Source organism: Sciurus carolinensis, chromosome 6, assembly GCF_902686445.1.
Source record: "Sciurus carolinensis chromosome 6, mSciCar1.2, whole genome shotgun sequence".
NCBI classification, from domain to species: domain Eukaryota; kingdom Metazoa; phylum Chordata; class Mammalia; order Rodentia; family Sciuridae; genus Sciurus; species Sciurus carolinensis.
The window spans coordinates 159,789,595-159,846,325 of record NC_062218.1 but is presented as its reverse complement, the minus strand read 5'-3'; the positions used below and the strand labels follow the sequence as shown (position 1 = coordinate 159,846,325).

At 40.3% G+C, this 56,731-nt stretch overlaps 1 protein-coding gene and 1 non-coding gene across 4 annotated transcripts; one reads left to right on the top strand and one right to left on the bottom strand.

Moving 5' to 3' along the window:
* Positions 1-7,969: 7,969 nt before the first annotated feature.
* On the bottom strand, positions 7,970-56,279 carry Crebrf (CREB3 regulatory factor). Of its 3 annotated transcripts, XM_047555758.1 has the most exons (10): positions 56,147-56,192; positions 45,062-45,165; positions 32,715-32,903; positions 30,755-30,880; positions 28,167-29,253; positions 16,783-16,977; positions 14,780-14,969; positions 13,546-13,619; positions 12,206-12,328; positions 7,970-9,133 (listed from the first exon to the last, which is right to left on the bottom strand). In XM_047555758.1, the coding sequence occupies exons 3-10, from the start codon at positions 32,721-32,723 to the stop codon at positions 9,018-9,020; spliced, it is 1,920 nt and encodes a 639-aa protein (XP_047411714.1). In that variant the 5' UTR covers positions 32,724-32,903; positions 45,062-45,165; positions 56,147-56,192; the 3' UTR covers positions 7,970-9,017. The 3 variants fall into 3 exon arrangements, with proteins under 3 accessions (XP_047411714.1, XP_047411713.1, XP_047411715.1); XM_047555757.1 differs by lacking the exon at positions 45,062-45,165 and having other exon boundaries at positions 56,147-56,279; XM_047555759.1 differs by lacking the exons at positions 45,062-45,165; positions 56,147-56,192 and adding an exon at positions 54,975-55,288.
* Trnaa-agc (transfer RNA alanine (anticodon AGC)) lies at positions 30,445-30,516 on the top strand. The gene has a single exon. It is a non-coding gene; the product is annotated as a tRNA-Ala (tRNA).
* Positions 56,280-56,731: the final 452 nt, after the last annotated feature.

The following is a 56,731-nucleotide window of genomic DNA, read 5'->3' as shown; positions in this document are numbered from 1 at the left end:
CCTTGAAATTGGTACTACCCCCGTTGTATGCATCAGGAAATGGACTCAAAAGTGGATTAAAACAAAACATACAATCCCACCCCAAGATCACCCAGTTTGAAAATGGCAGATCCTTGACTGACAGCCACTTGTCCCTTCAAAAACCAATATGGCCCTGTGAGGGCTGGGGTAGGAGTTGCTCTTTGGTACAGCACATTTGTGCAAGGCCCTGGGCTCTGGGTTCCATCCACAGCACCACCAAAAAAGAAATCACCCCTTTGGTAGTATGGTACAAGCAGGGCTATGTGCTGACCCAGCCGCGTTCCTAGCGGACTCAGCGTACCCTCCCTTTAAGGTGTTCACTTCACCACACCTCAAAGAGAAGCAGTAGACATGTTTCATTAAGTGAGAGAATCCACAGAATGCATACAGAGGCTAATGTGGCAGTGCTAAGAACTCAATACCAGCTAGTTGCAGCTGCTGTTTCACTAACCAATACTTTGGAACCCTGTCCTTTGTACCGGGCCCTTATCCTAAGGGCTTCATTCCCCTCATCTCTTAACTCTCATAACTCTACACGGTTAGAAAAACAGGACAGAGAGGAACAGGGACTTGTCCAGAGCACATGAGTTGCTAGGTGCAAGTACATGTGCATTCCAAAATTTTGACATCCTGTCAAATTGCTCTTCACTAGGGTTACGTTGATTTACACTCCCACCCAAGAAGTGGTACAAATGCCTGTCTCCCATGGTCTGGCCAACAAGCTGTTAACACATAAAATTTCTTTACCTATCAGATGAGGCATTCCCCCCCAAAAAAGAGCCTTCATTTATTTTGCATTTCTCTTACCATGAACAAAGTAGAAAAACTTTTCCTATTTCAAAGCTATCTGTATTTTACTTTGCTCAGTTTTGTATTGGATCCTTGGTCTTTCATGTTAGAATCTGGCAGCTTTTTATATATTAGTCTTTAGAAATAAATTGAAAATCTTTTATTTGGGGGGGTCTCTAGAATTTCAAATTGGTTTATCGCCGCTGTTCTTAAAGAAGGTTGTTTTACATAGAATTTGATTGGTCTTCATTTATACTCTTGGATTTGGGGTCCAAGTTAGAAAGGCCTTCCCCACATTTCCTTCTAGTGCTTTTATGGTTTCATTATTTTACATTTAGATCTTTACCCATTTTGAAACATGCATCAGAAGATGCACTCACCCGTGGACCCATGTGTAGAGCCCTCGGTGGTTCCAGCCGTTTAGGGCAGAGCCCCTCTTTCTTCTCGGCCGTTCTGCCTGCCACACTGACCATACTAAATTGTTGTATATAGTTGAGTTTATTTCCAGACTTGCCTTTCTGCTTTACTGGCCTGTCCATTCATGAGTTTTAGTATCTGACTAGCATAAAACACCCCATTTATCCCTTTCCTCCAGTGTCTTCCAGCTCTTATTTTCCCCTCACATGAACGTCCGTGGTTTTTTTTAACCCTCTTTATGTTTTATTAGGGAGGCATTACATTTTTAATGTAATTTAAACTGGTAGCTCTGCCTGTTCCTGTTCAAGAACTTGGTATATCTTTCCATTTGTTCAAATTTTCTTCTGTATCCTTAGTAATGTTTTTTATTTAGACTTTGTATATTTTCTGTTTATTCCTGGTAATATTTTATGATTAAAAAACTTCTCAAGGAACACTTTGAGATTCTTTGAGTCACCCTAGTGTTTTGGATCCTTGAACAAAAGCTCCCTGTTTGGGCAAAAAAAAAGGGGGGGAGCAATCTCATGACAATAGAAGGAAGACCAACAGAGTGGAGGAGGAGGACTGGGCCCAGGGAGGAGGAGGAGGGAAGGGAGGTGTTGGGGAAGGACACTGACCCAGCTATGTTCTGCATTGTGTGCACGTATGAATGTGACAGTGAATCCCACAAGTATATATAATTATAATGCCTTAATAAAATTTTTTTAAAAGAAAAAAAAAGTCAGCTCCTCATTGAGAACACAGAAGCCGAGCCAGCCCTGGCGGCTGGGCTGGGAGCGCAGTCTCTTCTATGGCGCTCCTTGCTAGAACATCCTGCAGCCAGCAGCCCCGCAGGCCCTCCCCGCAGCAGCTGGCCAGAACAGCGCCCCTTTCCTCCACTCCAGCACACTTCCTCCTCACCCAGAGACCCAATTCTATGCCCTTGAGCTGGAGGTCATCGCTGAGGGACGGGTGCACGATCTGGTGACTTGCAAACACTGTCACTGATTATTGCAACTCTCTTTGCTCTGCCTCTTACCTTTACACCCTGATCCCAAGACTGGTTTTTGGTGACTACATCTGCTAGGTTGGAGCTTTTAGTTCCTTTTGGCTTTCAGATGCTAAGCCCATTACTTCCTTCTTACACAGACATCTTTCCCCAAATACTGCCTGTGACTTGGCCTGGCCCAACGGAGAGCAGTATGAATCGTGCCTGGAGTGAGCAGGACTGGTGGGCCGGGGCTCGTTCCTCTGTAAGTGGGCATGAGCCCCAGCCCCACCGGCCCCGAGAGCAGCAGCAGAGCTCCCTATCAGAGGCTGGGATTCCAGCCCACCCCTCAGGACACGTAGTACCTTCCTATGTTCTACTTTCCGGCTGGGATGTGAGCGAACTTCCTGTTCTTTCAAATTATTCACTGCACTGTCACTGAAGAACTCACCTCCTTCCAAATTCACCTTCAGTGAGGAGGGACAACCAAAGGACTTATCTAAGTGGATTTGACCCACAGAAAAATTAGTTTTCTAAGGCCTGCACTGACCTGCTCACTCAGTTCATGTTCCCAGGACCATGAGGAGGTTCCTGTGCTCAGTGGTCTTGAGAAAAGTCCTGCAGAAGTTCATGGGAGGCCATGTCTACTTGACTTCCTGATGATGCCAAAGTCACTCAAATAAGCAAGAAGGGTCTGGGCTGTCAAATACACCAGCCTGTCAAGTCGTCTGGGGTGAAGTCTCTTGTAAAGCCCTGTGGCCTGCGCTCGTGCCCTCCCGCTCAGCTGGCTGAGTTCTGGGAGGTCCCTTCAGTCCCTCTCTAGCCTGATACCTTGCTCAAGTCCCGGCAGAGCTAAGTGCCGCCAGGGTCTGTCACCGCAGGACCTCATGCTTCCACAGTGGTGACACACTGGCTGGTGGCTTCAGGCTCTGTGCACATGCCTGGCCTAGCCTAAAGACTCAACGATTAAACACTCCAACACCAACGTTTAAACCAGGGGAGACCTAGGATATTTTGGAGAAATCACTTGCCCCCCGAATTGAAGAGAATGAAGTATAAACTATGCCCTAAACTATAAGAACACGGAAGTTTATATCAATAAATCTATGTCATAGCTGAATATCACTGAAATGTTGAAAACTCAGCTTAAAGTGTCAACAAAACACCTAGCTCCTTGTACACCTCCTGGAGAGGCAGCCAGTGGCTCACTGCTCTCTGCATTTGGGAACCGTTTGGGGACAGGCTGTCTGGAGGAGTGGATGGTCCTCTTGGGAGGCAATGGAAAGGCAGGAGAGAGGAAGGGCAAAAACACAAGGCAAACAATGCAAAACCTTTTCATCTTTTTTTATTTTAAATTACAAAGGGTGTTGCATACACTGATGAATCTGTATCTGACTGAAGTGCCAGGGAAGGGAAGGGGACAGAAAGCAAAGGCAGCCGTGGCACGGCCTTCTCTTCTGAAATGAAAGACTGCACAACTATTAACCAACATTGAAGAGAATAATTTTTAAACAGCTCATGCGTCAGTGAGACAAAATTCTTTCTAGACAAGAGACAAGACTAAACCCAATAAAAGGTGTCATAGCTCCAGTTGGCGGTGGGGTGGGGGGGACAGAAAAATAAACAAAACTACAGAATATTCATGATAGGTTACAAACAGGATCCTAAGCAGCTATGCAAGAGGCTGCCACAGTGTAGACATGAATGCTTTGCATTCTTGCCCTTCCGCTGGCTCTTCTCCTGTGACTTCTGTGCTGGCAGCCCTAGAGTCACTGTCAACTACAAAGGCTAGGCTATAGGACAAACCCTGGGGAGAGAAGGTCAGAAGCAGGCAGCGGGTTACAGTGTCGTAACAGTGGGTGGAGAGGCAGATGCAGTGCACACATACACATTTCGGTTATTTGGTTCTGGAAAAAAAAAAAAAGGGTGAAGGGCGAGACACAGGAACCAGCCTCGCTCCTGTCACCGGAACAGCTCGCGACACCACTGTTCACATCACTAGGAAAGAGGCAGCCTGGTCCACCCGAACTTGGCACTGAGATACCCAACTCCGGGGCTCATTTGTCACCAAGTCTTCAACTCCAAAACACTATTTGGAGGACATCATGAGGCTCTGTTCCCTCATGACCACTTCAAATCTCTCTTTTCTAAACAAAAATGGCAATTTGGCATAGTTCAGTCCCTAGGTGTATTTTCTACAATTTCAGTCGGCGTACTGGTCAGCGCGGGGACTATGCTTCAACACATAGCGCCGCCTGCCGTGGAAGTGCTTCTCTCAGTAGTACATCTTCGTCTTTCCCCAGCGCGCTTATTCCGTAAAACGAAACAGCCACTCCTACAGTTGACATTCATTGTTACATCCCAATGTGTTTGAAATATTAAAAAACATGGAGTCATCTTCTCATAATGCCCTTATTAAGATTACAAAGATTACAAAAGAATCCACAAGTATTACGGCACTGTGTGAGACTTATTTCTCATGATCCAAGGGAAGAACAAGACTGCAGTTCTGTGCAAAGTTGTGGAAATGGCCTCAGTTCCATGGGAAATGGTATTCCACAATAGACTTCACTAGAAGGATAACTGAAACCTTTTACTGTAACACTGAAAGCATAATTCAATGCATTCTCAAAAATTCAAGTTTCAAGATTTGGAGAGATGCTAACATTCTGTTACATAATTAACTAGAAAATACTTGAACAGAATTTTAGGAAGACTATATAAAGACAGGGAACATAAGTTTTTGTTAATTCCTGCTGAAGGCAACTTGAATTCATTTCTTACAAAGTTAACTAAATCTTAGCAGCTAAAATATTTTAAATGTATGGAATAAAGAAAAGCACATCCATTCTTGACATTTTGGTGAATAAACTAACAGCTTTATTAATGAAGGCAAACATCATATAACTGTATGAATATTATATATATAAAAAAAGAAATCCAAACTAACAGCATTGTATTTCAAAAGTACTGTTCTTCTGTTTCTTTTAAAGAGACTTGTCATCTGTTGTATAAAACAAACAAAATGGGAACTCTTCTCCTAAAAAGTTCTGGAAAATGAAAGTGGATGAAGTGAACACACCTTTCTCTAAATGCAGACTATTGCTGAGACGCAAATCTAGTCAAGCATCAGAAGGAAGATGTATGACAAATTCATGAAAGTCAGAGAAAAGGGATGAGTGAAGTTACGCTACTCTTTCCCCCTCATATGCAAAGACCATTTAAAATTGGTCTTTCATACAAATATAAAATAACTATAAAGAGTGGGAATATGAAACCATACCCATCTGAAAATCCTTCATGATGCTTTTGTAATAGCTCGGATTCTCTTACCAAAAAAGGTCAAAGGTCTAGAAAGTGGAAGGGAATGGAGACATTGAGTTGTAAATGTACAAGTAAGGCACAATAGAAAGCCACATCATAATCTGTCATGGAGGGTAGAGGAAAGGACAAGAATCATACATGGTACAGTAACACAAGCAATCGTACTGACTGAGGAGGTGTGGCACCCAACTCAACACTCCGACAGATCGTAACGAGAGCAACGCCACAGCATGCTTTCACAGGGAGACAAACGGCGAGGAATCCAGTGTGTCTGAAACTAGGAAGAAAGTTGCTGTTGTCTTCTGAAAGTCATAATAGTACTAGAGTCAAAGTTTATCATTGCTTTTGGAACAATGGGTTTATTTGAGGTGAATTCACAATGCCTTCACTTAAAGTAAGATTCTGGACTTCATTATGAGCAATCTGTATACCATGTATGAACACAGAAAACCTTTAGAGAGATCTTCTCTAATGATCTTCACCCAAAAATACACGCCACAATTTTCAAAAACAGAACATGTACAACTGTTGGGGTTTTTACATTACCTTATAAGATTGGTTTGTGTGATACACTAAACATACATATTTTAATGACAATAGAGGAAGCAGATTATTACTGGCATTAAAGTACAACCATTTCTAGACGGTTTAAATGCCACAGAGTCCCCTGGTTAAAATGTAAAGCTGCACAGCTTGCCTATGTCATCTTTATGATAAAGTTAAAACAGCAAGAGGATTTAACTTTCACTCTACATTTTACTGCCAGGTTTTTATTTAGATCAAGTATCGCTGCAGCATTCTGACCAGCCCAGATTTAGCAGCAAATGGCAGGAATCATATAAAATGCAATTTTTTTTAACAAAGTGCTTTTCTAAGATATACATACAAATATAAATAGATACAAAATAAAGTGTCAACATTAAAAAGCTCAACTATTTAAAAGCTTTTAACTATTTAACTTAAGTAGTACATATAAAACACTGAAATGCAAGGGTATGGAATCTACTAAACAGATTCAAAGTCTTTTTTTTTTTTTTTTTTTTTTTTTTTTTTTTTTTTGAAATGCAAGACCTAAAAATCAAATTCTGGTTTGTAGACAGGAAAAAAGTATCAAAAACCAGAATTCCTAAGACAGCAGCTAGAAAGGGGTGATTTTATCAACCTCGTCAGCTGAATCGCATCATGAAGCGATTTTCACCTGACTGCAAAACTGCCATGTTCTGGAACAAAATATATCTGGTCCATTTACCAGACACCCTCTGTCAGGACTTCATATACCTCCCAGGTGCAAACCTGTGCTTTGCCTTCTCCCACCTTAAAGGAAAAACCCAACATGATGAACTCGCCTTCTATCAGACCTGAGCTCATCATCCGCTTCTCCTGGACGCACTACAGGTGCGTTTTCACCAGCATGGTAGATCTTGTCACCAGTGCAGCTAAGGTGTGTGTTAGCAGTCCTTCTCAGCCCCGCACGTTTCGCAGTGTCAGAGGAGCAAGCAAGCAACAGAGCTGGCTGTTCCTGTGTGTTGCAGATGGAACCCTCATGTGCCATGGCTTACAAACGGGGAGGGCAGGAAAGTGAAAGAAAGGGAATGGACCAGGGAGACGACTATAATTAAGGAACATATTCTGTAACGGGGAACAGAGAAAAAGATACTTTCTCAGTAGGTAGATCTGAAATTCTCACGTTTTTTAAATTTTGGGTTTTTTTTTTTTTTTTTTTTTTCCCTAAATATTTGTTTTTTTTTTCTTTTAAATACAGTGTTTAAGCCACCAGTTTTCAGAGTTCCAAATACAAGATTTGAAAAAAGAACAGTCTGAGAGACAGGAAGGAAAAATCTGTGGGGAAGGGTGTAATGCTGCCTTGAAGTAAGAGATTTTTCAAGAGGTAAAGCTTGAACAGTTAAAACACCGACTAGTGAAGCCATTTTATGTGAGCAAAAAAGAGCACCTAAAAACTAAATGTGTTAATGTTTCTCAATTCTAGAAACGATAGAAGAATAAGTCACATGTAAGTCTGAAGAAGCTAGTTTGAAAATACCTGTACAAAAATATAAAAATCTATAAATTTTTTGTTTTAAGCTTGTGTTGATCTTTGAAAATATTACATGCACAATAATACATCAATTGGAAAAGTGGCAACTAAAGAATTAGATATTTTTAGCTTTTTTCTTTCTTTACATATATATATACATAATACAATAAAAATAATCTGTATTTTGGTTGTTTGGTGGAAGTATACTACAATAAGCTAAATAAACTTTAATTTTCAAAGTCAAAAACTATTTTATCAATAGCTTACTAAAATGAAATATATTAAAATTTCCTACATTAAGTGCAGAAATAAAAGATTTACAGACACCTAAATGGCCACCAACTTATCTACTATGGAAGCGAACTAGAGGAACAGCAAAATAACATTTGTATGTATGGATGCTCCTTCTGTAGATAATTGGACCCAAACAGAAATAAAATTCACAGTTCAATAAGATCCCTAACCCTGACCTTTTAATTTTTTCTTTTTTTTTCTCCTTTTTTTCATACATTCATACAGTATCATGTAAGCTGTGCAAAACTTTACTTAGACTGGCAGTTTGCCATATCAGTTGCATTTGTCTTTGGTACAAAAAATAAAACAATCGCAATAATGTGCAAGTATTTGTCTTCTTCCGGTCAAGTACCGAAATATGAGTTTTCTAGAGCCATCTTTTTTTTGTTATTTTTTGTTTTGTTTTTTATACAATACACAGACTCTGTGGCATATATCTACATTTCAACATAGTCCTATATACATTCAAAAAATCTGAAAAAGAGTTGGAACAAAAAAACATTTAAACCCCATAATTTTTCCATCTATATATCTTATTTTTCCTCATTAGGGTTTTCATCATACAAAATATTACCAGTTTTATAGTTTCCCCAAAATACAAGGCACAAAGAATATGCTTTTTTTCTTACTTGCACAGACACGTATATATTTACGTATATATATATATATATATCTCTATGTATATCATGTTGAGCTCTGGAAATGAACATCTAACACGGCACACAGGTGTGAGTGCTGGGTGTACCATGTACACGTGAGATTTATGGTTGTGGAAAATTAGAACAAAAAGCAGAATTCTAAAAACAATCTGACTGCTTAAAAAAAAATGCTTCCTCGATATTTTATGTGGTTCAGAGCACAGCCTGCCACCACTCTTGGCATCAGAGGAACACGCTCATGCCTCCAAACAATCTGCTCTGACGGATGTTTTCGTTCTGTACGTGTGTTTCAATTCTAATGCCAGTAGCAGATTAACCATGGTTTACGCTCTGAAAATGCAATAATCAAGTATTTTGGATCATGCTTCACTTATGCTACAAGTTCTTAAAACAACGTAACCTAATTATAAATGTTTACATAATGCTAACTGACATGCAAAACAGAATGAAAATTTACAATGGATAATGTGACACACACAGACATTTCTGACCAGTGGTCCAATGAAGTCGATTACACTTTTGATGCTGGTATCCTTAGTCCTACAAGGCCTCCGGTGGGATTGCCTTCTGCAGTCTTCTCTAACACTTGGTTAACAAATTCTGAGGTTTGCCCAGCGACTGGGAGACCTGAAGAAGAGACAAGGCACGCTTAGAGCCAGAAATGGGGAGAATGTAAAGGAAAGGGAAGGGAAGGAATGGGACACCTGAGTTGGCGTGGCCCTCGGCTTGACACTGGTCCCCCAGTAGGTGCTCTGCTGCTTCTCCTCCAGCCCAGAAAGCGAGTCCCCTCAGATTCGAGTCTACAATTTTAAGACTAGAAGAGTCAAACCAGAACAGCCAGGAAGAATGATTCCTCAACATCTCAAGGCGGGGCAGATGACAAGTTGTAAGGGTACACAGCCAGATTCAAAGCCTGTCAGGGAACAATGCCTCCTATGCCCACTGCCCTTGCTTTTGCTGCTCTCCTAGCCGCCCCCCTACCCCACCCCACCCCTCTGCTCTAGCCTCATCCTACTCCTCAGGTGGGTTTTACCCATGCAACTGACGCGACAGAACTGAAGGATATGCTTACTCATTTAAAAATTAGATTACAATTTATAACCTTTTTTTTTTCTTTATTTTACAAAAGCAAATAAGAAAAAGTGGAAGAGATGAGGGAGAAAAGATGAAAGCAGCATAAGAAGGTGACTTTATCTTCTGCATCTTCTACAGCAAAGCTATAAAACATTTAAAGTCAATAAGAGTATTATGAGTCAATAAGAGGGTTGGAGCTGGGGTTGTGGCTCAGTGGTGGAGTGCTTGCCTGGCATGTGTGAGGCACTGGGTTCAATCCTCAGCACCACATATAAATAAACAAAGAAATAAAAGGTATTGTGTCCATCTACAACTAAAAAGTATTTTTTAAAAAGAGTAAAAGAGTCATTAAGAGTATTAAGAAAAATAAAAGAGTAGGAGGATAATATATTTAGTCACAGATCATAGGCAGAAGTCAAAAGATATCGTAAAAAGTATCAAGACTACGTCTTCTAACCCTGTGACCCCACTTAGCATGACCAGTAACAGGTTTTAACTGATAGCGTGTGCTTCTTGATAAAAAGTCAGAAGAACAAGTGATGGATCCTTAAAAAAAAAAAAAAAAAAACCTGTATCTTTCCATGAGGAAGCAGATAAACTCAAATGCTGGATTTTTTTTTTTTTAAACAACCACCTGAATTTTTCATTTAAAAACAAAAAAAAAGACTAGAAGACTAAAGTAGGTTAAAGGAGACAGAAGATAACTAAATGCAATGCATGATCCTTGAATGACTCACAAACACAAAGACTACAAAGGACATTATTTTTATTGTGGGGGTACACTTGGGATTAAACCCTGGGATGCTTTCCCACTGAGCTACGTCCCCAGTTCTTTTGATTTTGAGACAGGGTCTTGCCGAGTTGCCAGGTTGACCTCATATTTGCAATCCTCCTTCCTTACCTCCTAAATTGCTGGGATTACAGGCATGTACCACTGTGACTGACTCAAAGGACATTATTGACACAACTGGGGAATGCAAATATGGACTCCTTATTAATGTTATATCAATGTTCAAGTACTTGGATATAATATTGGTATTGGGGGTGAGTAGAAGAGTACTCTTGTTTTCAAAAGGTACATGCAGCAACAGGAATAAAAAAATCATATTTACAAGGTACCTTCAAATACCTTCTCCCCAAAATATAGAGAGGCAGGAGCAGAAAAAAATAGTAAAAATATTAATAACTGATGTACTGAGTTGAATGAAATAAAGATGTTTACTATTCTATTTTTCTATAGGGCTGAAATCTTAATTGGAAAGTACAGAGAATGAGCATACATTTTATGTTCTATTTAAAAAGCAACCCACTAGACAAAAAATAAAGTTCATAAATTATCAGTATGCACAAACAAAAGTGAAACCATAATAATGGATTATATACTGAACAATTTTTAAAAAGGGGACAGGGGTTGTATCTCAGTGGTACGGCACTTGCCTAGCATGGAGGCACTGGGTTTGATCCTCAGCACCACATAAAAATAAATAAATAAATAAATACACAAGTAAATAAAAGAAGTATGTTTTTAAAAGGCAAAAAGGACATATAAACAAATCCTAACAGATCTTTTGATGACAGAACTATGCAGAAGTATACTTTAAAATGACAAAGATTATAATCCATAATGAAGATCTACTAGTAATAAATCCTATCCAAGCATCTCAGTATTCAAAATCAAAACACGGAAAATGTGAGATAAAACTGAACCATTTGTGAGAGCCTCTACTCAGCTCTTCGGTTCCATGTAGAATGGACTCCCCACAAGAAAAAAGGGAGAAGCACAAGATTCATTATAAAACAGAGAATAATATCTTCTTTTTCAAATGCCCACAGAACATTTAGAACAATCATATTAGATCAGAAAAACTCCATAAATAAAAAATGAAAGATAGCAATAAAACTAAGAAAGTAATAATCCCAACCTTCTGGGAAATTTTAAATCTCTTTAAAAATTCTTGGTAAAAAAGTAAATCAAACCTAAAATTTCCAAATACTCAAAAAATGATGCAAATATGTCATATCAAATTTAGGAGGAGGGGCTGGAGTTGTGGCTCAGTGGTGGAGCACTTGTCTAGCACGTGTGAGGCACTGGGTTCAAGTCTCAGCACTGCTTATAAATAAATAAAATAAAGGTCTATCAACAACTAAAAAATATTAAACAAATTTAGGAGGAAGAGCTAAAGCAGGTATCAAAAGAAATTACCGAGTGTAAAAAGGGAGGAAGAATGTCCACTACCGTGAACTTCAGGCCTGCAGTTGAGGGCGTCCTTCTCCACAGGAAGGTTCAAGTTGCTACAGTTTGTCTTTCTTAGGCATTAAAACAGTTTAGTGTTTAGATTACAAATTGTGGCAGACAGCAGTACATGCTTATGAATACTAATTCTTGAAAGACACAATCACTCATAAAGGAGAGTGACGACGGATGGGGTGCTGCCCATGGTGGAACACGTGCCTTGCAAGCAAGTGTGAAGCTCGAGTGTGAGCTCTGGCACGGAAAGGAGAGAAAAGAGAAGAGTGACCACGGTGACAGCACTTGAGTTTTTCTTAAAGAACTTTTAATAGCTCCTTGAATCCTATTATCTACATGTTATTACTGGTTGTGAATTTATCTAATATTATTCTTACCAAGAGTTTCTTTAATGAGGATTTCAAGCTTCTGCCCCATGTTGGGTCCTCTCTCCTCTCTTGGATTCTGTACTCGGTTTACAATCTCTTGCTTGATGGAGTTGATTACAAACAATAAATTATCTGTAAGACAGAACAAAATACTTTAAATATGTCACTGACATGGAAGAAACTGCTTTTAATGATGTAATAAAAACAGATATAGGGGCATAGTTCAGTGGTAGAACATTTGCCTAGCCCTGGGTTTGAACCCCAGCATTGCCAAAAAAAAAAAAAAAAAAAAAAAAAAAAGGAGGAGGAAGAGGAGGAGCAGGAGCAGGAGGAGGAGCAGGAGCAGGAGGAGGAGGAGGAGGAGGAGGAGGAGGAGGAGTAGTCTGGGGAGTGTCAAAAATACAGATTTCACCAGGAGCTGTGGTGCACACCTGTAATCCCAGCGGCCTGGGAGGCTGAGACAGGAGAACCTTGAGTTCAAAGCCACCCTCAGCAATGGCTAGGTACTAAGCAACTCACTGAGACCCTGTCTTTAAATAAAATAAAATAGGGCTGGGGATGTGGCTCAGTAGTCAAGTGCCCCTGAGTTCAATCCCCAGTACCAAAAAGAATTAATTATATATCTATATCTATATCTACATATAGATATAGATATATCTAGCCAGGTACAGTGGTGCACACCTGTAATCCCAGAAGCTCAGGGGGCTGAGGCAGGAGGATCACAAGTTCAAAGTCAGCCTCAGCAACTTAGCAAGGCCCTAAGACACTGCTCAAAATAAAAAATAAAACAGGCTGAGGATATGGCTCAGTGGTAAAGCACTCCTGGGTTCAATCCCTGATACAAAACAATATACATACATATATACATATATACATATACATATATATGGATTCCTGGGTTCTACTTCAATTGAGAAGATCTGGGGAAAGACCTAGAAATCTGAATTTTAACAAGTACACAGACATTCCAATGAGCAATATAATTTGGAAACACAAATCTAAACTATCCACACAAAGGTTAAAATATCATTAATCAATTAAAGGAAAGTGTTAACACCAGACAACAAAACTGGCTAATCCAGCATCATTATAATAGCAGAAAGGATTGTGGCCCCAAGTGGATCAGTTACCAGCCCAGAAATGAGATCTGGCTCAGAGCCACGGATACAGACCTCCTGCTAGGAGGAAGAATGAATGAAGCATGCATGTGGCTCACTAACTGGATGAACACCAAGACAGCCAGCCAAACACTAGGCAGAACATGGGGAAAGTCAACAACAAAACCAAGGGAAAAGGTATTCAGCAAAGTTCACAGAAGGTTAAGCAAATTCCTCAATGTTCAGGTTTACCATATTCAGTGTTGAGGCCCCATAATTTCACTTTATTAGCTTCATACTGGGCTTTTTTCTTTAACCGACAAGCTCTGCAAAAGGAAGGAACTATTAGTTCACTTTTTAAGAGAATATTTGGGATATACTTTTTTTGCTGTTGTCAGACATTTTCTAATAGCAACCAAAAATTACTGCTATAACTGTCTATCAAGGACCTGAATTATAAAATACACACATTTATAATCATTTATCCAAACTGACTTTTTAAAAAAATTTAGCACTCACTCAAAAATAAAGCTATGACCAATACACAACTATTAAGTGTTGCCAAAACAAAACAAAACCTGATAATACAAAGTATTGTATAGCACATGAAGCAAGCAGTCCCCCATCTGCTCTGGTGGGAAGGTGAAAAAGAACATAAAAGTTCCTCTGAAAAACAGTTCAGTAGTTTCTTAAAAAATTAAACATATACACCTGGGCATCTATCCAAAAGAAATGAAAACTTATGTTCACTCAAACTACCAGTAAGTCAATGTTTGTGGTGGCTTTATTCACACTTGCTGAAAACTGGAAGCAACCCAAAGATCCTTCAACTGGTAAACAGAGGAAGCTGTAGTATATCCCTGCAAAGGAATACTACTCAGTAATAAAAAAAACACAATTACTCCATGAGACCACACAGATGGACCTCAAATGCATCATGTTAAGTGAAAGAAGCCACACTCTAAGCTACATACAGAATCTTCCACCTTTAAGGCATTCCAGAAAAAGCAACACTGTAAGGACAGAAAACAGAGCAGTGGTGGTGAGAGGCTAAGGGTGAGAGAATTTTGTAATTTTTAAGGTGATGAAATGTTCGACATCATGACTGTGGTGGTAGTGATATGACTGGATATGTTTGTCAAAACTTGTACTATTATACATTAAAATGTGTGAATTTTACTTTAAGTACATTATGTCTCAATAAACCTGATTTACTTAAAAAAAAAAGCAAACAAAAAATAGTTACAAAAATCTCCCATTGTTATATTATAATGCACTTGAGTCCATTCACCTCTCCACCTTAAAATCTTTTCCAGAAAGCATAAATGTCATCTTTTACTTTCACGGGAAAAACTATATACTCTTATTATAGTATTTATAGAAGAAAAACATTTCAGAATAGAGTTTGAAGGTCACCCCTCCTAAGCTCAGGGTCTAGTCTCGCTCCTAAACTTGATTCACATGAATGAACACTATTAGCATGTACCTGGAAGCCAGCTTATTTTTTTCCTTCCTTGACCTTGGCCGGGCTGTTAAGGGCAGCTCACTGACTGGAGTCAGGTCACTAATCACCTTATTCAGTTTCCGTAGCTCATTGCCTATCTGGAGTAGTTTTTTAGGATTTGGAGTTAGGTCTTCTACATCAGTTCTCCTTGACTTCTTTACTGCATATTTCCCTATAGACAGTGTAAAAGAAATTTAAATTAGATTATTTTAGTGCATACTTTCCACAGTTCTACCACCATCACCTTTTCATCTTGGAAGTCCTGGTTTATCTAACAACCTAACCAGGAGAGGGTGAGCCTCCGCTCCTTCCCACCAGTGGCTGTAAGAAATGAGTGGGGAGCTGCGGGCATGGCTCAGTGGCAATGCACTGAACTGGCATCCACCAGGACCCGGTTCCATCTCCAGCAAAACACACACACACACACACACACACACACACACACACACACACGTGCATGCACACAGAAATGGGTTTTTAGCCTCAGGATAAACAGATTCCTAATTCTTTGATGGCAGTACTAAATATCTCAAATCTCAGGACTGAAGTTCAAGTTCAATTATTGACAAAAATCAAGGCTAGGATATGGTCAGAGGAGAATTTGAAGAGTTTATCCAAACCAAGACATTTTGAGTACTGAAATTTTTGTCAGACATGTACATTTTGTGTTACAGACTAAAAATCCAATGGGAAATAAAGGGTATGTCTGAAAGCTCTTCAGTTGCTTTGGAACACAGCCGTACAGGAGATTCCAGGGTCTTGCCCCATGGCTCCAGGCAGAAAGGATGGCTCTGTCCTCTAAACTCCTACGATATTCTCGACGACTTTTCTAAAGCTCATCACAGGCGACCTAGAGTGATCTATTGGACTTACCTTTTCATTTCTTATAGAAAATCAATCTGAATATAAAAATTTCACAATTATTCACTGAGAGAATAATATTCAGGTGCCAATGGTAGGGGAAATGAGGCACAAATACATTTAAGATAAAATCCCTGTCCTCAAAATCTGTAGCCTGAGTAAACACTAAAGTGTTGAACACCAAGCTTCCTAGTATTTCCCCTCTCTGCCTTTTTTGGGTAAAAACTTTTAATTAAGCTGGGCATGGTGGTGCGTGTCTATAATCCCAGTGGCTCGGGAGGGTGAAGCAGGAGTATTTTGAGTTCAAAGCCAGTCTCAGCAATTTAGCAAGGCCCTAAGCAACTCAGCAGAGACCCTACCTCTAAATAAAATACAAAAAAGGGATAGGGATGTGGTTCAGTGGTTAAGTGCCCCTGAGTTCAATCTCTAATTAAAAAAAAAAAAAAAAAAAAAAACCTTTGAATTAATGTAAAAGTATTTCTGCAGAAGAAACTCTACTTAATCACAGCTTTTTTAGTTCACAGTTCAAAATCTGACCTAAGACTATAACTGTCTTTGATTCCTACCATTCAACTCTTCCTTGCCACCCTTTTCCACACTTTCTCTTCCTTCCTTCTCTTTTCTCCACCACCTTGATATTTCAGTCTCTCAGATTACAATCAAGTCTGGGGACGGGACAAGAACAGAAGAGGGAGATGCTAAAGCCCATTTGTTTCTCACCAATGCTTCTGGTTATAGTAACTGTGACAGTCCAGAAGTCAGCAGCCTCCTAGATGCCTAAGTAGAAAAAGGTGGGACTAGAAACAACTGTTCACACCACTGTTCCCGCTCTTTGGGTGATGGTTCCTCTTCCTCTTCCTCTTCCTTTGTTTCAGTGCTGGAAACCCACGGAACCTGAGGCCTCACATATGCTAGGCATGTGCTCTCTACCACTGAGACACACGTCAGCCTCGCAATGGCTCCAGACACCAGTGAAAGCTATCTGTGCACACACGGAACTGGCACCGACAACTCCACCATCCCCCTCTCTAGTGGCTCGGGGTGCTGACCAGAGTACACCAGCATCGTGGTTCAGTACCTTCATTTTTAGCAACACTAAATATTTCACTGCAATCCCCTCTTACCATGATGTAAGCCATTTTTCTGATACATATTACTTGGCAAGGTATCTCGGCTCCATTCCGATGGCCTCAGAATCCTCTCTTGCTGTGATGGTGTGAGCTGTTCACTATACTCCCAGAAGTACCTCCTTTTGCCTCTCTTCCGAGAAGATATTGAAGTCATCTCCTTCAAGTCTTCTACGGAATCATTTTCATAGCCTTAAAAAAAAAAGCCCCCCCCCCAACTTGTTAAGATCCTTAAATTTCAATAACCTAATCAGAACAAACAGAAGAACGCTTCTACTTGTAACGTGAGACATTTCCTTTCATCTGAAAACATCACTGGCATGCCAAGATTATACACCAGGTTTACAAAGTAACTCAACAGGTAAATCTCTAATTCATAAAATGCTCAAAAGATTAAGACACACAGACAGCTACACTGTTTATCTTCCTTGGGTTTCTCTTTGGTTTTTCGAAGTTAGTGTATGACACTTCTTTAGCATTTTCACAAGGGATTGAGAGAACAAACAGCTACAGGAATGTCAAAAGCACCAAATGGATAATGTACTTATTATAGTGCAATTTTTTTCAATGTTCTCCTTTTAGCATTTATGTATCTGAAACATTTTCAACAGAAAGCTGTGTGTACTTCTGTTTTTCTCACCCAGACTATCAAATAAAAATTTCCAGCTAAAATTTCTATAGAAGCAATATATATCTCCTTCACTTTTTTTTTTTCTTTTTGAGATGGGGACCTTGCTGTTGGCCAGGCTGGTCTTCTCCTCCAAGCTCAGTGCTTCTGCTGCTCAGGCCTCACAGGTAGCTGGGACCACCTGTGCGTGCCACCATCACCCAGATACTTCATTTTTTAAGGGGCTACTTTGTTTACTAATGAGAAACTTCAGCAAAGACTGAATTGTAAGCTACTATCTCTGTTGATCAGACCAATAAAGGATGACCTAAAACCTAAAATTCCCCAGAGAAGGAGGTGCTAAGTACATGGTGCCCGAGGGGGGACTATGCACAGGATGCACACAGTTCAAATCCAAAGCAGCCAATGAAAATGTCTCTGATTCCTACCATTAACTCTTCTCCTAGCCAAGCAAAATGACCATTTTCCTGCTAAAAGCAAGATTTCTCTGGACCATCACTAAGAAATTGATAGCTTCTGTCTGTTTGGGGGGAAAAGTCTAAATTTCAGAATTTTATCAAGTTTTCTTTAGAGTAAGAATCAATCAGGAGTATGAGTCCATTTATATGACATCCTGGAAAAGGCAAAACCAGAGACACAGTGGCTTCCAGGAGATGGGTGTGGCAGAAGGGGACAACCATAAAGGAATGTGAGGGAATACGGGGGATAGCAGAACCATCCTGTATCATGACTGTGGAGGTGGCTATGCAATGATGTGCATTTGTTAAAACCTACACCCAGCACTGCAGAAAACCAACACTCACAGAAGGGTACACTGGGAGAGGAGTGAATCTGACTGAAAATCATACCTGTCACCATGCCTTTAAAAAAGGGATAAATTTAGAGAACAGAGTGATTTTTCTGAATAATGGTCAAGACAAGATTTTTGTAGCAATCCTGGCATTTACAGTACAATTATGTGTTACTTAACAACAGGAAGAAATGTCTGAGAAATATGTCATTAGGTGGCTTGTTGGTGTTCGAACACCTCGGAGATTCCGACACCAACCTGGGAATGTGAGGAATATACTGGTGCACACACGATTGCATTAGGGTGGTGCACACTTGGTACTTTAAAGCTACATGGTAAGCAGTGTGACAGTAACCTAGGTTCTTCTTTAAAAATGATGTACAAGTTGTGTTAAGTAACCATTTTCAGAAGTCTGATTTTGTTTTTCCAGTACTAGAGACCAAAAACCCAGGGCTTCATGCATGCAAGGCAGACCCTCTACCTGAGCTACGTTCCCAGTCCAGAAGTCTGGTTTTTAAAAAATGTGTTAGATACATAAATCAATACCTTTGAACTATTTAATTGTGCTTATGTTTCATTTCAAATTAAAGGATTTTTATCTTGTTCCAGATACCAACCCAGCTTTAGAAAAGGCACAAGGGGCACAATGTATTACCAGAGCTAAATTAAACAAAACTTGCTAGGAATCCCTCAGCGCAGACAGACACAAATCCAAGAGTTCCACCCTCCTACTGATGCCACAACCGCTAACCCATAAATCCACCCACCCAAAGCATAGGCACTTCTCATATAGCTCCCTCAGACAATCCATTATGCTGGATACGTTATTTTTTGGCACTGAAGATTGGCACTCTACCACTGAGCTACATCCCCAGAGCTTTTTTATTTAATTCTGAAATTGTTGATCCTCACTGGGATTATAGGTGTGGCCACCATGCCTGGTTCCTGTAGACTCCAGATGTTCCTTAGCCACCATCTGCCTTTGCCTGTCCTCAGATGGCAAAAGAATGTCTTCCTCATTTAATGCACCCATATATTTCATTTGAAGCTTCTAAGAACGCGGTGAGGAAGAGGTCATTGACCCTGTTTGAACAAACTAACACGCTCACAGAGGAGTAACATGATCCAGCAGCGCTAGGTAGGACCAAGTTGGGCGATGACTGAAGGAGTCTACCTCCAAGTGGACTTCTTACTTGCCCTGTGTCTAGTTATTGAATAATCTGAATGGATTTATTCACTTTCCATGTCAAGGTCAGAGTCAGGAAGATTTTTCATTTCTTCTTTCTCACCCAAATTAGTTATTAGTTTTATTCACTCACACACATCCAGCATTTTTCCAAAAGGCAGTTAAGAGTCATCAGTTTTCTCCAGCCCAGTATGTTAGTATATTCTGGTAGCATACACCAAAAACTCACCATTTCTCTCTCTCTCTCCTATTCTCTCTTCCTCCCTCCCTATCTCCTTGCTCCCCCAACACACACTGAATTTGTTGCCTTCAAACCATACATTTTTCAATACAGAAACTATAGTGACCAAGTAGAAAATAGAAAAATTACCTTTCCCCAGATCAACCTGAAGTTTCATGAAGACAAGGGTCATGTCCATTTTGTTCATCACTGTACAGCCAATCCCTAATACACACAGTACCTGACCCTAAGTATATACTCAAAAAGAAAACATTTTTTTTCCAGTACTGGGAGTTGAACCCAGGACCTCACCCATGCTAGGAAAGAGCTCTAGCACAGAGCTACATCCCCAGTCCCTTTTTAAATTTCATTTTAAGACAGGGTTTTACTAAATTGCCCAGCCTGGCTCAAACTTGTGATCTTCCTGCCTCAGCCTCCTTAGCACTTGGGAGCTAAAAAAATCCCAGCTTAAAAAAAATTATTTAATAAATAATTTTTTAATGCAAAATTTCTCGTGAAGCCCTTTACCTTTTATTTCCATTTGCTATATCACTGTAAAGATCTCATTCCTTCTTGATATGATTATCAAAAGGAAATCAAGAAGACCATTTAAATTCTAATCACACATCTGTGGTTAGCACAGACTACTGCCATTAAGCTGGTAAAGTCAACTGTGAAAATGCTTAGTGGGGATCACAAAATAAGCTCTGCTTCTAGGGCCCCAACTCTTAGTCTTAAAACCATGTAATTTCATGACTCCTAACAGTTGTAGCCTGTCCACAGAATAGGCTCTATTAAAACTTGGCAGTCAGTCCAGAATAGGCACTGAAACTCCATTTTGCACCTTTCCTGGAACTGTGCAGGCTCATGAGCTGATGCAACCATTTGCCAAGAAACAGCATCCAGAGAGCAGGTCACCACAAAAGGGCCTTTGTGAACCATCTGCTGCACATTCAACCATCAGCCCACCCTAATACTAGCACTGGGAAGGAACTTTATCCTTACTTTTCAGATTCAAAGAATTTCTTTCTCCTCCTCACCAATAATTCACTTTCATATCCCTAAAGTTGCTTGTTTAGCTCTTTATTTCAAGAAAAGGGGAAATTTTCATTAGCAAATGTGAATAATACCCAAATAAAATCACAAAATTGTGTTAATTTTATGATTAAAGCATGTCATTCATTAACATTTGTGAGAGCTGACCAAGTAATACTAACCAAAAGGATTTTACTTCAAGTCAACTGGAAGTGAATGAATTTCAACACTTTCTACACACTCAGAAGCATGATTAAGCAGGTCCAAGAAAAGAACTTGACCCTGCTAAGTGCCAGCTAATGCAGTCACTGCCTAGTTGCTAAAGAACAACGAACTCAAAATCAAGGGTTATTCTATGAGAGACAGGGAAAAGAATATGACATGATAGGACACCAACTTCAAAAGTGGGCTCCCTCTATGTGAGTCAAAAAGGCTGACAAAATGGAAATGGGGATCAATTTGCAATGTGACCTCTTTACATGGACCTCAACTCTCAACACATTTTTCCAGATGGAATCAAGGGAAAAGACTGACAGAGGAGTTAAAAGTCAATGAAAGGAGAGCCAGGCATGATGGCACACACCTGTAATCCCAGCCACTCAGGAGGCTGAGGGGAGGGTGACCAGCCTGGGCAATTTAGTGAGGACGTGTTTCAAAAATAAAATAAAATAAACACAAGTAAAAGTGAAAAAACAAAGAAAGGAGGTAGATGTGGTAGCACATGCCTGTCATCCCAGCTACTTGGGAGACTGAGGAAGGCAGTCCCCTACAGCCGTAGGTTCTAGGTGCTGGGATGGCCTCTCGCGACCCAGGGTCCAAGCCCATCCCTGTTCCAGGTCAGCCAGGTTTTAGGCTGATCCCCGTGGACCCTGCCATCATGCTCATCTGCCCACTCTGACTCCAGAAGCAAGGCACGTGTGGACCTCTCCAGCTCGCCTCAATCTCTGGATCAGCTGACCAGTTAAGGGCTTTCCTGGCAAAACCAGTCTGCAAAGCCTAAGGAAGTGTTTGCATCTTTAAATGCATACACGGTGCAAGGCCACAAGGATCACAATCAGAAAACATGATACCACCAAAGGAACAAAAAGAGAACACTAGTAACTGCCCCAAAATAAATGGGGATCTAAGAACTGCCTGGTAAGGAACTCAAAATATCATCTTAAATAAACTTGGTAAGATAAAAGAGAGCATGGATAGACAACTAAATTAATCAAGAAAATAACAAATCAGCAAAATGAGAAATTCTAGAGAAACTATAAAAAATAAGCAGAAATTCTGGACTTTAAGAATTAAATTAAAAAAATTTCACAGTGAGCTTCTATAGCAGACTTGATCAAGCAGAAGAAAGAAATCAGTGAACTCAAAGGTGATTTGAAATTACCCTGTTGGAGGAACAAGGAGGAGTAAGAATGAAAAAGAGTATAAGAAAGCATAACAGGACTTACATGATACCATCAAGTGAAACAATATGTATATTACAGAAAGGATAAGGGTAAGAGAGAAAAGGGCAGGGCAGCAAGCTCATTTAAAGGAATAACGACTGACTTAGCCAGGCACAGTGGCACACAACTGTAATCCTAGTGACTCAGGAGGCTGAGGCAGGAGGGACTCAAGTTTGAGTCCAACTTGGTCAGGCCCTAAGCAACTTAAGCAAGACTCTGTCTCAAAATAAAACAAAGAGGGCTGGGGATGTAGCTCAGTGGTTAAGTGCCCCTAAGTTCAACCTCTAGTATCAAAAAGAAAAAAAGAAAAAGACAGAAACATACTAGAAAGGGAAATGAACATCTAGATCAGTAAAGCTTAAAGAACCTTAATAGATAAAAGATTCCCATGGAGATAAACTGCAATCAAAGAAACACACACTCAAAATAAATAAATTAAATAAAAGATACATTTCAATCAAATTCTAAAAAGCGAAAGTGAAGAATTTTGAAAGTGGAAAGGGACAAGTAACTGCATGGTATATACAAGGGAACTATGAAAAACTACCAATGATTTTCTCAGCAGTGACCTTGCAGAAGAGAGGAAGATAGTATACTCAAAATGCTAAAAGAAAAAACCCTGCCAACCAAGAACACTATGCCCAGAAAAGTTGTCCTGCAGAAATGAAGACTAGACTTTCCCAAACAAAAGCAGAGGGAATTCATCACTACTAAACATGTTACGAGAAACAATAACATGAGTTCTTTGAATTGAAAGGATGCTAACTAACATGTGTATGAAAGTATAAAACTCACTGTGTAAAAGTAGGAATATAGTCAAATTCGGAACGCTCTACTACTAAAATAGTGGAGTGTAAATCACACTTTTATCTCTAGCATGAAAGTCAACAAGCAAAGCTTATAAAGCAACTATATGTCAATGAAGGGCTGGGGATATAGCTTGGCTGGTAGAGTGCTTGCCTTGCAAGCACAAGACCCTGGGTTCAATCCCCAGCACTCCAAAAAACAACGATATGTCAATGAATTCACAACATAAAAGATGTAAACTATGACATCAAAATATCAGGAAAAAAGTTAAAATGGAGTTAATGTGTACAGTTGAAGTTAAATTTTTATCAGCTTAAAACAAAATAAGTCTGTTTTATGTAAACCCCATAATAACCACAAAGGAAAAAACCTGTAGTGGGTTTGTAGAAGATACAGGAATAAAAGTATACTAGAAAAAAAAAATCAACAAACCACAAAGGAAGAGGGCTAGAAGAATGTAACAAAATAAGAACATTAGCAAAATGGCAATAGTAAGTCTTTATCTTACCTATCAACATCAATCAAACGATACAGAGTAGCTAAAACTAGGGAACCAATCTAGATGCCCTTCAACCAAATAGACAAGAAAAATGTGGTACATATACACAATGGACTATTACTCAGCCTGAAAGAAGAATGAAATTATGACATTTGCAAGTAAATGGATAGAACTAGAGAACATCATCTAAGTGAAATAAGCCAATCCCAAATGTTTTCTCTGATAAGCAGATGCAGATCCATAGTCAGGGGTAAGTAAGGAAGAATGAAGGAACTTTGGAGTATGCAGAGGGGAGTGAGGGGATGGGTAGCAGGCCGGGGATGGGAAGGACAGTAGAATGAGACAGACATTATGACCCTACATACATGTATGAAAAAAAATTTTTAAATAAAAAAACAACAAGAACAAAAAGATATGGAGTAGATATATGAATAAAACCAAACACAAACTATATGCTGCCTATGACAGACTAACTTTAGTTTGTTTCTTTTATGGTAGTACTTGGAATTGTTCCTAGGGGCACATCTACCACCGTTGGGAGAATTCCTAGTTCTTGGCTCGCAGCAGTTAATGTCTCAAGTGTGTAAACTTGCAGAGAGGAGCATTCTGCTCTGACCACTTAGGAAAGTAAACAACTGCCCCCAAATGGACCTAGTGTTACCAAGGGAACCTGTATAGGGGCCTAGTGGTCTGATCCCCCGTGGCACATTGTGATTGGGCTAAGAGTTTATAAAATGTATGGTTTTTCCTGCAATAAATGAGTTTGCAGGCTGCTCACCACAAGCCTGCTTCTACCCAGCTACCGCAGCCTAGGTCCTGACTCCACAGGCTCTTACCTGCGCCTGAGCTAGCCTGGCACCCCTACATTCCACTGAGTCACATAAGTCAGCCCTTAATTTCTTTTTTTAATTTTGAGACAGGGTCTCTCTAAATTGCCTCAACTTGCACTCTGTCTGCCTCCGACTCCCCAGAGAGTGGGATTACAGGTGTGTGCCACCAACTTGCAATCTGTCTGCCTCAGACTCCCCAGAGAGTGGGATTACAGGTGTGTGCCACCGATTTGCAATCTGTCTGCCTCAGACTCCCCAGACAGTGGGATTACAGGTGTGAGCCACCGTACCCCACAACTTTAAGAATACATGCAAAGACTGGAGTTGTAGCTCAGTGATATAGCATTTGCCTAGCATGTACAGGGCTCTAGGTTCAATTCCCAATACCTAAATAAGTACCTAAATACCTAAATAAATAAATAAATATACAAACTAACTAACTAAACTAAAAGACATGGAAAAAGATAGTTCATACAAACTGTAACCAAAAAGAACAGGAGTAGGGGAATTACACTCAGACAAAATAGGCTTTGAGTCAAATGCTAAAGGATATAACAATTGTAAATATATAGCACCCACATCAAAGCACCTAAAATAAAGCAAACTGAAAGGAGAAACAGATGTAGTACAACAGTAGAAGACTTAAACACCCACTTGCAAAAATGGATAGATGGTCCAGATGGAGTATCAATAAGGAAACCACAGACTTGAGTAACACTAAAACCCAAATGGTCCTAAAAAACACACAGAAAATCCAATCTACAGCAACAGAATACACATTCTTGTCAAGCATAAAGAGAATATTCTCCAGAATAGATCATAAATTAGTTACAAAACTAGTCTTAATAAGTTTAAAAGGTTGAAATTCATACCAATTATTTTAAAAATTTACTTCTGACCATGATGGTGTGAAACTAGAAAGCAATAATAAGAAGAAAATTGGAAAATTCACAAATATGTACAAATTAAACTCCTGAAAAACCAATGAGTCAAAAAACAAAAGAAATCTTGAGAGAAAATGGAAACAACATATCCATTTTACTTAGGAGATGTAGCAAAAACAGTTTCAAGAAGGAATTTTACAGTGATAAATGTCTACTAAGAAAAAAGAAAGATCTCAAGTGAACACGTAAACTTTACACCTCAAGAACCAGACAAAAGTTAGCAGAAGGAAGGAAATAATGATCAGATAAGTAAATGAAATACGGGCTAGAAAACGATACAATAGATCAGTGAAGACTTGGGTTTTTTTTTTTTTTTTAAAGAAATAAAATTAACAAACCATTATAGATTAAAGAAAAAAAGAGAAGACTCAAAAGTTATAAATGAAAGAGAAAACAAAATAACACAGAAATACAAAGGATCAAAAGAGACCACTATGAATAATTTTATTCTCCAACAAATTAAATAACCTGGAATGAATGAATTCTGGAACAGACAACCTACCAAGACTGAATCACAAAGAAACAAACTCTGCCAGGCACAATGGTACATGCCTGCAATCCCAGCTATTTAGGAGGCCGAGGCAGGAAGATTCAGAGTTCAAGGCCAGCCTGGGCAAAAGAGCAAGACTGTATCTCAAAAAGAAGGAAGGAAGAAATGGAAACTCTAAAAGACCAAGTAAGAAGAATGAATCAGTAATCAAAATTTCTCAAAACAGAAAAGCCCAGGGAATGATGGTCTTCAGTGGTGAATTCTACTAAATATTTAAGGACAAATTAACACAGTTCCTCAAATTCCTTCAAAGCACAGAAGAGGAGGGAACACATCCAACCTCATTTTACAAGACTAGCATTACCATGATATCAAAGTCAGGCTAGAGGACAAGAAGAAAAATTACAAGTCAATATTCCTGATAAATACAGACACAAAAAGTTCTCAACAAAATGCTGGGTAAGCATCCCTAATCCAAAATCTGACATGTTCCAAAATCCAAAATTTGTTGAGTGCTAAGTGACCAAAAAGTTCTATATTTTGGAGCATTTTGGATATAGGAGTTATGGTTTAAGGATATTAAACCAATTAAGTCTATGCAAATATTTCAAAATCTGAAAAAAATCCCAATCCTAAAACACTGCGTACACTGGTACACTGCATGCCTATAATCCCAGTGACATGGGAGGTTGAGGCAGGAGGATCTCAAGTTCAAAGATCAGACTTAGCAACTTAGTAAGGCTAAGAAACTGAGAAACTCAACAAGACCATCCCAAAAAATAAAACAGACTGGGAATGTGACTCAGTGGCAGAGCACTTACCTACCACGTGTGAGGCCCTGGGTTCAATCCCCAGCACCACAACAAAATAAGTAAAACAAAATAAAAAGGGTTGGGATCACACACTGTGGTAAAACACCCCTAGGTTCAATCTCTAGTACCAAAAAAGAAAAAATTAAAACAGACCTACCATGTGCTTCAACAATCCTACTTCCAGGAACACAGCCAGAAGAATAGAAATCAGTCTCTAGAAAATATCTGCACTACTATATTTACTGTAATACTATTCACAACATCCAAATACAGAATCACCTTTAGGGACATCAGTGGATGCATACAGAAAGAAAACGTGTACACACACTCAGAGAAGAATATTACTCGAGTTTTTAAAAAGGCTGATCCTGGAGGATAGTAAGCTTAGTGAATACACCAGGCATCGAAAGACGACTTCTACAGGGACTCGTGGAATCTAGAATGCAGAATGGTGGTTTCCATGGGCTGGCGGGGGGATGGGGAGAGTTGATTAAAGATAACAGTTTTAGTTTCACAGGATGAATGAGTTCTAGAGATGTGATGTACAGTTTGGTGACTATAGCTAGTAATACTGTAATGTGGACTCGAGATTTATTATGGGCAGATCTTAAATGTTCAATACTATTTTCGAAGCAAATAATTTTTGTTTAAATTTGAAAATCTTCATTCTTTTTTTTTTCCCTTCCCTAGTCTTTTTATTTATTTATTTATTTTTTGAGACAGGTTCTCACTAAGTTGCTGAGGGCCTCACTAATTTGCTAAAGCTCCCTAAAACTCAGTGATTCTCCTGCCTCAGCCTCCCAAGTCACTGGGATTACAGGTGTGTGCCACTGTGCCCCCCGCTCAAAGATCTTCACCTCCTTGTACATTTTTAACCATGTGTCACTTGGCAATAAACAAACTGCACCAGCCAACAAAGATAATGGCCCAAACATGGAAATGCTGAAGTCAACCAGTTCCCTGCAGGTGTCAATTTCTTTCTCCCATTTATTCACATGCACTGAACAAAATGAAGTAGGGTCTCCCCAATGCTCATCAAATTATAATGTTATTTTTCTTAAATAAGAAAATACTGTGGAAATGAAAACACAACAGACAGAAAAAGCCCACCGCTGCATTCTTAAGCAGATGTGCTGGGTTATACGCCTGAGTCACACAAACTACCATCCCCTGGTTCAATATCTTCTAATTTACCCCAACTATTAGAGGGATAGTAATATATTTTAGACCAAAAGATTCTGGCATCTTTGCACAACTGCTCAAGAGAGTGATAAATTAGGTCACTTAACATACCATACATAAGAAAGTAATCAGTATATGAACTACTATAGAGCAAAAGGAATCATTTTAGAGCTGTTTGAATAGAAAAAAGGAATTACAAGCTGGACATGGCAGTGCACGCGTGATCCCAACTACTTGGAAGCCTAAGGCAGGAAGATCACAAGTTCAAGACCAGCCTGGGCAACTTAGGCTCTTGTTTCAAAATGAAAAACTGAAAAGGGCTGAGCATATAGGTCAGTGGTAAGCCTCCCTGGGTTCAATCCCTCAATCTTCAGTACCAAAAAAAAGATTAAGATAAAAGCAATTATATATCCAGGTCAGTATAGTCACTTAATCCCCAAACCATCCAAAAAAAATCTTCCCACTTCAAAACAGAGGTAGGAGGGTCAGTTTGGGACGCCTCCAAACATTTAATACCTGGTTCAGAGAAAGTGTCACTAATATCATCATCTTTGTCATCTTCGTAGTCCTCTTCCTCCTCTTCCTCCTCCTCATTTTCAGAGAGTTCGTGCTCACTGCCGAACCCTTCGTCATGGTCCTCATCGTCGACGTCCTCCTCGTCATCCTCCTCTTCTTCAGGACTGCATTTGGTGGGCTGTTCTCCCAAGTTGTCAGAGACAAAAAGAGAGTAATTGTGCTCCTCTTTTTTCTGGGATGAATCTGAGACCGACGTGCTGGCAGAAAGGCTACTACTCTCTCCTGTGGCAACTGACCCAGGACCTTCCTGGGGCAGGGGACTGAGTAGTAGTTCCTGGGTCTCTCTGAAGGGCAAGGTGGGAGTGGCATGGCCCTGGAGAGGTTCCACCCCCTTCTTCTCTGGTCTCTTTGCCACGGCCCCACAGTAGCATGTGTTCTCTTTGGCGGCATCTGTGTGCGCCTGGCTGAGCAAGGGCCGGCCCTGTTGCACAGGGCTGATCTTTACCTTGGCCTTTTTTACATAGTCTTTGCATTCAACATGAAAGTTCACCTTTTCGTTATGACACATGTTGGTCTTCACCATGATTTGTGTGCTTGAAGTGGGTTTACTTGCTTTTTGGACACAGTCTGACAAAGGAACCTCAGCCTGAAGAGTCTTTGAAGAACACACAGGGGCAGCTGCTCTGCTTGTGATCTTTTTACCAGGGAATGAAGAGGGTAAGGGATTTTGTTTGACACTGAAAAGTGAATCAGGATAATAAAGGGAATCAGAAACAGACTGAGAGTCCTCACTATTAAGCTGGGCCAGAGTTGGAGTTTTACTTATGACCTCTTCATCTTGGTATGGGCTAGAGAAGTCATCAAGACCCAAGTAATCCACTTCTTTTGTTCCCCAGATGTCGCAGCTGGTTAGTTTGGTGTACTTGGTTAAGTCTTCACAGTATGTATCCCACTGCTCCCAGTTCGAGGTTAAAGCACCCTCATTATCCAGAACATCTGTGAAGGACTCCAGATTTTCAATGTCCTTGCAGTCCTCCAAAGAAAGTAAGTTGTCTCTAGGATTCTGTTGATAATTCATCTCTCTATCCTAAGAAAGGTTTAAAAAAAGAAGTCACACACCATATTTTCAGAAGAAAATAATCACTTCCACCCCCACTTGCATATCTAATTAATGGATGACCACTCTACCTCTGGTCTGTTTTAAGATGGCTATTAACAGGACACTGAACCACTCCACATACATCATCATTTCACTGGGCAAGGAAAAAAAGGAGGGAAAATATGTTCCTCAGGAGGTTTAGGCATGGTCCAAACACCAAGGGCTCTGGAGCTTTACTATGAACTCTTCCTGAAATGAGTTTACATTTCCTGATCTTAGGATTTGGAGGGTCTCTTTAGCTTCAATTAAGAAGCAAATAATGAAGACCTTACCTTCATTACAGAAGAATGTGTTCCTAAGTAGGAATTTAAATATAGAAGCAAAGAGCACGCCAGAGAAAACCGGAACTCAGACACAGAATGTAAAATCTTTTGCAAGACAGTGTAACAATTTCTGAACAGGGAAGTAAAATATTCCTAATGCATTTTAGAGATGTGATTTTAAAAGTAACACTTTGTAGCCATTGAAAAGAATGAAGGTTAGCCCTACAGAAGACATTTCACCATATATTTCTGTTAAAAAAGCAAGTAAGAGAATGCTGCATCTATAAATATGTCATCCAGTTAAGAAACACACCTGTATATTTATATATGCACAGGAAAAACTCGGTTAGCAGTGGTTATGTTTTGAGAAAAGGTCTGGAAGTGGAGGCTCAGTAAAGAAATGAGGAAGTTTTCAGTTTCTACTGTGTTCTAAGTTTTTAATTTATTTGGTCATCTGGGTTGTTCTGTTTTAGCCTGTGTATCTGTGTTTTAACAGCTTTAAAGAAGTATAGTTTAGACAACATAAAACAACTTTATTAAGTTGTATGATTCAATGATTTTTCAGTAAATTTACATTTTGTGCACTCAGTTTTCCAGTTTTATATACTTTCATGGTTACTTATATCATATGTATTAAAATTATTTTTTAAAAGATGTTCTTAAGAATTTTAACTACCTCATAAAAGAATATTCAGGTATTACTTAGAATTGCTACTTTTGCCTCACTTTCTCTCTTTTACTACACAACTTGCTCAATGCATCATCCTTTAATTTTCTAAAAAAAAAAACAAAACAAAAAACCCTAAATAGGTATATTTCTAAAAATAAAAACAAAAATGAAGACAGCTTCTAGACGAGGGATGTAGCTCAGTGGTAGAGCGCTTGTCTAGCATACATGAGGCCCTGGGTTTGATCCCCAGCACCTCAAAACAGACAAATGAACAAGCCAGATTCTTATTCTCCTTATGAAAAACTGAACTTGAAGATACTTAGATAACCTTTTCTTTTATTATTTTCAATGGGTTCCTATAACCCATTGAATCAAATATCACAAGAGTCAAATATCACTATCTTTTTTTCTTCTCGGGCATTTATAGATTAAGAAAACTCTACCACGACTTTTACCACAAATCAACCAAAGCTGAAATCAAGAAAATATTGCTTACCAGTTCATACATGAAATCTGGATCAGAACTGTTTGCTAAGAGATCTGTGCTCATCAGAGTCTGCTCTGAAAAGGCGTGGCTTCGAAAGGCATCCCCAAAAGGTGGGTCCATTCCGCTGACGCTAGGCTACAACACAGTGATTTAATTTTAGAAAGCTAAACAGTACTTTAAGACCAATTTATTACACATGAGCCCCACTCCAAGTAATTTATTTTCAGAAAATAATTCTGTATTTTTTTCTACTGTTAGAAACATTTAAGAGCTTTAACTAGCATTTAACTGTGGCATTACATGAGGAAAATACTTAAAAAAGAGTAGCAATTGCTAATATCTAACCTTAAAAATTAAAGTTTATTTAGCCACCAAAGTCAGTGCATAGCACTTAATGAACACTTTTATTTAGCTATATAACATTTCTTCAAATCCTTCTCTAAACTAGAGAATCCTAGCAGCCCTACTCTATACTCCTGAGTGAGTTTAGGGTCTTATTTCCCAGAACAAACTGAAAGACAATTGGACATCTTTAGTCCAACAAACAGGAACAATAAAATAGCCCCCAAATCTCCTGGCTGTGACCAGAAACTTGGGCATGACCTCTGTAGCTTTCATCTTGATCCCTGAAAAGTACACTTCATTCTATAATAAACAAGGGAAAAAAAGACTCAGCACTCAAAGTTAATACCCCTTCTGGTTTTCTCTCTATTACCTTTTTACATTTCAACATCTATCCAAAATTACTTCAAAGCCAAAGCTCACACTTGTAAAGCAGCTCAAATAACAAAAAGGACTCATTCTGAAATCTAATTCTGATGAAGAAGAAAATGAAAAAGAATAAAATGTTTCTCTTTACCTTTTTTGTTTTTCTTCTGCAAATTTCTGCACAAGTTTTTAAAATGCTTTTTAGTCTACTGGCTTAGGCTTCCATCCAATACCCTCTGCCTACCACAACTGGTCATTCACATACTCTCTCCCTTTTTCTTCCTTGATGCTCCCCATCCCATTCTTTCTTTCCCTCACTTTCCTGAGCCCTTCCAGACCTGTAGGAACTTACTTCCTCAAAAAATTTACCTTGGGTAAAAGTTGTATAGTCCTAAATTCAAGTAGTCAATAATAGCAAACTAAATCTTGTCTGGGCAAAAATCCTAAAACCAACATGCAGTCTGTATGGCACAGGGCTGGTGGGGAGGTGGCCCTCCGGCCTTTTTAATATCATCTAGCAAGTTCCCTCCTTTGCCCTGGCTGGAAGTCACTGATTCCCTTTGTTTACAGAATACTTCTGTACAGACCTACAGAAAGCTACCTAAGACTCTCTGCCCACTCATTAGTCCTTGGTTTCTCCCCAGTACTAAAACAAACAGGGAGTGCAGGAGCTAACTACTAAAAGGGAAGGAGTTTGAAAAAGAATTGAGACTAACAGGACTCCACTTATTTTTTCAGTGATTGCCTTAAATCTGAACTGACCAATTCAAAGTAGTTGCCATAATCTAAATTATTCTTAGGCACATTTTTCAAGAGCTGTGTGTGTGCATGCACACATGTGAGACACAGAAGGACAGAAGGGGTGGGAAAAGGTTGAGATCACTCACTCTTTGCTCTTAACGGCTTCTCAACCGTCATAAATGAATATAGGAGTTGGGAATCAGAAGAAACCAAGGAGATGGCAAAGGGACTGCTGTAGCAGATTCGTTTTCAGGGACATGGTTTAGCCCCCCCATAAAATTTTCAGATCCCACTTCCCACCTACGTATTCTCCACGCTTCCTGTGACAAGCCCTCTGAAGTTCAAAGCTATGGCTGGGAGAAAACAAAAGGCGACGGAAGGAGGACAGGGTTCCCAACAAGCGGAAATCAGCAATAACTGCAACAGGTCAAACTGTGTTAAGACTCAACTTATGAAATCCTGGTACTGACTTTCTACAGGAAGAAAACATAGAACTTGGCACCTATTCCATACGATTTACCTGAGGCATTTCCAAGCCCAGATCCTGTGAGTCCAATTCCAAACTTCTTTTTTTTCTCGTCTGTAAATTCCTTTCCAGCTTTACTTTTTATTCCAAAATCAAAGATGATTTTCACAATAAATAGCGGGTTTTCTCAGAATGCCTTCAACTCAATTGCTTGGATCACTGTTTTAATAATTCTGTGCGATTCTGTCAAACAACACAAAGTAACTTCACTGAGCTCCATTGAAAACAAGTTGACCTTTCAAAAACAATATTAACAAAGAATACTTTAAATGAGGAAGTCTTCTCCTTATCATCAAAAATTCAGTCATGTCTTTGTACCTACTATCCTGAAATTCACCATTCCTTCCCTTGTTTGTAAAAATAGGGTTGATCAATAACCAACTGGTAACATTTAAAAATAACCCACTGTGATAAAAATGAATGTATCCTCATCTTTCCTGTGATTAGAAGAAATATGCTTAAAGGTAAATCAAGCTCTCATTCACTTGAGAGGAAACATACCTCATTTAATTTCATCTATTGTATAATCATTACTACTAAATTCTGTCTTGTATCTCTCATAAATCTACAAGGAGAGTAATGAATCCACAATAGCAATGAAATTTAACATATGTGCTACATTAAATAAATAAAATCACATGTGTGATGGTATACACTAACATTATTCTTTGAGTCACAAGTAAAAATGGGCTTGAGAAAAAGAACTACTCCGGCAGGTTTTTAAAACGGGGTAAGTTGAGGCAGGATGGGAATGGGGACTCTGCCCAGCGGTTCCAAGAGTTAAGTTAAACAGTGATTGCAAATCATCTGGCACAGGGTCTTAAAGGTGGAGACTAATAGGTCAGTTCCCTGTCCCTACTTGTGAAGACCTCAATCAGGAAAAAGTAAAACAGCTATACCTATACTTCATCTTCTTGTCCTACATCAATGGTTCTCATAAGTGCAATCACAGGAAGACCACAATCTACCTGTAAATTTGTCAGAAATGCAAAATCTTGGACCCAAGCCCCACCACTAAAACAGAAGCCCTGGAGTGGGGCTTAGGAGCACTTTATCAATAAGTCTCCCAGAAGACTCAGACCCCCCGAGATTGGAGAACTGCTGCTTACCCTTGCTCTCACTCACTCTAGATGCAGTGTCATTTCTTAAATTGATGTAAACAGCCAATTTAAACTGATAAGCCCTCTATAATTCATACATTCTCTGAGCTAAGGTGGTACATTATTTCAATTTCAAAGGCCTCTTACTGAACAAATAAGTTGAGAAAGGACTAAATAACTAGTCTATTTAATCAGGTTAATAAATTGGCTACAATTCCTTGTATCTTTGTTGGGCTCTCCTCTCATGGATGTCATTCCAGTTCACTGGTCTAACCTAGGAAGCACTGTCAAATACTCAGTCTGGAACTATAGAGTTAAGCTGTGCTTTCCAGTTCAGTGAAATAGTCCACAGAAACGAACCCTGCTCCTGCCAAAGACAAGTTCTTGGTCAAGTGACTTCATGCCTTGGTCTTATTACTAGTATGAAGTCATAGTCAAAACTCTTCCCCTGATTCCTGTGAGAAACAAGGTTAGTCATCTGTTCTAGACCTATTACGAAGGGCCCAGGAAGGCAGTGAATTCAAGTCATGCATTCATCAAAATGAGCTAGTATAATCCTGGTCTCAAGTCTGGATCTGGAAGAAAAGTCTGATATCCTCTGAAACCTGAAAACTTACCCTTACTAGTAACAGACTCAGGCAGCAGTTGAGGCCTAGTCAACCCATACTTACTGGCTTCTACTAAAGATCCAATTGCCAAGAGCCTGGTGTATCAGAAGCACTGGATAGAAGAGAGCTAAGTGTCAGTCACAGGTCCCACTTATGAGCTACACAACACCAGGTGAGAAGTTTTTTAAGCCTTAATTTTCTCATTTCTAGACATAAATAAATAAACAAAACAAAACAACACACTACAATCCTCTCCTGGCTACTAGGTTTTCTAAGCCATGAAACTTCCATGCAAATACAAAAATTTCTTTGAAATTTTATTTTAAAACATCAAATCCAAATTTTGCTTAATGTAGTTAGCAAAAAAGGAGCATGTGTTTGGCCAATAAGAAATCTGGTTCCTCCCCAACTCTCCAGTACCAGAGACTGAATCCAGGGGACTCTACCACTGAGCTACACCCCCAGCATTGTTTTGTTATTTTGAGACAAGGTCTCACTGAGTTGCTGAGGCTGACCTTGAACTTGTGCTCATCCTGTCCCCACCTCCAAATAGTTTTTCTTTTTTTCTTTCTTTCTTTATTTTCCCCCCAATACTGGTGGTTGAAACCAGGAATTTGTACTTGCTAGGCAACCACTCTTACTCCGCAGCCTTTTTTATATTTTTATTTTTAGACAGGGCTTTCCTAAATCACTGAGGCTGGTGTCAAACTTGCAATTCTCCTACCTCAGTCTCTCACCTCACGGGAATTACAGGCATGCATTGCCACATCAGGCTCCTGGTTCCACTTGTGATCTCATGATTAAAATCAAACAGTCATGTGAATTAAAATGTGTTATTTATGCCTTAGCTCACAAATCTGATCTAAGTTATTCTCCTTTATGTAACAGGGATGCTGTGAGAATTAATGAGATTATTAGATTAGGAAATAGCAATAACATAAATTTGGAAAGATGATTATCACCAATAGGTATATTTTGTCAATGCTTTCTTTGACCTATGGAGTCCAGCTCAGAAACTCAATATTTGTGACAACTGTTGGCAACAAGTGTGAGTGCTTTAAAGGCATGGTTTCCAAAGAGCAGGTATCCACCAAGTGAAGGGTTAAGCTCATTCACCTGGTTGTTGAAGGTCCTGATAGTTGCTTCTCCCAGTCTCTCAAATAGCAGGAAACAGAGCAGGTGGGGCACATCTTTTAATTCCACCTGTAATCCCGCAGCTCAGGAAGCTGAGGTCAGGAGGATCCCAAATTCAAAGCCAGCATCAACAACTTACCAAGGCCCTAAGCAACTTAGAGAGAACCTGTCTCAAAATAAAAAGGGCTGGGGATGTGGCCCAGTGGTTAAGTGCCCCTGGATTTAACCTGCAGTACTCCCCCAAAAGTAAATAAATAAATATCAAACAGCAGGAAACAGGATGGGGGAAGTGCCAGCTCTACTCCAAGCAGTGCAGCCCCTTGTGGATAGTAAGTCCAGCTCTGGGTGGTTGTTCACAACAAACTATCCTATGTTCAACCTTTTGGATGCGTTTCCCAGAAATTCCGAGTACTGTTCTAAACGTGAACTGTGAAACGACTATGAAGAACAAAATTCCCCACCTGGAAGTGGAAGCAAAAATAAAGGATTCTACAGCAACTACCATTACATACCATCCTCCATAATGAAACGTTGCTCCAAAACTGTATCCTATACCAGGGAGACACGCACAAGGGGGCAGTAATGCTCAGATGGCAGAGTAACACTGAGGAGGAAGGTGGACACTTGCTTTTCAGGATGGCGTCACACTCTTTTACTCTCAAGGATATCCATATTTCACTCAGAGCTTTGATATTAAAATACACTGAAAGCAATGGTCTAATTTCCCAAAGTGTGACTAAGGAATACCTGTTCCAAGGAAGGTTAAATGACTGGCTACCTCTCCTGCAGGACTTCTTGGACAGGCATGGCACATCACAACAGGGGGTGAGAGCAGCCATTTCTCAGACTTGACCGTGATCCCTGCCCTCCCTGAAGAGGAGTGCTTCTTGCAGAAACACAAACCAGCAAACAAGGGAGGAGCTTAATTCTCCCAGGTTATCACTTCCTTTTATCACAGCACTGGCTCACCAGTTCTCAGTACGGTTTTGTGGGTTTCTCAAGGAAGAACTGTGGTTCATCAGAAATAATATTTACCAATATATTTTCTGTAACTGGACTCATTCAAAAATATTCAACGCCATCTTCTAAGCACAGGAAAATAATTCTGAAACAGAGAACTAGCTCTTTGAACCAATGAGGAGAAGAAAATTATTAAATCTTGAGTAGCAATGGTACCACTTAAAGACATCGATTATCTCAATTTCTTCCACAGCCCTTTCTACCAGGTTTTGCACTGGGTTTTGTGGTTCCTGAGGCTTAATGTCTGTCAGGTGAGACAACAGTAGAGTAAAACAACAGGTAGTCAAAGGACTTATCCCTAAGGACTTATCCCTAAGGACTTCCCCAACTATTACTTGCAATTCTAAAAGCCAAATACAAAAGGTGATATGTATCCAGCAACTCCTAAACTGTGCCCCTTCTCAATGTGAGGATCTCAGCTGATCCCTGAGCCCAAATATTTTTAAAAAGGTAACATCAAGAAACACACAAACCTCTTTATAAATGAAACATCTTATGAATAAGCAGATACTGTATAAATGGCCAGAATCCCACACCTCCCCTTTTATATGGCACTAGCTTAGGCCACTGACACCTTTTAATACCTTGAAGGAAATGGCCCCTCATGATGGAAAGTTGCCCTACTGAGTCATCCAAAACTGATCAGAGTAGATGTTAAAAATTTTTTGACACACCCATTAGGATGGCTATTAACCATGAAAGTAACGCATGTTATTAAGGATCTAGAGAAATCAGAATGGCCAGTGGGAATGAAAGCGGTGCAGCTTGGTGGGAAACAGTTCAGTAGTTCCTCAAAAAGTCAAACACAGAATTGCCATGTTCCAGCAACTCCATTCCTAGGTACATGCCTAGAAGTGAAAGCAGGCACCCGGCAGATATGTGTACAACTCAAGGTCACAGCAACACCATTCACAAGTAAAAGATATGGACAAACTCAAGGGCCCAACAGATGAGAGACAAACCAACCATAGTATACAGAAACAATGAATTACTCAGCCATAAAAAGGAATAAAATTCTTTTTTGAGATGAATGTATTAGGGCTGAGCTAGTTCAACCTCACTAAACACACTGAAATCATATGTAACTTTATTTTTGTATGGCACTGGGGATCAAACCCAGAACCTTATGCACACTGGGTAAGCACTCTACCACTGAGCTATATCCCCAGCCCCAGGAATGAACTTCTGATACATCCTACAACAGGAATGAACCTTGAAAACATTATGTTAAGTGACACAAAAGGACAAATACTATATGATTCCATTTCCAGGAAGTATCTAGAAAAGGCAAATTCATAAAGATAGAAAGTAGATTACCAAGGGCTAGAAGAGTTGTTATTTAATGGGTCCAGAGCTTCTGTTTGGGATGATAAAAATGTTCTGGAAACAGGTATGAGGATAGTGACATGCTATTGTCAATGTATTTAAACATCACTGAAATGGTTAAAATTATAAATTTATATTTTATCACAATGAAATGTTTTTCTAATTTTTAAGGTTAAGAACTACCATTGTATATACACTGTTCTATAATTCATATACCATGGTTCATTTTGATCTTTCCTAAGCTTTGCTAGACATGCTCAACATTTTTTTCGCGTTGTCAGAGATCCTGGTCTTCTCTTCACTGCTTTTAAACTGTACCAGATCCACAATTCTAAGAGGTGGGTTACTGTCCCAAGCCCTAATTTAAACCATTTCTCTTGAGGCTTAAAGAAGGAAAGGAAGAGATTGAAGGAATAAAGGGAAGGGAAGGGAGACAGAAAGGGGAGGAGAGGAAGAGGACAGAGGCAGAAGACCAAGTCGCTCACTGATCTGCTAATTGAAAGGTACATCCGTATGGAACTTCCCCATGGTAAGAAAGAAAGCATTTGACTTTGTCCAAGCACTTGAGCAAACCAGGACCCATCTGCCACATCATCAATCCACCTGCTGTGCTTTACAGGTCCCACATAACAATTCTTTTCCTTTTGAAAACTACTCTAGAGGTGACGCAGTGGTATGCCTGTAATCCCACAGAGTTGAGAGGCTGAGGTGAGACCACCTAAGTTCAAGGACAGCTTTAGCAATGTAGTGAGACCTTGTCTCAAAAAATAAAAAAGGGGCCACAAGAGAGAAGACCAATTGGGGGAGACCAATTCAGATAGTAGCCGACTTCTCAACCCAGACTCTAAAAGCTAGAAGGGCCTGGAACAACATATTTCAAGCTCTGAAAGAACATGGTTGCCAACCAAGAATCCTATACCCAGCAAACCTAACCTTCAGATTTGAAGATGAAATAAAATCCTTCCATGATAAACAAAAGTTAAAAGAATTTACAAATAGAAAGCCTCTAAATAAATAGAATGTTCTCAACAAAATATTCCATGAGGAGAAAATGAAAAACAACAATGTAGATCAGCAAAGGGAGGAACTACCTTAGAGAAAAACCACTCAAAGGAGAAACGAAGCCAAGTTAAAAAACCAAAAATAAGCCAAATGACTGGGAATACAAATCATATCTCAATAATAACCCTTAATGTTAATAGCCTAAACTCATCAATCAAAAGACATAGACTGGCAGAATGGATTAAAAAGAAAGACCCAACAATATGCTGCCTGCAAGAGACTCAGCTCATGGAAAAAGACATCCACACACTAAAGGTGAAAGGATGGGGAATAAAACCTACCATGCACATGGACTCCGTAAAAAAGCGGGGGTTTCCATCCTTATTTCAGATAAAGTGGACTTCCAGCCAAAGTTAGTCAGAAGGGATAAAGAAGGACATTTCATACTGCTTAAGGGAACCGTAAATCAGGAAGACATCACGATAGTAAATATTTATGCCCCAAACAATGGTGCATCCCTGTACATCAAACAAATACTTCTCAATTTCAGGAATCACATAGACCACAACACAATAATTATGGGTGACTTTAACACCGCTGTCAACACTAGATAGATCTTCCAAACAAAAACCAACCAAAGAAACCATAGAACTCAGTAACACAATCAATAACCTAGACTTAACAGACATATATAGAATATTCCATCCATCAACAAGCAGAATCACTTTCTTCTCAGCAGCACATGGAACCTTCTCGAAAATACACCATATGTTATGCCACAAAGCAGCCCTTAGGAAATGCAAAAAAATAGAGATACTGCCTTGTGTTCTATCAGATCATAATGGACTGAGAGTAGAAATCAATGACAAAATAAAAACCAGAAATTACTCCAACACCTGGAGACTAAATAATATGCTATTGAATGAAACATGGATAACAGAAAACATCAGGGAGGAGATAAAAAAATTCTTAGAGGTCCATGAGAACGACCATACAACATATCAAAATCTCTGGGACACTATGAAAGTGGTACTAAGAGGAAAATTCATTGCATGGAGCTCATTCCAGTAAAGAAAGAAAAGTCAACAACTAAATTACCTAATATTACAGCTCAAAGCCCTAGAAAAAGAACAGAATAACAGCAAAAGTAGAAGATAGGAAATAATTAAAATCAGAGCTGAAATCAATGAAATTGAAACAAAAGAAACAATTCAAAAAATTGACAAAACAAAAAGTTGGTTCTTTACCTTCAAAGAAGAACTCATTCCAATACTTCTCAAAGTATTCCAGGAAATAGAAAAGGAGGGTATTCTACCAAACTCATTCTATGAAGCTAATATCACCCTCATACCCAAACCAGTCAAAGACACATCAAGGAAAGAAACCTTTAGACCAATATCCTTGATGAATATAGATGCAAAGATCCTTAACAAAATATTGGCAAACCGTATCCAAAAACAGATTAAGAAAATCATGCACCACGATCAAGAGGGGTTCATCCCTGGAATGCAAGGATGGTTTAACATCTGTAAGTCAATAAACGTAATCCATCATGTCAATAGACTTAAGGATAAGAATCATATGGTTATTTCAATTGACGCAGAAAAAGCGTTCGACAAAATACAACACCCCTTCATGCTCAAAACACTAGAAAAAATAGGGATAGTAGGAACATACCTGAACATTGTAAAGGCTATTTATGCTAAGCCCATGGCCAACATCATTCTTAATGGAGAAAAACTGAAAGCATTCCCCTTAAAAATGGGAACAAGGGCTGGGGAGATAGCTCAGTTGGTACAGTGCTTGCCTTGTAAGCATAAGGCCCTGGGTTCAATCCCCAGCACCACAAAAAAAAAAAAAAAAAAAAAAAAAAAAAAAGGGAACAAGACAGGAATGTCCTCTTTCACCACTTCTATTCAACATTGTCCTCGAAACTCTAGCCAGAGCAATTAGACAGACTAAAGAAATTAAAGGATACAAATAGGAAAAGAGGAACTTAAGCTGTCACTATTTGCTGATGACATGATTATATATTTAGAGGATCCAAAAAGCTCCCCCAGAAAACTACTAGACCTCATCAATGAATTCAGCAAAATAGCAGGCTATAAAATCAACACACATAAATCGAAAGCATTTTTATATGCAAGCGATGAAACATCTGAAAGGGAAATGAGGAAAACAACTCCATTTGCAATAGCCTCAAAAAAATAAAATACTTGGGAATCAATCTAACCAAAGAGGTAAAAGATCTCTACAATGAAAACTACAAAACACTGAAGAAAGAAATTGAGACCTTAGAAGATGGAAAGATCTCTCATGTTCTTGGATAGGAAGAATTAATATTGTCAAAATGGCCATAGTACCAAAAGTGCTATACAGATCAATGCAATTCCAATTAAAATCCCAATGATGTACCTTACAGAAATAGAGCAAGCAATCATGAAATTCATCTGGAAGAATAAGAAACCCAGAATGGCTAAAGCTATCCTTTGCAGGAAGAATGAAACAGGGGGTATCGCAATACCAGAACTTCAACTATATTACAAAGCAATAGTTACAAAAACAGCATGGTATTGGTACCAAAATAGACAAGTAGATAGATCAATGGTACAGAATAGAGGACATGGACACAAACCGAAATAAATACAATTTTCTTATACTAGACAAAGGTGCCAAAAACATGCAATGGAGAAAAGATAGCCTCTTCAACAAATGGTGCTGGGAAAACTGGAAATCCATATGCAGCAGAATGAAACTAAACCCCTATCTCTCACCCTGCACAAAAATCAACTCAAAATGGACCATGGACCTTGGAATCAGACCAGAGACCCTGCATCTTACAGAAGAAAAAGTAGGTCCAAATCTTCAACATGTCGGCTTAGGATCAGACTTCCTTAACAGGACTCCCATAGCACAAAAAGTAAAAGTAAGAATCAATAACTGGGATAGATTCAAACTAAAAAGCTTTCTCTCAGTAAAGGAAACTATCAGCAATGTGAAAAGAGAACCTACAGAGTGAGAGAAAATCCTTGCCACTCATACTTCAGATAGTGCACTGATTTCCAGAATATATAAAGAACTCAAAAAACTCTACACCAAGAATACAAAGAACCCAATCAACAAATGGGCTAAGGAAATGAACAGACACTTCACAGAAGATCTACAAGCGATCAACAGGTACATAAAAAAATGTTCAACATCTCTAGTAATAAGAGAAATGCAAATCAAAACTACCCTAAGATTTCATCTCACCCCAATTAGAATGGCGATTATCAAGAATACAAGCAACAACAGGTGTTGGCGAGGATGTGGGGAGAAAGGTACACTCATACATTGCTGGTGGGGCTGCAAATTAGTGCAGCCACTCTGGAAAGCAGTGTGGAGACTCCTTAGAAAACTTGGAATGGAACCACCATTTGACCCAGCTATCCCACTCCTTGGCCTATACCCAAAGGACTTAAAATCAGCATATTACAGAGATACACCCACATCAATGTTCATAGCTGCTCAGTTCACAACAGCCAGACTGTGGAACCAACCTAGATGTCCTTCAATTGATGAATGGATAAAGAAACTGTGGTATATATATACAATGGAATATTACTCAGCTATAAAGAATAATAAAATTTGCAGGCAAATGGATGAAATTGGAGAATATTATGCTAAGTGAGATAAGCCAATCTCAAAAAACCAAAGAACAAATGATCTCACTGATAAGTGGATGATGACACATAATGGGGGGTGGGAGGGGGGCAAGAATGGAGGAAGGAGGAACTGTATAGAGGGAAAAGAGGGGTGAGAGGGGTGGGGGGGAAGGAAAAAATAACAGAATGAATCAAACACCATTATCTGGGTAAATGTATGATTACACAAATGGTATGCCGTTTTTCCATGTAGAAACAGAAACAACATGTATCCCGTTTACAATAAAAATAAATTTAAAAAAAAAAATAAAAATAAAAAAAATAAAAAAGGGCTGGGGTTGTAGCTCAGGGTAGAGTGTTGCTGTGTTTGATCCCCAGTACCGAACAAACAAAAACTTCTCTGCAAGAGTTGAGCAAAACGGTTCTTCCAGTCCTTCAGATTCTTACTAACCGAGCCTCTACTTCCTGGTGCAGCAGAAATCAGATCCCCAAATCTCCAAACCACTGAGGAAGCAAGGCTGCCTAATGGGAGGACTGCATCACTGTTCAAGACCCCCCCCTTCTTCTTTGGTACTGCAGATTTAGCCCAGGGGCACTCTGCCACTGGGCCATACTCCCAGCCCATTTTTAATTTTGAGACAGAGTCTCACTAACTTGCTGAGAGCCTTGCTAAGTAGCTGAGGCTGGTCTCAAACTTTTGATCTTCCTGCCTCAGCCTTCGGAGGCACCAGGATGACAGGCCTGCACCCCTACGCCTGACTCCAGATTCCCCTTTATGGTGCAATGTGAACCCGTAAGTCCAACAGCAGGCAGATCACTATCCCCTTCAACAGCAGTTCTCTATAGGCTTCAAAATCTGGACATATGCAAATAAATTCCAAACTAAATGGTTATAACTTAGATCAGGAATTATCAGCAAAAGAAAGCCTTCATTATTTTCCAAATCCTGCTATTGCTATTTTTTAAAGATCTAAGAGTAAAGATCAGAATAAGGAGAGAAAAGACATATCCTTCCCATCAGGTTAAGTAAAAAAGGTGATTTTTCCAGCCAAAACAGAGAAGTTGTGATCCTTCTGCCATATCACCTTGAAACCCCTTTATCCAGGGTCAATCCAAAGGACTCCTTTTATCCTCATACCCAGAATTCAAAAATGCAGAGTTTATTAAATTTGCCATAAAAATTTAATTAAATAATTAAAGTCACATTTTACTAAAAATCCTAAGAAACTAAGAAGATAACCAAATCTCAAAAGTGCTCTCTACTTGGAGCTCCGTCTCAAGACATAAGGTCTCAGAATTTTACTCAATTCTTTTCCAAAAGCTTCTGCCAGATAACATGGCAGCTTAAAAGCTCTTTGGGAACCAATAAGACCGACCACTAAGGCAACACTCTGGATCAATTCAAGTTTTATGGAAGACCTACTTTTTATTTTGAAAATGATCAACTAGAAGATACTGGAGACCTTCTGCAGCCTAGGCCTCTGGTAATTAAGCTGTTCAGAGCACGAGAGCACGAACGGTTCTAGGCAGAAGCAGAGAATGCATTCTAACCTCAGCTACTGCTGGTTATCCCTAAGGACAACATATTCAGAGTTCATATCTGTGTGGCCATTTACAGATTACAAAGCACACTGATAAAACTTGATGAAGTAACAAGATCCAGTATTTTGATAAAGTATCTCAGTGAAGTAGTCAAGGTAAGTACTGTCCCCTCTTCCTGTCCAACCCTTTTTTAGACTAATAAAAAAAAAGTTCAGCAAGGAAGAGAGATTTGTAAACAGATGCCTCTGAGCAAACCTATAGGCACAGAAACTATCTCTATTCTCATCCCTCCAAGATGATGTCTCCTAATCATCCATGTTCAACCTCCATGCATGAGGTCGTGAGATCAGGACGCCTATGTTTGCTTACACACAACGTGCCCCAACCCCAACAGTCTGCTGTTCTGACAGATGGAGAGCTGATCTCAGCTTTGACTCTTCTCTTCATCCCCAAATCATAGATTAAATATTAAATCATAGATTCTCTTTAATAAGGATGCACTAGTTGTTTACCTTGCGCTGAGCACAAACGTATCCATCCAACTCCACCCTTCCCACTTTCTCAACCTCTATGTGGTTCTCATCAACTTAAATTGACCACACGCAGTCTTGCTGCCTCCAGCCTTTCCCTCCCTCCAGTTCTCAGCCACTTCAAAATCATTAGCACCTCCCTTTTGCCTTCAGCAACTCCCAATCATCTCTTGGACGTCCAAGATACTCAGATACAAATGAAGATTCTTCTCAACTCCATCCTCCACTACTCTACCATAAATAAACAGTAATATTAGATTGATCTTCCCATTGCCCCAAATCCTTGAGGTACTAACAAACCCATTTCTCTTCATAAAGGATCCCCAAACAGTGAGATTCTGGCTTTCATGATCTTTGCTCACATTTTTCCCCTTCGGCCTTACCAACTCATTGCTTCCACTATCAGACTGTAAAATCTTCCAGGCTGATCATTACCTCTTGTCTATTTCACCACAGTGTCCAAAGCAGAGCCTTTCCCAAACAGGACTCAGACAAGTTGGCTGGGAATGAACGCAAAGGCCCTCAGACCACAGGTCCTTCTGAAAAAGGAAGCAGGTGAGACACTCTGCATACAAAATGAGGACATTATGAAAAGGTGGTCATTCAATATCTATTTATTGAGCATCTTTGACATGGCCCAAAGTATCTTAGTAGCTTACAAATGAGCCTTGAACCGCTGTGGCATCATACAATAAAAATATTCAAAACTGAACTCCTGAATTTTAAAAATTCCTAGTTAAGTGTTCTGTTTGGCATTGATTTTAAAGATTTGAGATAATGTCTAGTGAGGAGAGGATAGAGGAAGGAGTAGGATTAAAAATTATTTAAAGAAATTGAATCCAGGCACTGAACTGATACATGTTACAGCATTCTCATATTCTCATCCCCCTCCCCCATACACACCATTTTATGTTAAAAGATTTAATCTTGTTTGTTTTTTGCTTTTTGGTATTGCGGCTTGAGCTCAGAGGTACTTAGCCACTGAGTCACATCCCCAGTCCTTTTTTTTTTTTTTTTTTTTTTTAGATAAGGCCTCACTAAGTTTCTGAGGCTAGCCTCAAACTTGCGATCCTCCTGCCTCAGCCTCCTGAGTTGCTGGGATCACAGGCATGTGCCACCATGCCCAGATTTAAAGATTTGAATTTTTAACAGTGGTGCATGACTGTAAACCCAGTGACTCAGGAGGCTGAGGCAGGAGGATCCCACATTCGAGACCAGCCAAGGCAATTCAGGCAGAACCTGTCTCAAAATAAAAAAGGACTGGGGATGTAGCTCAGTGGTAGAACACTTGAGTAGTATGCACGAGGCCCTGGGTTCAATGCCCAGTACTGAAAAAAAATTTTTTTTAGTTTTAAGGAATCAACTGGTTTTCTGGGTTGTTCTGCTGAAATCTACACAATGCAAAAAAGGAAGAGTATAACAAAAGGCAGCAGCACAAACACAGTGTTGAGAACACACTGGAGCACACAGCGAGAACCAAACAGCCCTCACAGGGCTCCACAGAAAGACCTGTACAACCAGGGCTCCTCCCACTGGGGTCCACCATCAGGCTGACTGCTCCCTTCTTTCTCAGATCCAACACTTTCAAAAGAGGCAAGTACACACACTGGAGGCGATCTTCAAGCTCCTTCCTGCTGTGTGGAATGGGCTACCCACCACACGAGACTGCATGACAGTTGTGGACCAGGGGACATGGGGTTACAGGCGTTCTGCATGGAGCTCCGTGGTCGCCCCTCAACAAGCAGGAGGCTGTGTGCCTCGGCTCTAACACCCTGAAAGGCCTCTTCTACAGGAGGCAAACTCCGAAGGTTCTTTCTTCCTTACAAGCCAACATTTGGAATTTCATTCCCAGATGCCTTAAGAATCCCAGGTCTTACTTTGCAGGGATATTGTGACACACAGCTGGAGCACGAAACACTCAGTAAATGGTGGTTATTTTTACTCTCAGATTCCTTCCTTGGTATACAATGAAGTTCCTGAGATGATGTGGTTATAAAGTTATAAACCCAATTCAACTCAGAATCTGACTGTCTAAATTCCCCACTTAATTACTGCAAAAACCCAGCTGCCTGAAATTAGGGTGAAAGGGATGCCCAGGCAACACAGGTCATTTAACACCCTTGTCCCCAGTTTATGAGGGTGATTGTCAATTATGCTGGTTTAATCAGCAAAATAATCTTTGTAGTCACAAAGCAATTCATAAACTTGCAAACTAGTCATCTTTATATAAAGAATTACTTGAAAAATTACAAGAGAAAAGAGCCTCTTCAGAGATTACTGCTCTTACTGTTAAAATTACACACGATGCATCACTTTATAGTTACAGTGGCTTCTCCAAAGATTCTGGGAAACTTGAAAGAACATAAATAAAAATCTGTGTATACCCATAATACTTCAGTTTCTAATAGTGTTTGATCTGCACCACACTTGTCTCAAAAGGATTCAAAATTAGCCATACAAGGCAGGCAGAGTATCTCAATTTCTGAGAAAACAGCATTGAATCAGCAGCTCTCTGAGAAGAAGTATGAAGAGTGACCAGAACCCAGTCGCAGCCCTCCATCGGACTCTCAGCATTTTTCTTTTTCTTTTTTTTTTTTTTCCCATCATTTTTAACATCAGGATTGAACCCAGCGCCTCTCAACCACTGAGCCACATCCTCAGGCACCCCCCCCTTTTTTTTTTCCTTTTTTAAATTTAGAGACAGGGTCTCACTGACCCTGCTTAGGGCCCTGCTAAGTTGCTCAAGCTGGCTTTGAACTCGTGATCCTCCTGCCTCAGCCTCCTGAGCCACTGGGATTACAGGCATGCGCCACCGTGCCCCACCTCTCAGTATTCCTAATATCCCTCCAATCAGAGGAAGGAATAACATCATCCTCAGCAATTCGTTTGCCTTAATTTAGGAGGAGGGACAACCAGCAAACTATTACGCTAAACTATAAAACAAAGTAACAGGGACCTAATAAATGCACCCTACTGGTAGTAGTACATTTAGAAACAGAAGACAAAGTTAACTGAAGATTTACAGCAGCGGTCTCAAACTGGACTGCAGCCAGAAATCAAAGCCCACAGATTGGTTTTGTTCAGCCCACACACAGGTTTTTAAACTTTTTAATTTTAACTGCCAATGCTTAACTGGAAAATTTCGAGGAAAATTTCTGACTCCTGATATCAAATATCACTCTCTCATGAGAGTTAAAAAATGAGATCTGACAACACTGGGTACAGACTCCTGGTAAGATGATGACTTAAACCAAAGTGTGCTCCCCAGCTTGCGTCAGGCTCCACTTTGCCCTGTTTTCGGATGCGGAATCTAAGCTGAGAAATGCTCAGAACCACAGAGCTAGTACAAGGTTTGTCTGTGAAGGCAGCCAACTCCAGGATGTTCACTCTAGACAGTGTTACAACTTGACCTCAAAATAAAAGGTAGTTAATGTTAGGACAGGTATCTAAGAGACCAGTACATGAGTGTTGCAGCAGCTTTATTCTGAATAGCCTGAAATCTGGAAGCAACCCAAATATGCGACTGGTAAAGGACAGGATCATCAAACTGTGGTATATCCAATACATTAATAACAAGAGTGCAACTGAAAAGCAAAACATAAGTATCTCAAAATCATTGTTAAGAGAAGTCAGACTCAAAAGACAACACATTCTATGATTGCATTTATATGAAGTTCCAAAAACACAAAACCACAGTGATACAAAGTGAGTCAGTGATTGGGGCTAGGGGTGGGGGAGGAGAACTGACTGTAAAGGGGTCAGGATGGACCTTTCCGCAGTGAGGGAGATGTTTCAGACACAGCTAGTAGTGGTCAGATGACAGCGTGTACTTGTAGAATCTCAAACATAAATTCTTTGGGAGGAGTGCTGGGAATCAAAAGAAATTTCTATGTAAGTTATACTTTAATAAAGCTGATTTTTAAAAAGAGGTGCTTAGAAAACAGAAAATTGCTGGGTGTGGTGATGCACACCTGTAATCCCAGCCACTCGGAGGCTGAGGCAGGAGGATGGCAAGTTCAAGGCCAGCCTGGGCAAGTTAGTGAGACCAGGCTAAAAAAAAAAAAAAAAATTATTGGGGATATAGCTCAGTCATAGAACACTTCTATCATGCACAAGGCTCTGCATTCAACTCACCAGGAGTGCAAAAAAAAAAAAAAAAAAAAAAAAAGAAAAGAAAAAGAAAACCAGAGAATACTACCAATTCTACAATTCTACCTGGGACAGTGTGGGAAAGCTTAACCGGGGAGAAATGATTTGAATTGGATTCTCATAAAAAACAACTTTTTTGGGTACTGGGGACTGAATCCAGGGTACTCTATGAATAAGCTACGCTACATCCACAGGGTTTTTTGTTTGTTTGTTTGTTTGTTTGTTTTTAAGACAGGGTCTAAATTGCTGAGGCTGGCCTCAAAATTGCGGTTCTCCTGCTTGTCTCCAAGGTCACTGGAATTAAAGGTGGAGTCACTGTACCCAACTAGATAGATCTCACTATAAAACAATTTTAAAGTGAATAGGAAGGAGAAAGTAGTCACATTCTGCACTGTAGCCTATGAGAAGTGGCATCTTTGAATACACAGAAAAATGTTTTGTAAAAGGAAATTCAGAGATAGATAAGTAGTACTTCGATGGGTATCAAACACGGTTGATATGCTGACGCATACCTACAATCCCAGCTACTAGGGTAACTGAGGCAGGAAGATCTCAAATTGGAGGCCAGTCTCTGCAATGCAGCCAAACCCTATCTCAAATAAAAAAGTGGGGGGAGACTGGGGATGTGGATCAGTGGTACAGTACCTCTGGGTTCAAACCCCAGCATATAAATTTTAAAATTTTTAAAAAGACTAGTTCATTTTATAAGATTTTCCAAGAAGAAATCACAGAAAAAGGACTGTGAAAACATCTGTTTATCTGTTTTGATTTTAAATAAAGCAAAGGGAAGGAAAGGTACATACAGGTCGAAATGAAAATCTAAGGAAACAAAGGATGAGAATGCCAGAGTCAAAGACAAGAAACACACAGGATCAAAATGAATGGTACTTTAGTACCTGCAGATTAGAAGAGAGAAAGGAGGGGGGTTAGACCCTGACTAGAGATTAAAAAGAAAATCTAAAAACTAGGGGAAACCAACCAATGTCAGGGCTACAGAGAAGAGAAAAAATAAATAAATAAAAGGGCCCAGCAACCTGACAGTGTAGAGCAGACCCAAGAGAATTAGAGGGCAAAGTAAAAGTTTTCCTCCTACATCCCAGCATCAGTTTCCTCCTCCATCCTTCCCCACCTCTGCCTGAGCTCAAGCCTCCCTATAACCAGCCCCAACCTATATGTTTTGTATCCTTACTCTTCAACTGTGCCAGAAGGCTTCCTTCACTATTCTTCAAAACTCAGTTTGAATGCCACTTTTCAGTGTGGCTTCTGCAACTTTTCAAGGCAAAGGCAGAAGTCCCCATTTTACATGCTCAGAACATTTTTTTCCCAAAATACTATCATAACAATGGACCGCAATGGCAGGCTTCCCTCCTGGTCTTTGGGCAACTCTAGTAGAGGATTCAACAGCAAAGATGAAAATGTTCCCCAAAAGCAGTTGAAAAAAAAAAACCTGTACAACTCCCTTAATTTATTCTTTATTTGTGGCACTGGGAATTGAACCCAGGGGTGCCCTACCACTGAGCTATACAACCCCAGGCCTTATCCTTTTTTATTTAAGACTGGATCTTCCTAAATTGCACAGACTGGCTTTGAACTTGCAATCCTCCTGCCTCAGTCTATCCAGTCACTGGAATTCCAAGTGTCCATTTCACTGTACATGACACAAGTAGGATGCTAGGAGCCTTGCTATTTTAAGGAATTTTAAAATGGATCTTTTGAACAGAAGTATATCTACTGTACCTAAACTCCTCCCCACAATCAAGGACCTTTTTTAAGTTCTATTTTTGTTAATGTCTTAAATTTATCGGTGAATGGCAACCCTTTAATAGAAAAGGTGGCAATTCCATCAGGTGTGTAGCAACTAAAGAAGGAACTTTAAACCCTCAAAGACAAAGCATTATATTGAAGAAAGCGTACAAGAAGAATGTGAAGAAAAAGAAATGAGCAAGCTCATGAGGCTTTCATTTTCACATGAGATAGAAACACCCACTGATACACAAGTGAAAAGTGGTTCTGGTGTTGAGATGGAATGACGGAAAGACCAGAACTGCTGGGAATTAGCAGGGAGATCAGCAGCAGTTTAGAAAGCTGCTTAACCAGAATGGTTTTACGGAGCTGGGGATGTGGCTCAGTGGTAGAGTGCTATGACCAGCATGATTGAGGCCCTGGGTTCCATCCCCAGCGCCATACACACACAAGAGTGATTAAACCGTGTTCCCTCTCCCAAAAGGGACTCTACTATATAAGTGAATAATTATCCCAGACCTATAAGAAAAGGTTCCATCATACTTCTCAAACACTCAGAACCAAGGAAGCTAATGACAAATCCAAAGAACAAAGCACAACTTTACATGCGTGTGTGCGCATACACACACACCCCCCCACACACACCCACACACACACACCCACACCTGGGAGGTAAGATTAACTAATGGAATTTATCTGAAAACAAATTTTAACAAAAGAACTAAATGGACTTTTAGTATCATCAAAATAGCTTTCTTAATTTCTTTTAGGGTTCAATTTTAGATTAAAGGCTTCTGTTTGAATCAATAGTGGTTAATTCTTCCCTTCCAACTAAGAAAAGCCCAACATCTCTAATAGATTTTATTATCTTCCAGGCAAGCAGTTCTTAGCAATGCACGCATTTATTTAAACAGTTCAAGAGCACTAAAAGGTGTTAGGTACAATGTGAAGCAATGAGTATACAGAAATAAAAGGCAGACTCTGACCTGAAGGAGCTCACAGTTTAATCAGAAGATAAATACTGTACTAATAAGTAAGTGCTAATAAAGATAAGTGAAAGGTCAATTAAACTCAAGCCCAGATTTGAGAGGTGGTTCTAAGCAGTCTCTAGCATGTTTAAAGCACAAGAGGTTGAGAACACAATAACTAAAAACTACCCAAAATCCCTCCCTGAGATGGAAACATCATTAATTCCCACCATTTCCAATTAGCTGAGGTTTCCCACAGCATCAAGACAAATATATTCTCCTTTCAAAATTTTTACGCTTTCATCTAAAATCCAATTTAAGTCAACAAAAATGAAGAATTGCATTAAAACAAAGCAAAAACTGCGGATGAAAAAATTAGGTATTTGCCTGCATAATACTTTTAGATTATGATGTCTCTGCTTCACTGGACACTTAGCACCACTTGACATTTTTTGAAGGAGGAGAGAAGGCAACCTGCATCTTTTGATGTTTTAAAAATAATAATTCTACAAATATCTCAGGCAAAGGCACAATAAATGTGGCTTCTAAATTAATGTATATCTGAATATAAGAACTATGGGTGTTACCTAGTCACGTAATTAACATTTCTTGAAATAGCTGCACAGTTTTGTTAGGAATAATATACCAATTTCTTAAAAAAAAAAAAAAAACTGCAGATTAACACAGGGGTGCCTTACCACCGATCTGCATCCCAGCTCTTTTTATTTTTTTTATTTTGAGACAGGGTCTCACTAAGTTACTGAGGCTAACCCTGAATTTGTGCTCCTCCTGAGTTGCTAGTATTACAGGCATGTACCACCACATGTAGCATTAATTGCATTTTTAAACTTTATTAGGACCATATCCAGAACATATGATTCTTAGATACCCTATCTTGAGAGTCAAAATTTTCCCAATTAGAATGCATCTCTAAAATAAACAGGACTTATACCAATATTTAAACAGCTTCTCAGGAAAACATCTGTATCAAAATAAAAATATAGAATATAATGTTGCCATAATGTTCTTTGACTAAATATTTTTCAAGGCAGGAGATATATACAGTCAGCTAATAATCAAATATTACCTGAAGTGTATATTTACACACTTTGCAACACCTCAACTTCTGAGTACTTAAAAATCGGTGAATAGTGTCTTCCAACAGGAGTTGACAAAAGGGGTTGACAAACAATGGCTGTGAGTCAAATCACAGCCTGTTCTTAGAAATGAAGTTTTATTGCAATACAGGTCCATATTTTCTATGGCTCTTTTTAACCAGTTATCATGCTGAAAGTAACAGAGTTGAGTAGTTGTGAACAGAGATTATATGACCCACAAAGCCGACATGCTTACTATTTGGTTCTGCACAGAAAAACGTCTTGTCAATCCCCATCTTAAAACAATCACAACAATCTGACAAATGTATCTAGCCTGGAATGAGATGCTGAATATAGTGCAAAAGTCAATGAATTCTTTCCCCAAATATCCAAGTACAAGACCAAACAGAAGCAAGCCTCTGCTAATTCATTTCAAAATCACATTACTGCCAATCTTGAATAAAAATTAAACTTTAAAAGCAAATAGTGAACTTAGTTCTCTTAATCTCTCAAAAACTGTTACTACACTGACAGTCAACATGCAAATTCCCTGTGCTTCCACTGTCGCCAATTTAGTTAACCATCACCATGAACCATGCTAGTTACTCCTTTACTCCTCACACTGCCACCCTAGAAGCACACACACCCACCCAGTATCTTCATAAAAATTTACATGCACCTGCCATGACTGAATGGTAGTAAGTGGAGTACTCAAACTCTCTTCTTGATGTAGTATTTAGCCTTTTCTGAGATTACTAGAAGAGCACAGAAAAATTCCAGAGCTCAGATGGGTGGAGTGTACCTATAGTCCCAGAGACTGCCTGAATCCAAACGTTGGCAATGTAGCCTGGGCAACACAGAGAAATCCTCTCTAAATGAATAAATACATTAAAATAAAAAATAAAAATTCCAAAGCTGCTACATGAATCATATAAAAGAATTCCACCCAAGTAAGCTATTGGATGTATTTGCCATTCTTAGAAAATTAAATAAGCAACACTACTTGACTTTATCAACCAATGCAATGATGGAAACTGCCTTGAGTAAGTCTCCTAGGCATCAGTTTGTTTGGTTTTAATTTTAGTTATACTCTTGTAATTGATAGTGACACTGTAAAGGGCTAGGGTTTAGAAAGCAAAACATTATTGATAAGAACTAATATGCATTAATTTTTTTGGTAGTGGTATGGGCTGGGCTCTTGGGCATGCTAGGCAAGAACTCTATCACTGAGCTACATTCCCAGTCCCTTTTATTTTGAGACAACTAGTCAATTTGCCCAAGCTGGCCTAGAACTGGGAATTCTCCTGCCTCAGCCTCCAAGTAGGTGGGATTACAAGTATGTGCCACCATGCCCATATTTAACATACCCTAATATTTTTATTAACTGTAAGTTACACTTAAGAAGTAAAAAGTATACCAAATTATCCGGGATTATATTTTTACTTTTTATTAATTAATTTTTCGTGTGTGTGTGGTGCGGAGGATGAAACCCAGGGCCTCGTGCATGCTAGGCAAGCACTCTACCAGAGCTATATCCCTAGTCCTTCCCGTATCATTTTTAACCGAGTTGTGAGTTAATCATTCAAAACTAATACAAAAAAAGCCTTTAAATCATTTATTTACCAATTACTTTTCTTCAGTCAATAAAGGAGATAATGCAAATTCCTAAATAAATACAATTGGAAAGTCCCAGCATGATATATCTAAAGCATGCTCCCACCCCTAAGTGCTTAACCAAAGATGTAGCAATAGTCTGGTACCCTTGACAATACCCATGTAGTTACAGGTTGTAAACTACCATGTTAAATTTAAATTAAGCATTTAGCAAGGCCAACATGATGCTGAAATAATCACGGTGCAATTAAATAAGTGATTTTCTAACTGCGTACTCAAACCATTTCCCCCTTGTGATCTCTTAGCTATCTGAATTAAAAGAAAACGGGAAAAATATTTTAGAGTACGATAAAGTGACAACCAGTTTACCACAGATCACCAGATTTACATAAAAGTCGTTTTCTGCTTAAAAAAAAAAACTGTCAAGACTTTGATCCTCTTCCTCAACTGCAGAATATTAGCAAAAGAAAGTCCTAAAGAACTACTGAACCTAAATCATATTCTCAAGGCTCAGTTTTCTCATGAAGTTCATTTATGTGAACTACCAATTCACGTGAGCAAGAGGGCCAAAACAGTACCAGGACTAGGACAAGCACTGGGCCTGATCTTCAGAAGGCATCCCGATGAAAACAAAAACCCCGCCCAGTCCTCAACTTTCTCGGCTCTTCCAGTCCCGGTTTTCTCTCGGTAAAACCCAGAGCAGCAGAACTTCCCCCTCGCTGCCTGCCTCCATCCGAGGCCTGGTGCAGAAATTCAGACCGCTAGCTATCCGAGTACCTCCTTAAGGTAGTCTTAAGGCTCACGCCCGCTCACAACAGCAGGACGGTTTGCTTTCTTGGGTTAAAGGCGGGCGACTACAGGGTTTGGCGGCCGGGTTTGTCAGGAAGCGCAGGGCCGAGCGAGAGTGAGCACCCAGAGGCTGAGCTCCATCGAGTCCCAGGAACCACCCCCAGGGGAGGCTTGACTGCCCTCGGTACTTCCCTGCCTCCTCCGCTCGTGGGAGGAGAGCGGTAGGTCGGGGTCAGGCTCCCCTGAGCTACTTCCTGGACCGAGCGGACTCGCCTCCGGACACCCGAGACGCCCCCGGCCCGGCTCGCTTGCCCTTTGCCCTGTCTCCTCCCCTCCCAGTGACCCACCACCACGGGTCCCCTCCCATCTAACATGGCCGCCACACCCGGCCCACCCCCAGCACAGCCTAACCAATTGGGAAGTCCGTGGCACCGCCTCCCCTGTGCTCATTGGTGCGGTCGCCTCCTCCCGCCTTCCCCATTGGGCGACACCGTCTGCCATTCAGCTCTGCGGGCTCCGCCTCCGAGCCGCTTCAAGCTGCTTTGAGAAGACATATAAACAAATCCCGAGAGGGAGGCCCTGCTCGCCCATCGCCTCTGGGGCGGGGACGGAAGGGGGAGCGGCCGCCCCCGAGACACCCCTGCCAGGACCCCAGCCCGCGCCTCTCCGTCTCCTGCCAGCCGGGCTCCAACCTCCGCGGCTCGGCCCTTCCCCACACGCCCCTCTCCTCCTCCCCCGCCAGCGTCGCCTCCCTCCCCTGCCGGCCCCTCCCACCCGCTCGTTGCTCTGACAGGCCGGTTGCCGGCAGCCGCGGCCCGGGGCTCCGAAACAGCGGAGAAGGACCCGGCAAAACCCCCGGCGTTGCCCACCCCCGGCCTAGCCTGGCGCCCGCCCGCGGGTCCTATCTACCGCCGCCCCGCGCTTTTATGTAACCGTCCCGGGCCGGAGTGGGGGAGGGGAGGGAGCCCCCGTGACCAGCAGGCGGCCGCCCGCGCTCCGCGCGCCCTCGGCCCCGGCCCCGGCCAGGGTCCCCGCCCCGCGCCGGCCCGGCCCAGAGCCCCGGCGCTACTGCCTCCTAGGCCAGCGGCCCTCCTCCGCCCCCCGGTCGGTCCCCCAGCCCAGACCCCTGCGAGCCCCGGGCGGCAGGCAGCGGCGCTTACCTGTGGGTGAGGGGGCGGCTCAGGGGCTGGGTCTGGTTCCGCTGCAGGGGCCGCGGCCCCTCTCCATGCTGCCCCGGGTTTGTTTTGTTTATGTCCTTCCTGACGGGTTCCCGGAAATCGCGTGACTCGCCCCCCTCACGTGGGCCGCGGCGAGGAGGAGGAGGGAGGCGGGGGCCCGCCGGCCTCGGGCCAATCGCGAGGCGTTCTGAAGCTCGGCCAATCAGGGGCGCAGCCCGGCCAAGCACCCCTGTCACGTGACGCCGGAGGGGCGGGTTGCTGGGGAAAACCAGGAAGAGCGGGCGTAGCGGGGGCTGGTGCTGTAGCTGCAGCGTGGGCGTGGGTCGTCGCCGGTGTGAGTCACGTTCTCACTTTCGTAGAGGATGTGCCTTTTTCAGAAGCTTTCGTATCCAGCGTTTTATCTAATTTCAGAACTACGCAGCGGGGCCTGAAGTGTCCGTCCGCCCATTTTACGGTTTAAGTTGCCGGAAACTTGAAGGGGTTAAGGGAACATCGATGTTGTTTTGAGTGGTCTCTGCATTCACCCAAATACTGAGCTGACCTTCGTTCGTTCATTGATTCAATGAT

Excerpts from the sequence above, each read along its gene's own strand:
- Crebrf (XM_047555757.1), bottom strand. Across the intron at positions 14,970-16,782 it reads GAAAAATGGCTTACATCATG|GGAAATATGCAGTAAAGAAG; the intron begins GTAAGAGGGGAT and ends CACTGTCTATAG. Across the intron at positions 12,329-13,545 it reads GGGCCTCAACACTGAATATG|ATAATTTATTGTTTGTAATC; the intron begins GTAAACCTGAAC and ends TCTGTCTTACAG.